General features: G+C 40.3%; 3 protein-coding genes and 1 long non-coding RNA gene across 8 annotated transcripts in view; 3 read left to right on the top strand and 1 right to left on the bottom strand.

The window, feature by feature from the left end:
- The first annotated feature begins 4,004 nt into the window (after positions 1–4,004).
- LOC101959480 (glutathione S-transferase alpha-3) lies at positions 4,005–25,303 on the top strand. Of its 2 annotated transcripts, none has more exons than XM_005318564.5 (7): positions 4,005–4,163; positions 15,395–15,501; positions 18,295–18,346; positions 18,911–19,043; positions 21,557–21,698; positions 23,804–23,935; positions 24,800–25,303. In XM_005318564.5, exons 2-7 carry the CDS (start codon positions 15,415–15,417, stop codon positions 24,917–24,919), a joined length of 666 nt encoding a protein of 221 aa, XP_005318621.2. In that variant the 5' UTR covers positions 4,005–4,163; positions 15,395–15,414; the 3' UTR covers positions 24,920–25,303. The 2 variants fall into 2 exon arrangements, with proteins under 2 accessions (XP_005318621.2, XP_077876018.1); XM_078019892.1 differs by lacking the exon at positions 4,005–4,163 and adding an exon at positions 9,806–9,827.
- Positions 14,783–39,167, bottom strand: LOC144366183 (uncharacterized). The gene is made up of 2 exons (XR_013425105.1): positions 38,858–39,167; positions 14,783–15,014 (listed from the first exon to the last, which is right to left on the bottom strand). It is a non-coding gene; the product is annotated as an uncharacterized LOC144366183 (long non-coding RNA).
- On the top strand, positions 38,170–55,008 carry LOC101959770 (glutathione S-transferase A3). 3 transcript variants are annotated; one of them, XM_078019890.1, is made up of 8 exons: positions 38,170–38,346; positions 41,006–41,113; positions 44,621–44,727; positions 47,523–47,574; positions 48,143–48,275; positions 51,268–51,409; positions 53,503–53,634; positions 54,492–55,008. In XM_078019890.1, exons 3-8 carry the CDS (start codon positions 44,641–44,643, stop codon positions 54,612–54,614), a joined length of 669 nt encoding a protein of 222 aa, XP_077876016.1. In that variant the 5' UTR covers positions 38,170–38,346; positions 41,006–41,113; positions 44,621–44,640; the 3' UTR covers positions 54,615–55,008. The 3 variants fall into 3 exon arrangements, with proteins under 3 accessions (XP_077876016.1, XP_077876017.1, XP_077876015.1); XM_078019889.1 differs by lacking the exon at positions 41,006–41,113 and having other exon boundaries at positions 38,171–38,346; XM_078019891.1 differs by lacking the exons at positions 41,006–41,113; positions 44,621–44,727.
- Positions 55,009–71,409: 16,401 nt separating this feature from the next.
- The window catches only part of LOC101967911 (glutathione S-transferase alpha-3-like), a 22,994-nt gene continuing 22,582 nt past the window's right edge, over positions 71,410–71,821 (top strand). Inside the window, exon 1 of one of the 2 annotated variants that reach the window (XM_078019893.1) lies at positions 71,410–71,566. The gene's annotated coding sequence lies outside the window, so the exon portion shown is untranslated. The remainder of the gene's footprint in view (positions 71,567–71,821) is intronic. The other variant, XM_078019894.1, reaches the window with a different exon arrangement.

The raw sequence follows: 71,821 nt of genomic DNA on the forward strand, positions 1-71,821 counted from the left end.
TTAAAATTCACAAATGTGTATATGTTGAAGGAGGGACGTGCATTATATTTCAATAAAGATGTTATTTGGTAAAACTATCATAGGAGATTATGTTTGTAACAAAGGAAGAAAAAGTCCCCATAATATGTATTAGACCTTTCTGATACATAACATATACTTTTTTGGACCTTTATAAAGAATCTTACCAGCTGGGCACACATGGTGGCACACTGTAATCCCAGACTGTTGGGGGCTGAGGCAGGAGGATTGCAAGTTCAAAGCCCTACTCAGCGACTTAGTGAGGCCCTAAGCAACTTAGCAAGACCCTGTCTCAAAATTTAAAATAAAAAGGGATGAGGATTTAGCTCAGTGGCTATGAATCCCTGGGTTCAATCCCTGGGAAATGAAAGAAGGGAGAAAAATTCCTATGTAAAATTGGTTGTGGAATCCTCCATGCTAAGTGGGGAATAATTGGGAGAACTGGTAATGTTGGTTCTAATAATGGGCCTAAGAGGTATAATAGGATGAGGGAGTGAGAGACATGACTAAGATGAGATGTAGTGCCAAGGCCTCTGTCTTGAGATTGCTTAGAAGGCAGATCTTTAGCCATGTGAATCACACTAAGTCTTTGTACAAAAAAAAAAAAAAAAAAAAACAAGTCAGAGAGCAAACCCTAGGGATCACATCAGTGTTTGCTAGTAGTGATTCAAACAATGCCTGTCACAGCTGTAGGCTGTAGTGTTGAGGATCACTGATACTCTCTACATCTGGATTTGGCTATACATATAATAAAAATTTTTGAAATGTATCATCTCAATGGATTTCTAAGGATTAAATGCATAAATATAAGAAAAATCGGGCACAGATTAGCATGCAATAAAAGTGACCCCCCTTTCAAATTGTGAAACCCAAGAAAGGAGGCTTTTAAGCATTCAGAGTTTTGTTTTTGTTTCTGTCTTTCAAGATTGGCATATATGCAGAAAGTGGGGCTGATTTGAGTGGAATGATTATTCATCTTCTAATAGGGTCATCTGATCAAAAAAGATGCCACGTTCTCACTTTGATTACAGAGAAAACCACAATTTCTTACTTCCTTTCTCTTGAAAAAAGTAAATAAAGCTGTTAACCATTTTAGACCTGTCAGTAAGAGGACAGTAGAAAAATAATGCCTGCTCATTCTTGGGACACCAACCTCTTCTGACCAGCCTTCTTGAATACAGAATCTTGACTCTCAAGGAAAATTATAAAAATAACCTGTGAAGAAAAAGTTGGGCTACAAGATAATTTTTCATCCGTTTTCTAGACTCCAATCTAGAATTTTGCGTTGGACTGAATTTCATGATCATAATAAGAACATGAAATATGAAGTGTGTGAGAGCTACACTAGACATTAAAGCAGACCTTTCAAAACACCATTTTGATTCTAGTGGGAAAGAATGAGAGCAATACTGTTCTAAACTATGTGAGTAGAGACGTGAGAGCAGCGGACCATCAGGGATTGCAGAGTTTTAGGGATGGGGGGAGAAGTATCTAAATAGGAATGGTACCAGTAAGAGACAGAGGAAGAGATAGATGAAGAGATGCTAAGAAAAAATAATCTACAAGAATTGGGGACATGGCTCTCAGACTTTGGAGAAAAGCCATGAAAAATAAGGAGCTAAAATCCTTTAAATACACACATAGGACCTATTTTCAGATAGATTTCCATTGTGGTAAAGAGAACATTTCAAGATCAAAGTTTCCTGAACTTATGCTAAATAAAATCATGAACCAAAAATTATTATAAGATATATAGGAAACTAGCAAATAAATTAGGACTAACACCTCCACATCCATTTTTACGAAGCATTAGATTATTCCTTCATTTAGCAAATGCGAATTCACTGCTTACTCTGCCCTTTGAAAGGAATGAAGAATGTAAAGGTAACTAGATCCTTAGATTCACTCTCCAGACCCTTGTGCTGAGTGTTTAGGGCACATCACATGATGACAAGCTCTCTAGACAGTCTGAGCCTCATGATAACATAAATGAACAATGCAAATTCAATGTAGCATTTGCCAAGGTATTTTATTTTTGTGCCAAATAGCTCTTCATGGTTTCCTAGGTACAGTCTGCAAGGGTGTTGGCCAAAAGGTTTTAACAGTGGTTTATCCTTAGGAGATGATGCCATGTGGGGTTTCCCTTTTCCTCTTTATGATTTCCAGAATACACTCAAATATAAATATTTTTAATACATTGTGCAAATTTCACACATCCAGAAAAATTTGAAGGAAATGCTTGACCTATAGATACCCACCACAGAGATGGAAAAATTGATAATTAATTATGTTGGTTTTACCTTATGTGCCCATCTTTCCACCACTCTCTCCCTCAATCGAATGTATTTTTTTTCACACTTTTCAAAGTAAGTTGTAGAAACAGTGCATGCCCTCCCTGGATACTGCAGCATGGAGATTAAACCATAGTTGGGGGCCAAAGCCAATGTTGCCAATTGGATGATGAGTTCAAGTTCAGTCAGATTTACTCCAGATCCCACAGAGATAACCTAGAACATGAGGAGAGAAAAAAGGAAGAGAAACAGACACTGAAATCTCTCCTCATTGCTGAAGTATGCAGCCATGAAGATGGTCACTGTCCAAGAAGACTGGAGAGAGAGAGGAAGAAGATGAAATAGGAGAAGGAGGAGGAAGAGGAGGGAAAAGTGGGGTGGGGAGGGGAGAGTGGAGGGGGATGGGACAGGAAGGGGGAAGGGAAGAAGAAGAAAGAAGAACAACATCCTGACATTTCCTGAGTGCTCCCTTTTAAAGTGTGGGGCAGATGGAGACATGGTGTTGCCCTTAGCAAGTTAGTGAGACCCTGCCTCAAAATAAAAATTTAAAAAGAGCTGGGGGTGAGGCTCAGTGGTGTATTGCCCTGGGTTAAATCCCCAGTACCCCTAAAAAGTCAAATACTAGAGAAGAAGGTAGATGATGTGGCCTGTTTGATCTTGCCCAGGAACTCTCCTATATTATCTGTGATATAGTCTGTCACAGAATCAAGTGTGACAGTCTCAGGTTTGCACAGGAAAAAAAGTTCTTTGTGTTTTTTGATACTTTTCTGAGTAAAGGGATGATAAAATTTTCTTTTCATTTGGAACCACCTTATTCATGAAAATAAACATGCTTTTTCTTTCCCCTTACATGCATCTGAAGAGCTCTAGGTCTACTATAGATTCTTCAGTGTTGTTTTTAATAGGTGGAGAAATAACAAAGAACAGAACAGAGCCATCCTCTGTTCCAGGTCACCTTTTGTCCCTTCCAGTGCCTCTACACCTGACACCTTCTCACTCTGGACTTTGAGAACTCCTCATACATCCCCACACCTTCTGCCTGACTCTCTGTGTTCATTTAGTCACATCTACAAATATATTTATTCTTGTTAATCAAATGCCTTATGTGGACCTTGCTTAGGTCTTAGTGCGAATAATCCAACTTTAAAGAAATCCTATGGAACAGCTGGAGAAATCTGAATGCTAAATAGTTGCTGAATTTAAGGAATCAAATGTTGGCATGGTAGGAGAGAAGTGTGATTACATTTAGTAAAGACTCCTGACCTGTTAGACATAAATGCCAGCATATGCAAAGTGATATGGTGTCTGTCATTGGTTTCAAAATAATCCCATGTTAGTGGGAGAGAAGTGGGAAAAGAATGTACCAGTTTCTTGTGGCTCCTATCACAGATCACAACAAACTACATGTTGAAACAATTTGAGAAACTTTTGACACCCCCAAATTAATCTATGTGTGCTTTTAATTGGAAAGGCAAAGTAAAGCCAAATAAAATACACTGGTATTTTTTTAAAAAGCAAATAAAGCGAATCAACTATGGGTTCTCTTAGAGAAAGTAGTTCTCAGGTTACCTAGCAAACAACTGAATTTAAAAAAATAAAAAATCCTATGACAGCTCTGTTGCCACACTGGAGTGTACTCTCTCACTCCCTTTTGCTTGCTCTCTTCCCCTCTCTCCCTGGCTCTCTCCCTCCCCCTCCCCTCCCCTCCCCTTCCCTCCACCCTCCACCCCGTCACCCGCCCCTCCTCTGGGCAGCCTGCTGCCTTTCTTGTCCTTCAAATATAAACACCACAAAATTACCTAGATATTCTTTAAATCCCTCTTCTCAGAAGATTCCTTTGGCTCAAAAAGAGAGGTAAGAAACTTGTTTTGGTGGTTGTTGTTGTTTTTTCCTGCTTTCTCAACTGAGCTAAATTGTACTACGTGCTCAAAAACAAAATGAAAGAAAAACTAAAATACATTTCTAAAAGTTCCCTTCACATTCCTTTCACAATTTAAAATTTGAGCCAATAAAGTTTTAAAAGACTTTTCTTAATCTTAACTTATTTCATTTGCCAAGCCCAATTTATATATTTTAAATTATAGGACCTAGATATGACTATGAGTTTCACAGACAAAAACTATAAAATCTATTTCAGTTTATGCATTTGTGTCTATATATGTTTATTTTATAAATGTGTGATTTTTTCTACCACTGATACATAAATGCTGTATTTTAATTAATTTAAGCAAAAAATGTGTGAATTTTTCTACCACTGATATATAAATGCTGTATTTTAATTAATTTAAGCAAATTAACTCAGCACGTATAATAAATAAAACTTATCCTCTTAAAATTCATATAGAGTAATTAATCCAAATCACTTTTGTTCATATGAGTTAATAAATCTTTGGTAAATAAAGCCAGTTTTGAAATAGTTAGTAAAATAAAATAAAAAGTTCAAATTTGTCAGTATTTAAATATAATGGACATTTTTGCTTGGGTCTGCCAGTCAAACAGGTTATATTGTCTCTGCTAAATGTTGTAAGGCCATAAAACAGTTGCTACTTTGATATTTCTGATGCTTGTCTTGTCAGTGAGTTAAAGCTCTAAGGGCCAGCTGTTGGGCCTCCTAAAGCCCTGCACATATCTTATTTTGAACTATGTCTTCAGTTTGAAGCCTCTGGATTCTAAGGTCTAGGCAGGTGGCCATGGTAAAATCTGGGGACATGTGTGTGTGTCTGAAACTCCTGGACCTCCAGCTACAAGGCAAAGCTAAACAAATAGGGCTTATTCTCCCTGGCTGGGTTCTGCCTGCTGGCCATTATGTAAGGGGTCAGAGCCCACAGGCATTCACAGCTGCCTGCCTTCTGTCCTAGGTTCTGCACCCAGTGTATAAATCAAAGGACCCATACCAGATGGGCCCTGTTTCATAGCTGCCCTGAGAGCCATATAGGTGCTTGGGACACCACCTAACTAGGGAGAAGGAGGGATTGGGAAGGATAATGTTGTCTGATGTCTCAGAGGCCTTGGTTAAAACAAGGCTGGCTAAAGCCAGGCATGGTGGTGCATGCCTATAATCACCTGGGGAGGCTAAGGCAGGAGGATTGCAAGTTCAAGGCCAGTGTCAGCAACTTAGTGTGGCCCTAAGTAACTGAGTGAGACCCTGTCTCAAAATAGGGCTGAGGTTGTGGCTCAGTGGTTAAGTACCCTTGGGTTCACTTCCCTGTAAAAAAAATTTTTTTTTTAAAGATGAGGCTGGTGCTGGAGTTGTGGCTCAGTGGTAGAGTGCTTGTTTAGCAATGGGGTCTATTCTCAGGACCACATACAAAAAAAGAAAAAAAAATTTAAAAAAAGGTCCATTGACTGAGTCAAGGTTAGCTTAGTTTTGCTTTAAAAATATAAGTAAATAAAATTGCAACTAAGAACTGAGATAATAATTAGTCTTATTCTTTACAAATGGTTTAGACATAATTATTAAAATTAAGTAAATTAAATATGACATCAAAGTAATGGAATAAAAATATAAAAACCAACTATGTCACAATAATAATTATATAATATATATCTACTAAAAATAATTCCAAAAATCTTTTATTAACTTAGTCTTAAAGTTATACTATTTGACAGATATTTATAAAATGATGAAGTCATTTCTAAGAAACCTAAAATATAAAAACATAATTACTAATTATAAAACTTGGTTCATATATTTTGACATCTTGTTTCTACATGGTATAGGAATGTTAAATATATAACTCTATTAATAATCATAAGAAATTGAGAAAACATATTTCTAGAAGTTATAAAATGGTAAACACTGATATAGGGCAACTCTCAGTGCTTCCTAGTTTTCACTAAAAATTAAGGTTGCTAAAAATTTAAAAGTATAATAAACATATTCAATTCTCTATGCAAAGATACAAAAACTAAGTTGTTTGAAAAAAATTATAAAGACATAAATTCTTTTACTGGAAAGACGAAGTTTCTCTAAGCTCAGAGATTTTAAGTAAATTTAGTAAAAGATATAAAAACCAGATGGGTAGAAACTAGTAAGTAGTGGGGAAAGATGCAAAGAATGGTGTAAATATGAGGATATATTTTTGGTATAGAAACTTAAAAAGAGAAAAAGAATTTTTTGTTGTTGTATGAGAAAGAAATTTGTGATAGAGTAAAATTTTTATCTGACAGTTGAATGACTAGATTGCTCCACAATGAAAAAATATATGTGCAATATAGAACTAAAGATTTAAGCAATCATGAATGGTTTGTAAATGACAAATCTTATTAATGAAAAGTTGTATGTGATCAAGTTGGCTATAATTAAAAAAAACTTTTTATAGATTTGTCTAAAAGTTAGGCATCCACAAAGTTGAAGACAAAATGTAGTTCTTTGTGTTTAAAGCAATAGTGTTTTCTTAAAATAGTGATCTGTTCTTAATAAAAACTAGCAAGATGTTTGGTTTTTAATTCCAAAATCTGCTTATAAAAAAATTCAACCATTTTCTGAATTTTGCTTTTCCTTTTTACAGTATACATTTTTTAAAAAAATTAAAAATTTTTTCAATTAGTTACACATGACAGTAGAATGCATTTGTGGACTTTGATATGTCATACATAAATGCGGTGTGCAATAACTTTTCTGATTGTACATGTTGTAGAATCACATTGGTCATGCAGTCATATATGTACATACAAGAATAATGTCTGCTTCATTCTACTATCCTTTCTATTCCATATTCCCTCACCTCCCTTCACTCTCCTCTACCTAGCCTAAAGTAGCTCTATTCTTCCTTAGCACTCCCCCCCACATTGTGAATTAGCATCCTCATGTCAGAGAAAACATTCGGCCTTTGGTTTTTTGAAATGGGCTTGTTTCACTTAGCATGATGTTCTCTAACTCCATCCATTTACTGGGAAATGCCATAATTTCATTCTTCTTCAAAGCTGAGTAATATTCTATCAAATGGAACCACTATTTAGCAGAGCTATTCCACTCTTTGGTCTATATCCAAAGGACTTAAAATCAGCATACTACAGTGATGCAGCCATGTGAAAGTTTATAGCAGTTTAATTCACAACAGCTGAATTATGGAACCAACCTAGGTGCCCTTAAATAGATGAATGGGTACAATATGCAATTAGGCGTTACTCCCTCAATTCTTTGGTTGGCTTCTGTAAACGCATTATTTTTTCCCAGTTCTGACTCTGCTGTTAGGGCCCAAATTAAAAATGTTTATCTAACAGTCATGTATTTCCCTCCTCCAAGGACTAGTTTGACACCCAAGGAACCTAAACTGCTTCCCTGCAGGAGAAACAATCACAATACAGGATTTTCTTTACCTTTTGGTAACTAACCTAAAAAGCACAGAGTTTGTGTTTTGTCAAGATGTTTTTTTGTTTGTTTGTTTTGTTTTGTTTTTCTTTTGCTATCTTAATTAAATTTTGATTACTTAAAAAAGAAAACCTGGGCCTTTGAAGAATAAAGATTTTTTAAATTTATTTGTTTGAAAGTCATGATCACTTTATAGGTAGTTAAATCTGGTTTATAAATCACAGTAACTAAATAAATAGCTATTATTTCACAGTAACCCATAATCTTATTTTGATCAAGTGTTTGAAACCCTTAGTATATGACATACTTCCACAAATCAGATTCTAAAATTAAGTCTTTTGGGATTCAAAACAACCTTAAACATTTCATAAGACCCTGGAAGGCTGAGAAAACATAAACTAGCTTGTTTGATTTGTTACATTACATGGAAAAATGGATGTTAAAATGGTGTTTAATCTTCTTTAAGTCATATTTGCATAACTGTGCTATTAACATGTTTATTAGTATTAGTTTGTAGGTTTTCTCATTGGATGAAAGCCTTTCCTTATAGATGAGCTACTGCTATAGAACTATGGAACAAATCATCTAAAGTGCATCTAAAATGATCATGAGTCCAAATTGGGAGATTACGCAGTGATAAAAGTCTTTATTTTGCTGGAAAATCAGACAAATATCTGTAGAATCTGACCCATTCTAGAGCATTTATGTTATACACACTCAATTGGCAAAATGTATAGACTCTGACATTGCCATAGCCCAGAGCTCTTTCCATAATTGTGTCCAATTTAAGGCCTATCTCCCTTAGAGAAAGCGTCTTTCTCCATTTAAAATCATGAAAAAAACCCTATGCACTTTGCCCTGTAGTCCTGCACTCTTAAATCACACAAGGAGGAATTCTTGCATATTGTCAAGAGCTCACCAAGGTTGTCAATAAAAATCCATTGGGCTAGTGATGAAGCTCAGAGGTAAATCATTTGCTTAGCATGCTCATGTCCCTGGGTTCAATCCTCAGCATCAATCACTCAATCATTACTCTTCATTAAAACAATCTTGGCACAGTGTGCTCCAGGAAGACAAAGATCCCCTTCCCCATGGTTTATAGCTCACTGCAACCAAATGAAAAGGACCATATGAAGATGGTCTAAACCACAAGACATGTCTCTAGGGAGCTGACTCTCCTGCTGAGCAAGAAAAATCTCTGTGTTGTTCTGACCCAGCCCTACCTTTCCTAAAGGACTCCCCCCTCCGGCCCCTGGCCTTTGCTCATGTTCTGAAATCACCAAATAATTTCTCCCCTGTGAGCCATGATTCCTGGGATTGAGCCTTCCCAGCTCAGTGGGATTTCCTCTGCACAGCAAGAAACACTAACTATAGAGATAACCTCATCTGTGTGGTCTTTGGTGAAGATTTTTTGTGACAAAGGGAAAATGATAATACAGAAACCTAAATGTCTTCAGAATGGTCAAAAAGAGAAGAAAAATCCTTTTCTAAGCCTTAGAGATTTTACTGGTGTGGTAAAACTATACTTCACAAAGTTTGAGAAATACTAACTGTGTCATTTTGTCTTTTGACCTGGACACCCCAAAGCATTTACAAAATACATGACCACCTGATTGACACAGAATTTGTACCATCTTGCCAATTCTCCCTGGATGATGCAAAGCTGGGGTACTTACATTCTTTTTGTTATGACAATCTCAGTCCTGCTTAACCTTAGTGAAGTATTCAGTTGTTATCTATACTGCCACTGTGTTCCCATGTGCAAATCTATTCTGCACCAGAATAAAATAGTGCTTTCAATTATGATTTTTTTTTGTTTACATGCCTAATGTCACAGTGGAAGTTTCAAATCTGTCTAAATCTTTGCATTCCATTCATGAAAACTGTGCAGATTCCTCAAAAACTCCAATCCTCACTGACAGGCAAAGAGAATAAAATCTGTCAGAGTGTTTTGGTTAAACTTTGTCAACCCTGAAAAGCAACATATTAACCAACAGTTTTCTGATAAGAAGATGACTTGGCACTTTCCTTCTAGTCCAGTAGAGAAACATGTGGTCCCTAAACACTATGCAGGTGACTTTTCCTTAATTAGACTCTACTCTGTACTGGGAGGAATTATTCCAATGAATAAGTAGTTCCTAAACACACTAGGGACTCTTTCTCATTGTGGTGTTGTGGAGCTAAGAAGGAGCTACCCTTAATAGGTAAGTATTGATCTAATCAATTGTCCTACATTTCTTCACATGCTCATCTTTAGATACCAAGAAAAATACATTAAAATATCTGTAGCTACAACCAAAAGTCTGTCTTATGTTCACATTAAGCCTTCTTTTTGTGCTTAGGTGACAGTTCAAGAATTATTGATTTAGTTTCTGTTGGATACATCTTTACAGAAATGTTGACAAGAAGAATTTAGAAAACTAGGGCAGGAGGGTTTCATGGTATGAGAAAAAAAAATGTCAGCAAGAAAAAGAGAAAAGAGAGACGACCACAGCATAGACCAACTGAGGCTGTGACTAGTGAAGAGGGATGTAGGAGCTTATGCTAGAGTTGTTTTATTTCTATAAAAGTCGTCAACACACAACTGTGAATTGTGTTACTGTATTGCAACTTAGCCTGTGAAGATCAAAATTCATATTGATTACGATATAGAAAATGTAGTCTGGATACCAGAGGAACTAGACTTTATTTCACTCTTTGCTACTAATTAATCAGATGGCAAGTCTTATCTCTCTGGGGTTCACCATCTCATGGAAAAACAGGAGAATGACTAAGTAAGTTTTCTTAACCTTGACAAGACTACCCATTTGGCCTGATTGTGGAGGGCTGTCCTGCTTATAGAAGGATATTCAGAGGCTTCCTGACCTCACCCCACCTGATGCTGTAGCACTTCCTATGCCTCCACTGGGTAGACCTTGATGCCAAGAAACCTCTCCAGACATTTCCCACCATCCTCAGCATTGGCAAAGCAGTGCCACTCTGGTTGAGGATCACTGGGAGACATGATTTCCCAGGTGATAACACTCAGAAGTCTACATGCAAAACCCGACAATCACTGGAGCATGTAACTTGTTCTTAAAAGCACAGGAACACTTACCTGAATGCATGAGTCTTTAGAATTGGAATTTAAAAGCCAGCAATGCACTGCACGAATGTTAATATTGGGAAGAAGGAACGTTTCTACAAAGGAGAGACTGAGTTTCAGGGAGAATGTCTGAAAATCCAGGTGTCAGAGAAATCAGGGTCTACCAGAATCACACGACATAGTGCAGCACCTCTGGGAGAAGATACTGAAATGACAATGAAGAAAAGCATGTTGCAAGAGGCTGCAGAGAGAGGATTTGGAGAAGGATGAGCTTGATCCTGGTTTACAGTGTAGGAAGCAGACACCTGGAGGGGGCAAAATCCATTCAGTCTAGAGATAGAGAGGCTACTCTGGTACCCAATAGTTCATTTGGTTAACAGCTGGGTCCTCAGTTCTCTGAGGCTGACAGGATTCTTCCCTTGTGCTGACTACCTGGTGAGCAGCATCATGGTTCTGATACCAGAATTAGAAATCAGGATCAGGTCCTTGGTCCTCCAGTGTTGATGATTAAACACCTGTGTAACACTGAGGCAGAAAGCAAATTTTAATTAAGAGACGAGAGAGAGAGAGAGAGAGAGAGAGAGAGAGAGAGAGAGAGAGAGAGAGAGAGAGAGCGCCACTCCTCTGGAGAGGAGCTGGAACCCAGAGATGGAGCCCTGGGAGTGGGGCGTCTTGCATTTTTATAGATGTCAGGTTTTTTTATCCTTTCCTCTTCCTTCTCTTATCATGCCTACATGACCAAAAGGCAGGAACAAAGCTGCCCAGGGGGGCAATCCTTGTGTTGGAGAGTATGACTCTTCCCTCCCCTGGAGATGTTAGCAACTGCTTGATGGGGAAGTGCTCTCTACCCATTTCCTTTTCTTTGATAATCTGGCTACCTGTCTTTGCCTTGTTCTCAGATCTTGGGTTGGAATTCCCAGAGACCCATAAAGTGAATTCACTTCCAGAGTCATTCTGATCTGCCAGGTGTCTATAATGCTGTGTCCATGACTAGATTTAAACCCCTTTGGGGAAGAGACCAAGTCAGACTGGTACCTTGCTCCCTATAGCCTCATCCTTGCCTGGTACATGGAAACTGCTTCAGAGTTCTATAGACAAAACAGAGATACAGATAGATGAATAGTACATGATGGGTGGATGGTCAGTTAGTGGATGGATGGAAAGAGAAAGATTCATGGGCTACCCAGTGTGTTCAGGTGCACACAGATGTGTGCCCAGGAGCTGGAGAAACAGTGAGCATCCATGTACTGAGTGCCTACTACGAGTGTATGCACATTATTTCAATTTCTGAAAAGTCCTCAAAGTTAACTGTAATTCTATGAATTTTCAGAAAAGAAAATTGAGAGAAAATTAAACAATCTTAGCTCTTGGGTTTTCACATCAGAGGTTCCAAGTGAGACACACTTAGTGAAAGTAAAAAAGAAGAAAGAGAAAGACTTTCACTTTCCATGAGGCTCAGTTAAAGAGAAAGGGAGTGGGAGAAGCACCTTCAGGGGAGAGAGACGGGAAAGAAACAACATACTTTTGTGTCACAGGTTTTACTTGGGTGGGAGGAAGATTGTTAGAAGGTCCCACCCAGGTATTGCCTCTGGATTGACAGATTATAGTACCTGACAACAAAGGGCAACTCTTGGTCATCTTGGCCTGACTGACAGGTCTTCATTAAATCTAGCTTTATAGAATTTAAGGTCAGGGGGCTGCAGTCTGAATCATCCTGCTTTTCTCAGCCTGAAAATCTCTGGTGTGTGTTGTTTGTGTAGGTTTTGTTGAAGATGTCTTAGCAGGTAAGCCCTCTGAGCAAACATATCCTTGCTGTTTGCCTTTTGGCCCTCGAATTCATCTATCTTCCTCCATTTATAGGAGGAATAGAGCTGAGACCAGGCAAAAGGTCCTGATTTAGCCATCTTGTTATCAATTGCAGCTCCAATGAGACTGTTGATGAACCATGTTGTTGTGTATTGAGTATTTTCCTAATTCTGACCCACTGTTCATGCCTAACTCTTGTTTAACAGTCATAGAGGGGACATTCACAAGTAGGCACTAACCATGAGTGAGGAAACTCCCACTTTCTGTGCACCCAGCAAAGCTTCATAGGGACCTCTGTCCCAGGCTTGGCCTGGCCTCTGGAAACTTCACATTCAGAAGCTGGAGAAAGTCACTTAGAAGAAAGAGCACCATAATAGAGCCTTATGTAAGGTAAAACTCACTTCCCTGTGTAACAGGATCCTTAGTCAACAGCTGGAGAAAGCCCAGTGTAAGGATTTGAATCATTTGAATCATGTGACTCTGTGAACCTTTGTTCTGAGCAACTGAAGGCACCTGGCAGCTGGGTGAGTTTCACTCTCCTTCCCTTGTGCTGACCATGCCTCCTCCACTTCCCTCCTGATAAAGAACAATGGACTTCCCAACAGACTAAGAGTTGATTCAGTGTTTCTAAAGGAGTTAAAGGTTAGATTTTTGTGTGACACATTTTAAAATATGGATATTTAAAACACTTTGATACCTAAAATTCAATCACACACAATTTTTCAGAAGTACTTCTAATGGTAAAGACAAGTATATTTTTGTGTTAAACTCAATGTCAAAACTTTGCAAGAAGACAGAATGTTTTATAATAGAACTTCAGATGAAATGTAACAGTCTTCCCTTGAAGTCCTCTCATTAGGACTCCTGCTTTCAGTGGGTCTCCTATGATTGTATTCACACTCATGACAGTAAAGTCACCTCAGTTCTAGAAGCCATTTATTTTCATTCTCTGAATCTTCGCTGTGCTCCACCCCCTGAGAGCCTGAGACACAGCCAGAGCCATTGAAGCTCCTTCACTGGATGCCATCAGTGTGTCTAGTACCACTTACAAAGGCCATCTGAGCACACACATGCACACACTCCTATGCACACTCCATACACTTAACTGAAGTGAAACCCTCTCCAAACATTGCTTACCCTTTCCACACCCTGATATTTGCTGTTCCTTTCTGATTCATTTACAAAATTAATGGGTCTCACAATCCACAGAAGGATTGCTTTGCATATTTTGAAAATCAGTAACAGAAATTCAAGCCTAGACTTTGGTTTTGAACAGAGTTGAGTTTGAACTCTGGTCCATCCCTTCATATGGGCAAGTTCTTTTAGAAACCACATCATCCCCAACTGTAAAATGATCACATTCTATGAAGTCCCCTGAGGATTAGTTTCTTTTAGGTTAAACTTGTGATAAATTTGTGACATTTTCAGGGCGTGGCTAGCATTGAACCATCAAGTGAATGTAGCTCCATCCCTTTGCTAGATCACACAAAAAGCTGTAGAGTGTGGCATTCCAAAAAAGAAAGAAATCAGCAACCTCTGCCTCTGGGAGGAACTGGGACCTTGTGAGCTACAAGTGAACAAATCCTGAGCCCTCATTTCTACTTCTGATGCAATGCAGCCTAACAGCCAAAGGACTGAACAGTGACTTTGCTCCTCTTGGTCCTTGCTGTTGGTGGCATCCTTATTTCAGAGCCTTTACAAATTCTCAAGGGCTTCACCTGTGTGGTTCTAGACCCTCCTTGTTCTTGTTTCATGTTGTGATTTTTCATGTCCCCTGGTGTCTTTGGTGTGACTGGACATTACATTTCACTTCCATGAGGCTCAGTTTCATGAACTAAAGAGTGCAGATTAAACACAACTGATATCAAAGCTGTCTGAATATCAAAAACATGATTATCAAATGAGATTGGTATTGGGGTGGGCTCTGGAAGTTTTCAATAAATTCTGGTTCTTTCTCTTCCCACTAACATCCTCTACCATTCATGGTGACCAATGAGCCTGCCAAGAATAGTCACATTTAACTAATGGGGACATGAGACTGGTTTGGTGCAATCTGAGGGTGGCTACTGACGGGTAACCCATTGGACCTAGGTGTATATTCCAAGAACTTCTCCCACCCTGTCACAAAGAAGGCAGGTCTTTCTTTTGTATAGCTGGTGGTGTTCTACCATACATCTGAAAGTATGTTTTTTGATATAATGGTCTGGAAACCTTCAATCCCTGTTCACTGCTTCCCCTGGAAAAGGACAGTGACTCAAGGAAAATTGCTGGGGAAAAGAAAAAAGATTTATTGAAAATGTAGCAAATCAAAGGTACTTCCAACAAAGACCATGTTGCATAGGGTTACAAGTGCAAGGCTTCTACTGGGAGTTGTGAGAATTGCATCACAGAAGCAGGTGCCAGATTAGTTACACATTCCAGTGTACTTAAAAATTTGGGGTGGCCTGCTCTTTTTGATGCATGAATTGCTGTTGGCATAGGTCACAGGATGTTCTGGGTTCTGTAAATTGAAAGAAAATTTGCTGATTAGAAAGTCATATGTTCTTCTCTTTTTAGTTACTTTCCCCAGGAATAGCTCCTTTTGCATTTTTAGGATACCCAAATTTATTTCCCCCACAGATCAGGTGAGATGGAAAAAGCATCTTTCCCCTGAAGGTCAAGGGGGTGATAACATTCTCTGAAGAACAATTTTAAATCCCTTAGGTGGCCTCAGTCAGAGTTGTCTTCTACTTGCAAATTTAACCTAAGACTAACAATGTGTTGCCCAACTTTGTGAATCAAAAATTAGTCATTTTTTAAAGCCAACGAAGATCAAGTGAAGCTAAAGGGTTTGTTTAGATTTTGCCATAGTGACAGTTTCATTTGCTCACACACATTTAGGAAAACCCCACACTGCTATCATGGCAGGGAAGCCCATTCTTCACTACTTTGATGGACGGGGCAGAATGGAGCCCATCCGATGGCTCTTGGCTGCAGCTGGTGAAGAGGTAAGTTCTGGGTCAAGTCATTTTAAGTTGGATCTAATATTCACTGTTATTACATACTTTCCTCACATCAGCTACGTGATATTTCTTACTGGTTACCATGTCATGAGTTGTGCCTTAAACAAAACTGCCAATTTTAAGAGATTCACAGACATAACCAAATAAATTGTCAGTATTCTCATCAAAGAGGATAAACATTAATGTAAAAAATATATCACAATTTGTGGAAGTTATCTGGATTTGTGTTTAAACAAACTGTAGAACATAATTTATAAAACTTATAAAAATTAGAAACATGATCATTGAATATTGATGATAGTAAATTATTATTAATGTTCTTGTTATTAGGAACCATGTTTAAAAATAACTTGGTATAGTTCTATATTTTAGAGAAACTAATTAAACTATCTCAGAATGAAACACAGTCTTGTGTCCTGAACAATGAAGACACAGCCTGAGAAACCTGGCATTGGACAATTTTGTTGTGCAAACATTATAGAGTGCACCAACACAAAACCAGAGGGTATAGTCTACTATATTGTGGGCTATGTTGTGTGGCCTGTTGTTGGAAAGTCCCACACCTGTATGTCATGATACTGTACCGAATACTGTAGGCAATTGTAACACAATGATAAGCATCTGTATATCAAAATGAAAAACATGCACAGTAGAAGTATGGTATAAAATATGAAAAATGGGAAACCTAATTTCAGTACTCTACCAGGCCTAGAGTTTACAAGGTCTGGCAATTCCTCCAAGTGAGTCCCTGAGCAGGTATTGAGTCAAAGTGAAGGCCCAGGTCACTACCTAATGCTGTTTGGACTTGAAAAGTTCATAAAGGCCCATGTTTTAAAGGTAAGGTGTGTTCCTAGCCTGAGGCACCATTGGAAGGCAGTGGAATTATTCGGAGGTGGGGCCTAGTGGGAGAAGTTTTGTCCTGAGGGCTTGCTTTTGAGGGGATAATGGGAATGCATCCCCTGTCTCTCTTGGTTTCCTGATAGCCAAGATGTGAGCAGTTTGTTCTACCACATGCTGCCTGCCATGCTGTTCTGCCTTGTCATCAAGCAACAGGGCCAAATGATCAGGGACCAAAACCTCTGAAACAGTGATAAGCAAAATAACCTGTTCCTCTTAAAAGTTGATTATGTTAGGTATTCCTTAAAATAATGAAAAGCTGATTTAGCACAATGCACATTTTATGAATCTGCACACACAGGCTACACTCAGTTTATTAAAATGTTTTCCTTCCTCAATAATAAATGAACCTCAGTTTACTGTAAATTTTTTTTGACAAATTTTTAAATTTTTTAACCTTTTGACTCTTTCATAATAACACTTAAAACTGAGACATATTATGCAGATGTATAAAATATTTTTATTCCTTATTCTCTTAGCTTTTTCCATTTTTAATTTTTATTTAATTGTATTTTAAAAGATTCTTCTGTTACAAGTTAAGAAGCAAACACAGATTCAGAATTAACAATATCTCTATCTTCTACCTCCCCATGGTGTTCCACTGGAAGGTTTTGGGGGCAGTAACAGGCATGGTCCTGTCCCCTCCCATGATCACTGTACCTTCTTCTGGTCTAGCTACTAAGGACATTTCTGAAGCTTCTCCTGTGGAGGCATCACTGTGCAGAAATATGTGCATGGTGGATTGCTTGGTTTGCTTTTTTTCATTATATATATTTGCTTGGAAGCAGGTAATGTACCATGAAAAGTCCTCCCTATTAATGAAACTTAGTCATTCATTTGGAGGTTATGTTTTCAATTTTTTTAAAAAAATTGTTTTTTATATAAGCTATTCTCAGTGATCGCAACTTTTTGTTTTGTTTTGTTTTTATAGTGCTGGGGATTGAACTCAGGGCAGTGTGTAAGATAGGCAAGTGCTCTACCCCTAAGGGCTATACTGCAGCCCTCATGTTTTCAATATTTTGGTGGAACTTTGGAGGTCTACAAAGACTTCTACAAAATGCTTCACTGAGTTTTCTTAGGGATTCTTCCTTTTCTTCTCCTTTTGTTTTCTATTCCCTAGCCTCTTCTTCCACTATGTATTCACTAATCAATGGGAAATTTTCAGTTCCTTTATAGGCTAATGGCACCATCTTTGTGTACCTAGTCAGTGATTGACTGAAACTTTGTTATGAGGCACATGACTGTGCATGAAATCTGGGGTGAGATTTCCTTTAAATTATTACCAGAGAAGAAGAGTGAGTTGGCACCTAGATGAAAGTCTGTTGATACCAGTTGATAATTGTTGAAATTGGTGAGGGATAAAGGAGCAACAATATACTCAATTGTTTATTTTTATGCATGTCAGAAATTCCCATTTAAAAAGATCTAAATTCTACCATATAAGAAAATGAATGCAATTATACTGAAAATACACCCCACAATTGTGAGGTGGGCAGGAGGGAGGAGACAGTAACAAACTGCCTATTAACCATGGAACTCGTCATTCAACATAATTGTGTGGACACCTGTAAAGAACCAGGTTTTGTAGTAGGTCCTGGGGATACACAGTGAACTAGACAGATGAGGTCTGTGCCCTTGAGCAGCCCACACATCTGTGATGGATGGGATCAAGCATTTGTCAGGGTTGTGACCCATGCATTTTTCCTGATATATGTAATATAAATTTCCAGATATCCTTGACCAGACTCTACCATAAATATGTCCAATCTCAAAAATCTTACCAACTTCATATCACAGGTAGACAGGAGTAATTCAAGCCGACAAGCATGCAAGGCGATTGAGTGAACTAATCAGGACTCATTTACCTTTTCTGCTTTTCAGTTTGAAGAGAAATTCATGAAAACTCGAGAAGACTTGGAAAAGTTAAGAAATGGTAAGAACAAATATCCTAATACCTCTTAAAAGAGTTCCTAGTGGAAGATTGAAAACCAGACAATACTCTTGTTTTTGTGAGGATGGCAGTACTGACAGAGGAGAGGTAAGAAAGTGGTTAAACTGTAAGACCTGGCAACTCTCTGGGGACTAAAAAAAGTGAGGCCTTTGTGAATCCTTGCTAAGGAACAATCTCAGGGCCCCCTGCATGCCCTCTTCTTGCTTTCTTCATATGCTGAATGGAATTAGCTCCTGACCAGTCGCAGGCTCCCCATATTCTTCTAAAATAGCCCCAAAGTTGGGCTAAACACACAACCATTCAGGGACACACAATGTATACGGATGGATGGAAAATTAAAACAGCTATGAGATATGAGGCTAAACGTAAAGCAGTTGGATAAGTAAAAGAAGAAACAAAAACTAAAAATAAAGTGGTATGTTACTCAAAAACATACCAAGCAATATTTTTCCCCTTTCCATCTTCAGTCATTTTCACAACTGTTCTACTTTGTGAACACGTCTGACCCACAGACATTTTATTCTGTTTGTTTTCTCCTTCCACAAGATGGGAGTTTGATGTTCCAGCAGGTGCCCATGGTGGAGATCGATGGGATGAAGCTGGTGCAGACCAAAGCCATTCTCAACTACATTGCTGCCAAACACAACCTCTACGGGAAGGACATAAAGGAGAGAGCCCTGTACGGTATATTTTTTATTTTAAATCAACAGATAACATGGGAAGGATTTAGGTCGTTCCTTAAGTGGGATAAACCATGGCTGGGGGATCATGAACAGCACCAGGCTGACTCTGGGCATATTGCATAGTTTCTTTAGTATGAATGGGTAGAACACTCATATGAACAGTGACAGAATGTAGACTAGTAGTTTCTGAGATCAATTTGGGAGAGTGCTATGGAGATGCAGGAAGAGTAAGCATGGAGTGGATTCAGGGCAGTGTCATGCAGAGAAGATGCGGTTCATGGAGTTTTGCAAATCTTGAGGAACTATGAATTCAGGAGGATGGTGGAATCCTGATTCCATTTGCTTAGCTTTAGAGGTTAAACTCTAGGCAATAGCTTGGGACAGGGAAAGGATTTGAGTGTCTAGACTTGAAAGCCTGTGAAGGAAATATCTGAATCACCTGATTTTCCATTTCCAAAAAGTACAAGACTCACTGGCAGGAACCTAAACTACCCTCTTCTTCTACAGATGGGTCAACTTGATGAGGGCTGGTATGAGTCTGTGTCAAGTCATGAGGGTGATGCAAAGCATTTCAAGTAGACTTGAAGAAGCCCACTGACTCAGCACTGGGGTTTAGGTCTCCTCCCTCCTTGGCTGGAACTGCTTTATTGAAAATAACATCTTGTTTGGAACTGTGGAAAGTTCCTCAAAAAGTTAAAGAGTTACCAATAACCCAGCAATTTCAGTACTAGGGATATACACAAGAGGAATAAAATACATTCTGAGTGGTATTTGTACACAAATGTTCATAGCTCATTATTCATAATACCCAAGAAGTGGAAGTAAACTAAACATGCAGTGGATGAATGAATGAAGGAAGGTTCTCTAGTCATACTGGAATAGTATTTGTTGTGCAAAGAGATGAAGTACTGATGCATGTGGCAACATGGATGGACCTTGAAACATTATGTCACATAAAAGAAATCAGACCTAGGAGGCCACATATTGTATGGTTTATCTAGCATGAATGTGCAGAACACTCATATGCACAGGGACGGAAAGTAGATTAGTGGTTTTGGAGCTGGTAGGAGAGGTGGTATACATGTTTTTGTAATCCATCCAGCATGGTAAAAATGTTGTGGAACTGGAAAATGTTAATATTCTGTGAGTGTACTAAAAAATTCACTGAATAGTAGACTTTAACTGAGTGACATTATGATGTGCACATTTGTCAATAAAACGGCTTTTAAAAAAGAATTTTGGAAAGCCTGTTTGAAGCAAAAGAAATGAGGCTCTCCTATACTATACACAAACTATAACTATATAAAGAATTGCACCAAATCTTGGGTGGAGGCCTCAAGAAATGCAATCATGATCAGCATTGGGCAATCCTACATGGAAAATGTTAGGGATCATGATTTATGAGAAATAATAGGGAGTACGTGATTTCTAACATCGAACATGAAAATGATCCTGTACTATATGATAAGAAGAGCGAGGGAGAGGGACTTGTCTGAGAGGCTGGGCCAGGGACTCTGTCTTCAGTTTACTTATGCACATAGAGCATAGCCTATATGTACTACCAGTGTTTACAGACACCAAGTTCTCTACAGACCTTAACTTGTGATGTCCCAGTATACTCTTTGGAATCGTATGTGGTCAGGTGTATTACAAAAATTTAGACATGTCCTCCCTATAGGTTGCTCTAAGAAATAAAGGTTAATCTATAAATAAAACCCAGAAGATTGTAACTTGATTTTGAAGGGTCCCTACTGGAGGTGAATTATTTTGCTATTGTATGATGTGCTCTATTTTCTTGGATTTCTTTTTTAAAATTTTTTAAATTTCTTTTTTTAAAAAATAAATGACAGTGGATTGCATTACAATTCTTATTACATGTATACAGCACAACTTTTCATATTTCTGGTTAAATATAAAGTATGTTGACACCATTTCGGTTCTTCACACATGTACTTTGGATATTGATGTCCATCACATTCCACCATCATTGCTAAGCCCCTGCCCCCTCCCTTTCTCTCCCTCCCCTCTTCCCTATCTAGAATTCATCTATTCCTCCCATGTTCCCTCCCCTCCCTTCTCCAATATGAGTCAGCTTCATTATATCAGAGAAAACATTCAGCATTTGTATTTTGGGGGGGATTGGCTAATATCACTTAGCATTATCTTCTCCAAGGCCATCCATTTAACCTGCAAATGCCATGATTTTAATCTCTTTTATTATTGAGTAAAATTTCATTGTGTATATATGATACATTTTTTTATTTATCCATTCATCCACTGACGGGCTTCTAGATTGGTTCCACAGTTTAGCTATTGTGAATTGTGCTACTATAAACATTGATGTGGCTGTGTCCCTGTAGTATGCTGTTTTTAAGTCTTTGGGATAGCTGGGGAGGGATAGCTGGGTCAAATGGTGGTTCCATTCCCAGTTTTCTGTTTTCTTGGATTTCAAAACTATAAAATCTGGGACAGAAGGCATTTGACAGAATACTTGTTTTTTTGCTTTCAGAATTGATATGTATTCAGAAGGTGTGGCAGATTTGAATGAAATGATTCTTTACTACCCATTCCTTCCACCTGGGGACAAAGAAGGACGCCTTGCCCAGATCAAAGAGAAAGCGAGAAACCGTTATTTTCCTGCCTTTGAGAAGGTAAATGGAAGCTGTTTCACCTTCAGGGCACCTTCTAAACTGAAGGCTGATGGGATGAAGCTGGGGCAGCCCAGAGCCCTTCTCAACTATGCTGTCACCAAATACAACCTCTATGGGAAGGACATAAAGAAAAGAACACGGTTTCATGTATTCTTACATCAACATGGGAAGGATTTAGATTATAGCTTGGGTGAGAAGGACCAGGGTAGGGGGATCATGACCAGAATCAGGCTGGCACAAACACTAGCTTTCTCTTTATCTGAGAAAGGCTTTACTATTGATGGGAGAATCCAGTGGAAACAAGGGAAGAGTCACATAAAACAGGATGCAGCACAGTGATAGAGTTTAGAGAGTGTCTCAGAGTCTAGAGAGCATTTTAGTCCTAACAGGTTATCTTAGCACTTGGGAATGCTATGTGAACAATGCCATAGACTGGAAGGTTAAACATCAGACATATTTCTCATAGTTCTGGAGGCTCAGAAGTTACAGATCAAGGACTGGTGGATTGGTGTCAAGCAAGCCTTGCTTCTTGGTCCATGAATGGCTGACTTTGGGCTATGTTCTCCTATGACAGATGGGTCTAAGGTCTCATTATATGTGCAGTAGTGCCATTCCTGAGAACTCTTCCCACAGGACCTAATATGTCACAAAGGCCCCACCTAACAGCATTGGGATCACAACTTATGAGTTTGGGGGACTCAGACATCCTTCACATAAGAGAAGCAGGAGAAAAACAGTGCCTGGGATTCCTTGGACACTGACCTTCCCTTCCAGAGGGCCTTCTTGCATACTGATTTAGTACTCTGGCACTCAGGCATTGTGTGAAGATAGACTTGGAGAAAGGCTTCCACTAGTGATACCAAGTTCAAAGTTTTAATTACTGGGAATCAAACTAGAATTCTCTATGTACAGAATTCATAGTACAGAATTAGGCCTTAGGTGTTGGGAAGTTCTGAGAACACTGGAGGTAAAGCTAAAAGAGTGCTCTAAATTATAGCACAAATATGTTGTTGTGGTTTGTTCTCGTACCAAGCAATTGTTCACACTTCTCTATTTATACTTAATCTGATAGGTTGGTTGACAAAATATTTTGTTTAAGTGGGAGTGCCATGGGGTTTTTCTTTATGCTTCATCATTTCAATATAACTGAGATATTTAAACAAATTTCAAATATCACCCCCAAGATTTCTTTTGTGAAAATATTAATACATTCATAGATATTAAAAGAAAGTTTAAAAACCCATAACTACACATCCAAAAATAGTAGAATTTACATCTTATGATGTCAACTTTATCACATTCCCCTCTCTCTACTCCTGTTTTGCCAATCAAACATATTGCTTTTCCCATGCATTTCATACTAAGATGCAGATGTCAGTGCAGTTCACACCTAGATAATGCAGCATGCGGATTGCAACTTAGTGTTCAAAGCCAGTGTCACAAAAGATATGATGATTGAAGTTTGTTTTAGATCCTACACACATAAGCAGCAAATTGAGAAATCAGACAAGAGGAAAAACAGAGATACTGAAATTATATACTCATAGGGGAAAGTGCTTATTAAAGTGGAGACACTGGGGCTGGGGGTTGTAACTCAGTGGAAGTCCGCTTGACTAGCATGTATGAGGCATTGGGATGGATTCTCAGCACCACATATGAATATATGCAAAATGAAGGTCCATCAACAACTAAAAAAATATATATTTTTTTTTTAAAAAGTGGAAACTGGAGAGAAAGAGAGAGCAGAGGAGAAAGAAATATCCTGAAATTACCTGCTGTGCCATTTAGAGTGTGGGGCTCAGGGAAAGGCAACACAGCAAGGTCATGCCCTTGGCATGTGTGGAAGACATAGGTCATGGTAAAGGGTGTGAACAATGCAAGAATGTATGAAGGAGAATGAAAGGATCATGCTGGATTTCCCAGAGGAGAGAGCAGTGCCCCAATTCTCACTCTCCCTTCTGAGTCAGGGACCTGAAGAAAGATCTGCAGCTCTATACCTTCCCAGGAGGCAGCAGCTGGGGAGAGTTGAGCTCAGAGGCTATGGGACAAGCTGGGGCCCCAGTCTGGCTATGTGTGTTCATGAGCTGACTCCTTCCATTCTGCAGGTGTTAAAGAGCCATGGGCAAGACTACCTGGTTGGCAACAGGCTGAGCAAGGCTGACGTTCACCTCACTGAACTTCTCTACCACACAGAAGAGCTGGACTCCACTGTTCTGGCCAACTTCCCTCTACTGAAGGTGCTCTCTCTCAAGTCCTCACAGAGGCCCACACCTCCCATCAGGAATCTAACATCTAAACACTGGGGCTGGTGGTGTTCTGACTTCTAGCCATCTCTAGGCTTCACCCTCCCTTCCTTGGACTCCAGAAAGGTCTTCTAGGCTCTGATTCTGTGGAATGAAAAGAATCTTGCTATGCAAGGACATTTAAAGTGAATGCTTCTCTAAGAAGTATATTTAGCTTGGATAATAAGTGAAACCAAGGGCCCAGCTTTCTCCTCCCAGCCCCTATTCCACTTGGATTCTGACCATGACTTCCTTGGGAATCTCTTCATCCCATTTATGCCTTGTCTTTCCATGATGAGGAAGTCTCCTTCCATCTGTTTTCCTTCCTCCCCCTCAGGTTCCCAGCCTCAGACATTATATTTCACTCTGCAAACCCCCACGCTTGAACAATCCCATCTTTATCTCTCAGTGTGATAATTTGTAGCACCTGCCACCTGGATTTGCTGGTCTCTTTCTATCATCGTTTCTAACTCAGTTTTCCCATATCTTCTTTTCACTCTGTTTGAGTGATTCTTTTATCCATACGTGACGGGCACATGTCACATATTTTTTCTTATATCATTCAGTAGCAATGAATCTGCAGGATTAAAGTGTAAAGCAGATGAAAAGAATGCTGGAACGGAATACAGTTTTAAGGAGAAGTTGAGGGAATTGGTATTGAGCTTTATTTTCTAGCTCTTATCTTTTTTCTCATTGGTGATGTTTCCCAGACAGCATGCTGTGCTGGTGGAGGGATTCAGACTTCCTGGTTGTATTAATGAGTATTGGTTTGGGCTCCACTCTGAGGCTGTGGTCTGAGGCTTCACTTCTTCATCGCAGGCCCTGAGAACCAGAGTCAGCAACCTGCCCACAATGAAGAAGTTTCTGCAGCCTGGCAGCCAGAGGAAGCCCTTTGATGATGAAAAATGTGTGGAAGCAGTAAAGAAGATTTTCAGTTAAATGAGGCTGACATGGAGACATAGCACATACAATACTGGGCTGTATTCAAAAGATGATCTTGATTACTAACAGGCTAACAAAGTTTCCCCAAATTTAAATTAGAAATGAGCTATGCAGACTTCTTTGCAATGCAGTCTATTTGGTTTTAGTGAGGTTTATAACCATGATTACTTCTTGGCTATCTCTTTAATTTGGATAGAATGAAAAAGTTTCTTAAGCTCGATCTATTAAGAAAAACTGTCTTATATCATCTGTCATGAACTCTCTCAAAGAATTAAGTAGAAATTTTCGTCTGACACTCTGCTTAGGCAAAAATATATATTTTTTTGTTTTGTGTTTTGCTTCCTTTCTCACCAAAACACATTAAAAACCACCTATAAAGAATCATTTTCTTTCAATTTTTTTCCTCTTAATTATTCAATGTATATTTACCAGCATGAAATATTCTGTGTTCTTGGAGCCAGATAATCAATGATAAAAAAAAAAAAACCTGATACATTCTCTACACTCATGGCAATGGATCTAGTGAGAGAAATAAACAAAAAACGGATAAACTAATCTAAAATCATGCACAGCATGTGTATCACCTTCCTAAGGCTGCCACAAGAAATTCCTACAAACCTGCTATGGTTTAAAATAATGGAAATTCATTCTCCTACAGTTCTGGAGCTAAGTGGGGTGTCCAGGTATGAGCGGTGCCGTGGTCTCTCTGAAGGCTTTATGGAAGGCTCCTTCTTAGCCTCTCCCTAGTGTCTGACAGGTGCTGGCCATTCTGGGAGTTTTTCAGTTTTTTTGTCACAACACTCTAATCTCCTCTTTCATGGTCACAGGACAATCTCCCTGTATGTGTTGTCTGTCCAAACTGCCCTCTTCTTATGAGGATACCAACAGCTGGATGAAGAGCCACCCTATTCCAGGGTGACCTCACCTGTACTATTTCTGCAGAAACCCTTTTTCCAGATGAGGTCACACTGACAGGTAGTCAAGGGTAGGACTTAAACATAGCCCTCTCACAGGACAGATTTTCTCCTACAACACCATGCTCAGAGGAGTTAATGTTGGGAGGGCACCATCAGTAGACATCTGCTGAGATCTGTGGGTGAGACAGGTTTCTCAAGGAGGGGAGTCATATCTGAGGTGAGATGAGCAGAAGGGACTATCAGTGAGGGGGGTGGCACCAGCACTGGGCAGCAGGAGTAGAATCCAGGCAGAGGTCAGCACAATCAGTGGCCAAGAAGAGGCCAAGCACTAAGTATTTCAGGAAAGAGAACACAGCTGCTCTCAGGGGAGCATTAAAGCATAAGACAGGAACAAGTGACCCTGAGGGGACATCAGGAAACAGGGCTCAGAGTTTGGAGTAAAGACTTTGAAGACCATAGAAACAAGTTAGATTTTGTCTCGAGCAAAACAAAAAGTCATAAAGTAAACCCTCACACCTTATCTTGCCAAAATGACATAAAATCACATTTAAAAACTGTTCTTTAAAGTAACTCAGAAAAATGTCATTTTCCCCCACTGAGAGTCTCTTATGCATGTTGAAAGATAAGTTTAGGCACATTAAATTTTTAACAGGTTTATTTCAGGAGACAGAATTTCATGTATCTGGCATTAACAAACCAGAATGATTAGGCCACCACCCAGATGGATGTGAGAGGAAAATTATAAGGTAATAAAGGAAACAAATAAGGAAAATATTTGTTTGGTTAAAATGGAAAGTCACTGGTTAGATGTCAGCCAGCAGTTTCTGATGAGATGAGCTTTAGTTAATATTTCCTGAGCACATGACCTTCCTGATGAGTCGGGTTTCAGTTTATATATAGAGACTTAGGGACCTGAGATCTCTCATCCTAGTAACCTCTGAATTAACTATTCTAAACACCACATTATATCGAGTACCCTGGGGGCTTACTCCATTCAAGGAATCCAGTAGCTCAGAAACAATATCTGAAAATCTGAATGGTCCTCTGCTGCCATCTGCACACACTGCCCCTGCTGTCCCCACCATTTTTCTACCTGAAGAGCAGCAGCATTCACAATCCCTACAGGAAGGGAAGGAAGAGGAGGTCTCCTTTAAATCTGGAATCTCAAAATACAGATTGAGAGAATTAGTCATTTGTTCTTTATCAAGCCTATGGGATCTAGGGAGTTGAATTTTCTGGCCTAGTTCCCGCTAGCCATTTTCATAGTGTTAGCTTCCCCACAGATGGTTCTGGTAGGGCAGTGGGTGACCTGGGACTCATTTTTTTTTTTAATGTCTATTCAATGTTAGGTCAACTGAGCCCAACCAAGATGTTCCTTCCTAGACAGCTTCCTAAAGGGTTTTCAGTTCCCTTTGCACATTTACCTGCTTCCTAACACCTGGAGACTCCTTAGAAAATTAAGTGGGGGTGGGGGTGGGGGGTTCTGTTAAAAGCCCTTTCAACACTATCCTCTGGATCTGCCTTGAGAACAGAAAAACGTATTTTGCATTGTGGTATACATGAGACTTTGGGGATCTGAGGCAAATTTTTTTCACCATAAATCTGGAATGTCCATCAAAAGACTACATTTGAAGGACTGTTCTTCAGTTTGGCACTATTGAAAGGTAGTGAAAATCATTTTTACCTGCCTGATGTGTGACTCTGAAGAGGATTGTGGGAAGCTGGTCTCTTCCTCTTCCTCTCCCTCCACCCTGCCTTAGATCTTTTTTTATTCCTGGACAACATGATTTCAGCAGTTTTCCTCTGAAACATGTTTTTGCCATCCATGATATAGTGGCCCACCACAGGAACAAAAAAAAAAAAAAAAATAAGGTCAAATGAACCCTGAGTGAAATGCCTGAACTGTGAGCCAAAATAAAACTTTCCTCTTTAAAGATGATTATCTCAGGTCCTTTGTTATGGAAAGGGAAGCTGACTAACATGCTCTAGAACAAAGATTTTTTAACTCATCAAATCCAGAACTGCTTAGCTTATGACATATATTTAGAATTTCTTTTTATCCTGGAGTGAGTTTCCCAAGATTTACCTCATTGCTCTTGGTGCTAGGAATACAAGATTGAGGAATGCATAATAAACCATAATGAAAAAACTCTGCATAAAAGGAATTACAAATCAATATGTCACACTGGGCCAAGGAGCATCCCTGCAAGAAGCCAAAGAACCAGTCCAAAAGAGTGAAGCCAGACATGGTAGTACATACCAGTAATCCCGGCACTTAGGAGGCTAAAGCAGGAGGGTCACAAGTTCCAATTCACAATGAGCAACTTCATGAGACCATGTCTCAAAATAAAAAGTTAAAAATTAGTTGGGGTATAGCTTTGTGATAGAGCAACCCTGGGTTCAATTCTCAGTAAAAAAAGAAAAAATAGAAGAGCAGAGAGGCGGGCACTGAAGAAAGTTGAATGAAATACCTATTTAGAAGTATAAGTATAGGATGAAGATCCCTCAAGTGGGGATTGGAGAACTCTGAAGCTGGCAACAGTAAGAAGACTCTACCACCCCGTCCCTCAATGAGAAGTGCAGAAATGACAAGGTCCTAGTATAGGGACCTAGGAACTCACTGAGAATCACACCTCCAAGATGGGCCACCTCCCAGAGCCTGATGGCCTTCAGAGAGGAAGGTACCACTGTCAAACTAAACAGCCCAGAATGCAGGGACAGTTTATGAAATTGCAATATGACTCAAAATTGGGCAATGACTAAAGACCGATTTGTTCCATAGCTTTATCCATCTTTATCTGGCACACCATTTATATTAGTTAGAAAATAAGAAGAAATATATTTTTAATTTAAGATACATATGCAGACTTATATATGGCCTTTATCATAACAGATGTCAAATATTTCTAATGTTTCTCCTGGTAGTCTGTGATATAAAAATGTAAAGAAATCAACATTTTTTTTTAATATTTACTTTTTAGTTGGACACAATATCATCTTTATTTTATTTATTTATTTTTATGTGGTGCTGAGTTTGGAACATAGGACTTCGCACATGCTAGATGAGCACTCTAGTGTTGAGCCACAATCCCAGCCCAACATTTGTTTTTTAATCCACCATATTCAAAGAGAGACTGCATGTGTGTATATTTGAGGTAAAGGTGGATGTCAACTTATCTGACTGAACTAGGGGGATTAGTTCAAGATGGGAGGAATTGTGTATGTTCAGTTTTCCAAAATATTCTTGAAGAACACATGTGTATTAGAGCTACTTAGATGGGACAGGGTGAATCAGCACAATTTTAATCTTTGTAGACGTTGATACATAGGCCTTTAAAGTATCTCACACAATATTTTTTCACCTTCCCTCTAAACTCCATAGTTGTTTGACTCTATGTGTCCTTGGGAACATTCAGTACAGTTGCAATGGTCTAAGTCAACAAGCCAACAAAGGAGAACTAATAGAAAAATGTTCAGACTTTAATCACAGAAATTGGTAGACTCTTCTCAAATATTATGTTTCTTCTAAATGATATCTACTTGATTTCATTCCTTATTTTATCTAATATTTACTGATCACCCATTGTGTTCCCCAAGTTGCTTAAGGCATGAGGGCTATCATAAAGCAAATCCTGAATGAGAGAAAGAAGCTAACATGTGATGATCCAGGCTAAGACAACACCAGCCAGAAGGAAGATGAAGGCAGGGAACTTGGTCAGGAACAAGTTTGGTGTGTTTCAGGCCAGAAGGAAGGAAGGAAGGAAGGACAGTGTTATAGGGCCCTGGGGAGGAAGCACTGAAGGATGAGGTCAGAGAGGTGGGCATGAGTGTGCTAGCCATCTATTGCTACACAGATTGCCATCAAATTTAGTGGATTAATACAACAAGCATTTATTATGCTCACAATTTTTAAAAATATTTTTAAATTGTAGATGGTCAGAATACCTTTATTATTTATTTATTCATTTATTTTTATGTGGTGCTAAGGATCGAACCCAGATCCTCACACATGCTAGGCGAATGCTCTACCGCTGAGCCACAACCTCAGCCCTATGCTCACAATTTGTGAGTGGAAATCAGGAATCTGGAAGCAACTTAGTGGGGGAATTCAGCTTCAGGATGTCTCAGGAGGTTGCAGTCAGTTTACGTTCAGGTACTGTCGTCACCTGAAGGATTAATTGTTGGTGGTCCACTTCAGACATGGCCCCCTCACTCAGTTCCTCCCTGGAAAGTGGCACCAGATCTCAGTTCCTTGATATGTCTGCTCTTCTTTAGGGCTCTTGACTGTCCTTGTGACACTAATGTCCCAAGAGAGAGCAAGACAGAAACTAAAAGGTCTCTGGAACCTAGCATTGGAGGCCAAACTCTGGAGGATGGACAGACTGAGGAGATGGCCTGTGGGGAGGGCAGTGGGGAGGAGAAGGGAAGCTGAGTGGGGCCAGCCAAGGAGGCTGAGGAGGCTGTGACAGTGGAGTGCAGGGTACTCAGGGCAGACAGCATGGCCTCATGAATCCAGGAGAGGAGTGTGAGCACTGAAGAGGGAAGACTGAATTGGGAACTTGGACACTGGTGATCTGGACAGGTCAGCTGCAGTGGAGTCGCAGGGACAGAGGCAGCCTGACTAGAGTGGGTGGAGGAGAAGTGAGAAGTGAGGAAATGGAGACAGTGGCTACAGAAAACCTTTCCCAGAAGTTGTCTCAAAGAGGACAGAGGTATGGGACAGTGGGCTCTGTCTGTAGATGTGGACAGGGGGAGGTTAAAAGGCTGGGCTGAGTTTCTTCTGTGGAAAGTCTCCTGAGAACTGTGGAGGCTGTGTACCTAGGACTGCAGTCCTTCCAGCCCCAGGGAGGTCACTCTGTGCTGGACAGTGCGCCCTCTGGTGCTCAGTCATGGAGGGACAGTTACAAGGACTTGCAGTGGCCTGGGCAATGAGTTTTCTGCAAGACAGAGATCACTTTCTGACCAAATTTAAATTTGTGTTGGAATAAACTGCCAAAAAGCAACTGAAAATTGCATCAGCAAAGGCTGAGGTGGAAAGTCCTCCTCACCTCCCCTTAACACTTTCTGGTGTCTTCCACCTCCTCTTCTCATTCCCTGTTCTCTTCCCCTTCCTCCCTTGGCTCCTCTTTGCTTCCTTTTCCACTGTCCATTTCCTTCAGTCTGTACTGATGCAGCTCCAAGCCCAGGAACACCAAGGACTGCTGTGAGAGCCTGGGAGAGAGGCGTGGAGCGGCTTCTCCCTCAGAGTCTGCAGAAGGGGACAAAATTGCTGTCACCTTATTTCAGACATCTGACCTCTAGAATATGTGAGAAAATTTTTTATACAGTTTAGGCCATGCAGCTTGTGAGAATTTGTTACAATGTCCATAGGAAACTGTTAAAAGAAAACCTGAGGCCATTTACGTTGAACAGTTATTTCCAGGAACAGAAGGGATCCAGACCCTGGCAGCAGCCCATAACAAGATGAGCAGAATGCCCTCCCCCAGGTACAGGTTTTATTTATAAAGAGAGAAAATGAAGTGACCTACAGAAACAACCCGAGTGGCTGCGGCTGGCCTTTGCCTTATGAGGTACCATGCAATGGTGAATTTGCCTCAAAGGGACATGGTCTGATTGGTTGGAAGCCTCTGATTGTCTGAAGCCTAACTGCTGTGATTGACTGAGACTCAGATCCTTGGTTGAGTCTGACAAAAATTAGAGGACTTGCTGGCAATACTTAATTATTTAAAATTCTAGAAAATTGAAACTAATGTATTGTGACAAAAAATATATCAGTAGTATAGCACGGTGCAGGATGAATTGATTTCAAAATGGCATGAGGAGGGCTGGGGATTGGGCTCAGTGATAAAGCAATTGCCTAGCGTGTGTGGGACACTGGGTTCTGTTCTCAGCACCACATATAAAAATAAATAAATCAGTCAAGGTCCATTAACAACTACAAAAAAATTTTTTTAAAAGGCATGTGGACTTGAATATGTTCACGTCTTGATTGTGATATTGAGTTAATGGGTGTAATCCAATTGTACTCTTAAATTATGTGCACTTTATTGTAAGTCAATTATATCCCCAAATTTAACAATGAAACTAACAAAGGCAAATGGAAAACTGCAGATTTAAAATGTATACAGTTACTCTACAGAGCATTCCTCAGCTCTCCATCTTTCTTGGCTACCTCTGTCTTCTCTGACATGTTTCCTCTTACTTACAGACAGGGTTATCTCTGTACTGTCCTAACGCTCTTGGCCACATTCATCCCCACCTCTCAGAATAAACTTACAAATATTCCTAACAAGTCAGAAAAAAAAATCTCTATCTCTGGTTGGTTTTTCCTTTGGCTATTTTCTTCTCTAATTTTAGTTCCAAAATTCAATTAGTCTATACTCCTTTCTCTGTCTGAATATTAAACTTTTATTTTTTAACCACTAACTATGGGTTAGTCAGCTCTTCCTTGCTATGACCAAGGTACCTGACAAAGACAACTTAGAGAAGAAAGGATTTATTTTGGCTCATGGTGTCAGAGGATTCAGTCCATGTCCAGCAGCTTTGTTGCTCTGGGCCTGAGGTGAGGCAGAACATCACAGTGGAAGGCAACGGTGGAGGAAAGCTGCTCAGCCCACAGCAGCTGAGGAGCAGAGAGGGTGAAAGGAACTGAGATAAGATGAACCCTTCCAGACACACCACTGCTGACCTGCTTCCTCTGCCTAGGTCCCATTTCCCAGTCAGTAGTCCATGCAGCCATGGATGGATTAATCCCAGAGCTTTCATGGTTCAATGATTTCCACAACGTCCACCTCTGAACCAGGAGACTTTGGGAATATTCCAGGTCCAATACACAAGAAAATCATTGCCAGGCTAGTTCTGTTAGTTCTGTTCTCTGTAAACCCAAGCCCGTTTCTCTTCCCATTTGCAACTTTCTCCCAGAGCTTCCAACTTTCCTCATTTCAGGGCTCATGTCTCCCTGTGGCCCTCTTCTTAGTTAGTGATTCATCTACCTTCTTTGTCAACATGATGGCACACTAATCCACCTAATCCTGCCTCATTTCACAAGGTCAGAACTGCACAAAATAAATAACAAGTTCCCAACCACAGCCCTCCCTCCCCAGAGCACAGCCTTGTGATGAAAGCTGTGAGGAGTTTCCTTAGTCTGACACCAGGCAGCAGAGGCGCCACTGGGCAGGGCAGCTTGGGTCACCCTCCAGGATGGCACCCCCAATGTTCCCCTCTCATGATGCTCCTTTCCTTCTCCTCTTAGATTCTCTCCCAGCACATCTCTGCCGTCTGTGTCAGTGTCTCTTCCCTCCTGACACCTTCACTGGTCAACTCTACCCACCCTGGACCTCCCAGCAAGGGGCCCTTCCAGACATGGTGCTCCTCCCCATTCTGTTTTCCTGTCTTCCAGAGATCCTTTTGTCAGGTTACCACTGGGAAGCTGTTGTGCAGGGAGGGGAACTTCATGGAGAAACATCCCCACACTGCAGGAGGGAGGCTATTGTGCACCTTAGGGGCAGCCTGGCCCCAGGCTCCTGGGATGTGCATGCACTGTTCTCTGCTATTCTGCTGCTCTTCTGCAAGTCCCATTCAGGCTCCCTTCTGAGGATCCCCTTATGTTGGTTGTTCCAGTGTTATTGTAAGAAAACATAAATTGAAGGAGACAGCATCAAAATTGGGGGCCATCTTCACCTCAATATACCCAGTGACCTTACTTTACAGATGAATGCAGTGGGGTCCAGTGAGGCTAAGATTTATCCTGGGGTCACATATGTGATCAAAAGTGGAGTCAGCCTAGAGCCAGTTCCTCTGAATTGGAGGCCAAGGCCTTTTCTATTTATTTATTGAGGCAGGAAGTAGTTTTGAGTCTTAATCTATATGTTGTTGCATTGGTGCAGGTTGGTACAATGGTCAAGGAGATGGACAATGTGTATACCTTTAACCTCATGGAATACACATTTTATTGAGAAGAGACAGAAAAAGAAGGAAGGAAGGAAGGAAGGAAGGAAGGAAGGTTGGTTGGTAGCAAGGAAGGAATGAGGAAAAGAAGGTGATTAAATATCACAATAATTAGAGCCTTTGATCAGAATGTGAAGAATTTTAAATAGGGACAATGATAGAGTACTTGAGGATCAAGGGCGAATGAGAGCTCTACATAGATAGTGAGGAAACCCCTCTGAGGAATCGAATTTGAGACATAAAAAAAGAGAAGCCAACCAAGTGATTCAAATGCCTTCATCTTCTTTAACACTCACCATAACCCTTTATCATAGATAATACAACCGTAAACATACAAAGAAGTGAAGTCAGAAACCAGAGTTTTGGCTAAAAACGGCATAGACTAATTCCTCCCCATTGTATCAGAATTCTACTATTTATGAACTTTCTTGAGGGGAAGGGATTCTCAGTTACAAGACAAGGGCAGTGGAGAAAGTAGAATTTATGTCCATCTTGTAAGAAACCCAGGCAATAGGGTGATGTCAATTATAGCAGAAGCATCTTTCTAGTGGATGCTTTTGAGGGTAATTGGCCCTAGTGTCCCCCAGGTAATAAGACACACAAGATTATACTCTGATGACAAAAGGAGAAAGTGAAGAAATAGACATTTTATCAGACTGAATCATCATAACTAAAACTTTTATTCCCTCATCTCCAGTGACATCCACTCCTGAATCATGACCAGGCCATGGACATAGGTGGGCATACAAATGGCTGGATTTGGTTTCTGAATGTGATGAAAACTACAAAATGAGCAGATTATTATGTGTCTCATGCCCTTTTCTTGCTGGATTTAATGTACATTTACAGATGGTTATAATCAAACTCTTCTGTATGTGACAAACTCAGAAATCTTACCCTATTCATACCAGGTAGAGAGTTGCTTATGTTTAAAAGCCTATAATGCTCTGGAATGAACAAGAAATAATTTTCTGTTCCTACTCCCAGTTGTAAGACAAATTTATAGAAACTCCAGGAAAAAAAATGAGAAAGTTAAAAGATGGAGAGAGCTAAATGCCTCTGATAAGGGTATCTTGTCGATGGTATAAGTGGATATTTGAATACCAGGTGATGCCAAATCAACACGCATAAATCGAAGACATTCCTGTATATCTGTGACAAATCCTCTGAAATGGAAATGAGGACAACCACTCCATTCACAATATCCTCAAAAAAAAAATACTTGGGAATCAACCTAACAAAAGAGGTGAAAGACCTATTCAATGAAAACTACAGAACCCTAAAGAGAAAAATAGAAGAAGACCTTAGAAGATGGAAAGATACACCTTGTTCATGGATAGGAAGAACTAACATCATTAAAATGGTGATATTACCAAAAGTACTCTATAGGTTTAATGCAATGCCAATCAAAATCCCAATGGCATTTCTTGTAGAAATAGAAAAAGCAATCATGAAATTCATCTGGAAAAATAAAAGACCCAGAATAGCAAAAGCAATTCTAAGCAGGAAGAGTGAAACAGGCAGTATAGCAATACCAGAATTTATACTACAGAGCTATAGTAACAAAAACAGCATGGTACTGGTACCGAAACAGGCGGGTAGACCAATGGTCCAGAATAGAGAACACAGAGACCAATCCACAAAATTACAACTACCTTATATTAGACAAAGGTGCTAAAACCATGCAATGGAGAAAGGATAGCATCTTCAACAAATGGCGCCGGAAAAACTGGAAATCCATTTGCAACAAAATGAAATTGAATCCCTTTCTCTCATCATGCACAAAAGTTAACTCAAAATGGATCAAGGAGCTTGATATCAAATCAGAGACTCTGCATCTGATAGAAGAAAAAGTTGGCTCTAATCTCCATCTCGTGAGTTCGGCTCCAAATTCCTTAATAGGACACCTATAAGTTAAAATCAAGAATCAACAAATGGGACATACTCCAACTAAAAAGTTTTTTTCTCAGCAAGAGAAATAATAAGAGAGGTAAATAGGGAGCTTACATCCTGGGAACAAATTTTTACTGCTCACACTTCAGATACAGCCCTAATCTCTAGAGTATACAAAGAACTCAAAAAATTAAACAATAAGAAAACAACCCAATCAACAAATGGGCCAAGGATCTGAACAGACACTTCTCAGAGAAGGATATACAATCAACCAACAAATACACGAAAAAATGCTCACCATCTCTAGCAATCAGAGAAATGCAAATTAAAACCACCCTAAGATACCATGTCACTCCAGTAAGATTGGCAGCCATTATGAAGTCAAACAACAACAAGTGCTGGTGAGGATGTAGGGAAAAGGATACACTTGTACATTGCTGGTGGGACTGCAAATTGGTGCGGCCAATCTGGAAAGCAGTATGGAGATTCCTTGGAAAGTTGGGAATGGAACCACCATTTGACCCAGCTATTCCCCTTCTCAGACTATACCCAAAAGACCCAAAAAGAGCATACTACAGGGACACAGCTACATCAATGTTCATAGCAGCACAATTCACAATAGCTAGACTATGGAACCAACCTAGATGCCCTTCAATAGATGAATGGATAAAAAAAAATGTGACATTTATACACAATGGAATATTACTCAGCACTAAAAAATAACAAAATCATGGCATTTGCAGGGAAATGATGGCATTAGAGCAGATTATGCTAAGTGAAGTTAGCCAATCCCTAAAAAACAAATGCCGAATGTCTTCTTTGATATAAGGGGGGGCAACTCAAAACAGAGCAGGGAGGAAGAGCATGAGAAGAAGATTACTATTAAACAGGGACGAGAGGTGGGAGGGGAATGGGAGGTGGGAGGGAATGGGAGAGAAAAGGGGAATTGCATGGAAGATGGAAGGAGACCCTCATTGTTATACAAAATTACATATAAGATGGTGTGAAGGGGAAGGGAAAAAAAGAGAGAGAGAAATGAGTTACAGTAGATGGGGTAGAGAGAGATGGGAGGGAATGGAGGGGAGCGGGGATAGAAAGGGGATAGGAAGGGCAGCAGAATACAACAGACACTAGTTTGGCAGTATGTATAAACGTGGATGTATAACCAATGTGATCCTGCAAATCTATACACGTGGGAAAAATAAGAATTCATACCCCATTTGAATCAAATGTATGATATATGACATGTCAAGATCAATGTAATGTTTTGAACAACTAATAAAAAAAAAAAAGAAAACCAGAGAAACTCTGTGACTTCCCACAAAGAATCCAGAGCTAATACGATAATGATAGGCCACAACTTTAATCATTACAAATAAATTCTTTCCTGATTTAAAAAAAATGCATTTAGGCTAACATTGGAGCTCAGAGGCAGAGCATGTGCTTAGCATGCTCATGTCCCTGGTTCAATCCTCAGTGCCAATCACTCAATACTTAGTCTTCAGTAAAACAATCTTGGCACAGTGTGCTCCAGGAAGACAAAGATCCCCTTCCCCATAGTTTATAGTTCACTGCAACCAAATGAAAAGGGACCATATCAAGATGGTCTAAACCACAAGACGTGCCTCTGGGGAGCTGATTCTCCTCCTGAGGGGGGAAAAAAAAATCTCTGTGTTGTTCTGACCCAGCCCTACCTTTCCTAAAGGACTTTTTTTCCTCCTGTTCACGTTCTGAAACCACCAAATCTTCTCTCCCCTGTGAGCCATGATTCCTGGGAATGAGCCTTTCCAGTTCAGTGGGATTTCCTCTGCACAACAAGAAACATTAACTATAGAGATAGCCTCATCTGTGTGGTCTTGGGTGAAGATTTTTTGTGACAAAGAGAAAATGATAATACAGAAAACTAAATGGCTTCAGAATGGTCAAAAAGAGAAGAAAAATCCTTTTCTAAGCTTTAGAGATTTTACTGGTGTGGTAAAACAATACTTCACAAAGTTTGAGAAATCCTAAATGTGTCATTTTTGTCTCTCGACCTGGACACCACAATGGATTTACAAAATACATGACCACCTGATTGACACAGAATTTGTGCCATCTTGCCAATCCTCCCTGGATGATGCAAAGCTGGGGCACTGACATTCTTTTTGTTACTACAACCTCAGTCCTGCTTAACCTAAATAGTACTCAGTTGGTATCTAAACTGCTACTGTGTTCCCATGTGCAAATTTATTCTGCACCAGAATAAAATTGTGTTTGTGATTATAATTTCTTGGCTTACATGCCTAACCTCACAGTGTAAATTTCAAATCTGTCTAAATCCTTGCATTCCATTCATGAAAACTGGGCAGATTCCTCAAAAACCCCAATCCTCACTGACAGGCAGAGAGAGTAAAATCTGTCTGAAGTGTTTTGGTTAAACTTTCTTTGCCAACCCTGAAAAGCAACATATTAACCAACAGTTTTCTGATAAGAAGATGACTTGGCATTTTCCTTCTAGTCCAAAAGAGAAACTTGTGGTCGCTGAACACTTTGCAGGTGACTTTTCCTTAATTAGACTCTACTCTTTACTGGGAAGGAGTTATTCCAATGAATAAGTAGTTCCTAAACACACTAAGGACTCTTTCCCGTTGTGGTGTTGTGGAGCTAAGAGGGAGCCAACCTTAATAGGTAAGTATTGATCTAATCAATTGTCCTACATTTCTTCACCTGCTCATTTTTAGATACCAAGAAAAATACATTAAAATATCTGTAGCTACAAACAGAAGTCTGTCTTGTGTTCACATTAAGTCTTCTTTTTGTGCTTAGCTGACAGTTCAATAACTATTGATTCAGTTCCTGTTGGATACATGTTTACAGAAATGTTGACAAGAAGAATTTAGAAAACTAGGGCAGGAGAGTTTCATGGAGCTAGGAACAGAGAGAAAAGAGAGATGATCACAGTGCAGACCAACTGAGTCTATGAACAGCGAAGAGGGATGTAGGAGCTTATGCTAAAGGGATTTTTTATATATATATAAAAGTCATCAACACACAACTGTGAATTATGTTACTGTAATACAACTTATCCTGTGAACATCAAAATTAAGATTTATTATGATACAGAAAAAGTATCTGAATACCAGAGGAACTAGACTTTATTTCATTCTTTACTACTAATTAACCAGATGACAAGTCTTACCTCTCTGGGGTTCACCATCTCATGGCAAGACAGGAGAATGATTAAGGTTAGTTGTCTCAAACTTGGCAAGACTACTCATTTGGCTGAGTGTGGGGGGCTGTCCTGCTTATAGAAGGATATTCAGAGGCGTCCTGGCTTTGCCCCACTTGATGCTATAGCACTTCCTAGGCCCCCACAGTGTAGACCTTGAAACCAAAAAAACCTCTCCAGATATTCCCACCATCCTCAGTGCAGGTGAAGCAGCGCCACCTAACTGAGGATCACTGGAAGACAAGACATCCAGGTGCTAACACTCAGAAGTCTACATGCAAAACAGACAATCACTGGAGTGTGTAACTAGTTTTTTAAAGCAAATGAACACTTAGGTGGAATGCATGAGTCATTAGAATTGGAATTTAAAAGCCAGCATTATCTGCACAAATATTAATATTGGGAAGAAGGAACGTTTCTATAAAGGAGAGACTGAGTTTCAGGGAGAGTGTCTGAATATCCAGGTGTCAGAGAAACCAGGGTCTACCAGAATCACAGAACCTAGTGCAGCACCTCTGGGGGAAGATACTGAAATGACAATGAAGAAAGTGTCTTGCAAAAGGCTGCAGAGCGGGTTTGGAGAAGGATGAGCTTACTCCTCTTCCTAACATGCCTACATGTCTGAAAGGCAGAAACAAAGCTGCCCAGGGGGGCAATCCTTGTGTTGGAGAGTGTGATTCTTCCCTCCCCTGGAGATGTTAGCAACTGCTTGATGGGGAAGTGCTCTCTACCCATTTCCTTTTCTTTGATAATCTGGCTACCTGTCCTTTGCCCTAGACTCAGTTCTTGGATTGGATTTCCCAGAGACCCATAAAGTGAAGTCATTTCCAGAGTCTTTCTGATCTGTCAGGTGTCTATAATGCTGTGTCCCTGACTAGATTTAAACCCCTTCAGGGAAGAGACCAAGTCAGACTGGCACCTTGCTCCCTGTAGTCATCATCCTTGCTTGGTACAGAAACTGCTCCAGAGTTCTATGGACAAAACAGAGATACAGTTAGATGGATAATAGTACATGATGGGTGGATGGTCAGTTAGTGGATGGATGGAAAGAGAAAGATTCATGGGCTACCCAGTGTGTTCAGGTGCACACAGATGTGTGCCCAGGAACTGGAGAAACAGTGAGCATCCATGTATTGAGTGCCTACTACGAGTGTATGCACATTATTTCAATTTCTGAAAAGTCCTCAAAGTTAACTGTAATTCTATGAATTTTCAGAAAAGAAAATTGAGAGTCAGAAAATTAAACAATCTCAGTTCTTGGGTTTTCACATCAGAGGTTCCAAGTAAGACACAAGACTTAGTGAAAGTGAAAAAAGAAGAAAGAGAAAGACTTTCACTTTCCAAGAGGCTCAATTAAAGAGAAAGAAGGGGGGTGGAAAGCACCCTCAGGGGAGAGAGAGGGGAAAGAAACAAAGTACTTTTTTGTGTCCCAGGTTTTACTTGAGTGGGAGGAAGATTGTTAGAAGGTCCCACCCAGATATTGCCTCTGGATTGACAGATTATAGTACCTGACAACAAAGGGCAACTCTTGGTCATCTTGGCCTGACTGACAGGTCTTCATTAAATCTAGCTTTATAGAATTTAAGGTCAGGGGGCTGCAGTCTAAATCATCCTGCTTTTCTCAGCCTGAAAATCTCTGGTGTGTGTTGTTTGTGTAGGTTTTGTTGAAGATGTCTTAGCAGGTAAGCCCTCTGAGCAAACATATCCTTGCCCTTTGCCTTTTGGCCCTCGAATTCATCTATCTTCCTCCATTTGTAGGAGGAATAGAGCTGAGACCAGGCAAAGGTCCTGATTTAGCTATCTTGTTATCAATTGCAGCCCCAGTGAGGCAGGGCTGTTGATGAACCATGTTGTTCTGTATTGAGTATTTTCCTAATTCTGACCCACTGTTCATGCCTAACTCTTGCTTAACAGTCATAGAGGGGACATTCACAAGTAGGCACTAACTATGTATGAGGAAGCTCCCACTTTCTGTGCACCCAGCAAAGCTTCATGGGGACCTCTGTCCCAGCCTGGCCTCTGGAAGCCTCACATTCAGTAGCTTGAGAAAGTCACTTAGAAGAAAGAGCACCATAATAGAGCCTTATGTAAGGTAAAACTCACTTCCCTGTGTAACAGGATCCTTAGTCAACAGCTGGAGAAAGCCCAGTGTAAGGATTTGAATCATTTGAATCATGTGACTCTGTGAACCTTTGTTCTGAGCAACTGAAGGCACCTGGCAGCTGGGTGAGTTTCATTCCTTCCCTTGTGCTGACCAAGCCTCCTCCACTTCCCTCCTGATAAAGAACAATGGACTTCCTAACAGACTGAGAGTTGATTCAGTGTTTCTAAAGGAGTTTATACTTCATAAAGTTTAGATTTTTGTGTGTCACCTTTTAAAATGTGGATATTTAAAACACTTTGATACCTAAAATTCAATCACACACAATTTTTCAGAAGTACTTCTAATGGTAAAGACAAGTATATTTTTGTGTTAAACTCAATGACAAAATTTGCAAGAAGACAGAATGTTTTATAATAGAACTTCAGATGAAATGTAACCGTCTTTCCTTGAAGTCCTCTCATTAGGACTCTTGCTTTCAGTGAGTGTCCTGTGATTGTATTCACACTCATGACAGTAAAGTCACCTCAGTTCCAGGAGCCACTTATTTTCATTCTCTGATTCTTCGCTGTGCTTCCCCCCCGCCCCAAGCAGCCTGAGACACAGCCAGGGCCATTGAAGCTCCTTCACTGGATGCCATCAGTGTGTCTAGTACCACTTACAATGGCCATCTGAGCACACACATGCACACACTCGTATGCACACTCCATACACTTAACTGAAGTGACACCCTCTACAAACATTACTTACCCTTTCCGCACCCTGATATTTGCTGTTCCTTTCTGATTCATTTACAAAATTAATGAGTCTCACAATCCACAGAAGGATTGCTTTGCATATTTTGAAAATCAATGACAGAAATTCAAGCCTAGACTTTGGTTTTGAACAAAGGTGAGTTTGACCTCTGGTCCATCACTTCATATGGGCAAGTTCTTATAGAAATCACATCATCCCCAACTATGTGATGATCACATTCTATGAGGTCCCTTGAGGATTAGTTTCTTTTTTTCTTCTTCTTTTTTTTTTTTTTTTTTTGAGAGAGAGAGAGAGACAGAACCCAGGCCGCACGCATGCCAGGGGAGCACGCTACCGCTTGAGCCACATCCCCAGCCCCAGGATCAGTTTCTTTTAGGTTAAACTTGTGATAAATTTGTGACATTTTCAGGGCGTGGCTAGCATTGAATCATCAAGTGAATGTAGCACCATCCCTTTGCTAGATCACACAAAAAGCTGTAGAGTGTGGCATTCCAAAAAAGAAAGGAATCAGCAACCTCTGCCTCTGGGAGGAACTGGGACCTTGTGAGCTATAAGTGAACAAATCCTGAGCCCTCATTTCTACTTCTGATGCAATGCAGCCTAACAGCCAAAGGACTGAACAGTGACTTTGCTCCTCTTGGTCCTTGCTGTTGGTGGCATCCTGATTTCAGAGCCTTCACAAATTCTCAAGGCCTTCACCTGTGTGGTTCTAGACCCTCCTTGTTATTGTTCCATGTTGTGATTTTTCATGTCCCCTGGTGACTGTGGTGTGACTGGACATTACATTTCACTTCCATGAGGCTCAGTTTCATTAACTGAAGAGTGCAGACTAAATATAACTGGTGCCCAAAGCTGTGTGAATATCAAAAACATGATGTGTCAAATGAGGTTTGTATTGGGGTAGGTCCTGGCAGTTTTCAATACATTTTGGTTCTCTAGTTCTTTCTGTTCCCACTAAAATCTTCCACCATCCACAGTGACCATGAGCCTGCCAAGAACAGTCACATTTTAACCAATGGGGACATGAGACTGGTTTGTTGCATTATGAGGGTGACTACTGATGGGTGACCATTGGACCTAGGAGTACATTTGAAGAACTTCTCTGACCCTGCCACAAAGGAGGCAGGTCCTTCTTCAGTGCAGCCTGCTCTACCATACACCTTAAAGTACCTCTTTTGATATGATGATCTGGAAACCTTTAATCCCTTTTCACTGCTTCCCCTGGAAAAGGACAGTGACTCAAGGAAAATTGCTAGGGAAAAGAAAAAAGATTTATTGAAAATGTAGCAAATCAAAGGCTACTTCCAACAAAGACCATGTTGCATAGGATTACAAGTGCAAGGCTTCTACTGGGAGTTGTGAGAATTGCAACACAGAAGCAGGTGCCAGATTAGTTACACATTCCAGTGTACTTAAAAATTTGGGGTGGCCTGCTTTTATGTTGCATGAATTGCTGTTGGCATAGGTCACAGGATGTTCTGGGTTCTGTAAATTGAAAGAAAATTTGCTGATTAGAAAGTCATATGTTCTTCTCTTTTTAGTTACTTTTCCCAGGAATAGCTCCTTTTGCATTTTTAGGATACACAAATTTATTTCCCCCACAGATCAGGTGAGATGGAAAAAGCATCTTTCCCCTGAAGGCCAAGGGGGTGATAACATTCTCTGAAGAACAATTTTTAAATCCCTTAGGTGGCCTTGGTCAGAGTTGTCTTCTATTTGCAAATTTAACCTAAGACTAACAATGTGTTGCCCAACTGCCGGGGGTTTCTGTTCTTGCGACTAAAAGGCTCAGGGGTCACTCTAGTTAAACTGGGCTAACTGGGCTGCACGAAATAACCACACAAGAGACACAAAAACCTTTTTCTTTCGGGTTGCTGTGAGGGCTCCTCTGACCTTAAGGATCAGCAGAAAGAGAGAGAGGGAGAGCAAGGGCTGACCCCTTTTATTGAGGAGAAGCTATTCAAATGAGGCAAGGGGTCAGGTTTCAGGGGGCTGAGTCTATCTTCATGATGTCCACTGTCAGCAAGTTGACTGACACCTGGGTAGGCCACACCCAAGGGCATAGTAAGAGGAGGGGACACACACAAGGCACTTCCATGGAAAATTCTATCCTAAACAGGGCAAGGGGTTATATTACAATGCCGCAGTCTTGGCTGGGCACAAGATCACAAGCCACTCACAGCTTTGTAGATTCAAACAGCAATTCTTTATTCCCAAACTCGCACCAGCCCTCTACAAACACGTTCTGGGGAAATTCAAGTTCTGCCACCCAATTCACGTCCCAAATACTTTCTGAATTCCACGAGAACTCAACGGGAACTCAGGCAGCAGGATACGCCCTATTCCCAGCAGGAATAATCTTAAACCTGGAACTGCCCTAAACCCAGATTGTCTTAAACCCTAAATTTGTCTTAAACCCGGAACGCCCTAAACCCAAGTAGCAGGATACTTCCTAAAACCTGCAGGATACACCCTAAACCTGGATCCACCCTGGTCCTTGAGCAGGGTCACCTTTCTCAAACACACATGCAATGTCACAGCGAATTTCCAAGGCAAGTCCATTTAACATGGGGTACGCTGGCAAGGAAATTTCGATGTGTCATTCCTACTTGGCAATGGCCCTCAGCATTACAAAGGAACAGGTGAGCATAGCTTCACCCATGGGGCTGCAGCAAGACACACCCATTTCTGTGACTGAGCGCCTCAGCACCCAGCTGGGGAGTGTAACTCAGTCATCCATTAAGGTTGGCCTCCCACACCCAACTTTGTGAATCAAAAATTAGTCATTTTTTTAAAGCCAATTAAGATCAAGTGAAGCTAAAGGGTTTGTTTAGATTTTGCCATAGTGACAGTTTCATTCGCTCACACACATTTAGGAAAACCCCACACTGCTATCATGGCAGGGAAGCCCATTCTTCACTACTTTGATGGACGGGGCAGAATGGAGTCCATCCGGTGGCTCTTGGCTGCAGCTGGTGAAGAGGTAAGTTCTGGGTCAAGTCATTTTAATTTGGATCTAATACTCACTGTTATTAGATACTTTCCTCACATCAGCTACGTGATGTTTCTTACTGGTTACCATGTCATGAGTTGTGCTTTAAACAAAACTGCCAATTATAAGAAATTCACAGACATAACCAAATACATTGTCAGTATTCTCATCAAAGAGGATGAACATTAACGAAAAAAAATATTTCTCAATTTGTGGAAGTTATCTGGATTTGTGTTTAAACAAACTGTAGAACATAATTTATAAAACTTATAAAAATTAGAAATATGATCATTGACTGAATGTTGATGATAGTAAATTGTTATTAATGTTTTTGGTGGGATAACATGTGATAGCTATTTTTAAACATAGTTCCTATATTTTAGAGAAACTAATTGAACTATTTAAGAATGAAACACAGTTTTGTGTCCTGAACAATGGGGACGCAGCCTGAGAAACCTGGCACTGGACAATTTTTTTGTGCAAACATTATAGTGTGTACTAACAGAAAACCAGAGGGTGTAGCCTACTATATTGTGGGCTATATTGTGTGGCCTGTTGTTGGTAAGTCACACACCTGTATGCCATGATACTGCACCAAATACTCTAGGCAGTTGTAACACAATGATAAGCATCTGTATATTAAAACCAAAAACATGCACAGTAAAAGTATGGTATAAAATATGAAAAACATGACACTTAATTTCAGTACTCTACCAGGCCTAGAGTTTACAAGGTCTGGCAATTCCTGCAAGTGAGTCCGTGAGCAGGTATTGAGTCAAAGTGAAGGCCCAGGTCACTACCTAATGCTGTAATTTGGACTTGAAAAGTTCATAAAGGCCCATGTTTTAAAGGTGTGTTCCTAGCCTGACGTACCATTGGAAGGTAGTGGAATTATTTTGAGGTGGGGCCTAGTGAGAGGAGTTATATCTGAGGGCTTGCTTTTGAGGGGATACTGGGAATGCAGCCCCTGTGTCTCTCTTGATTTCCTGACATCCAAGAGGTAGTGGTTTGCTCCCTCATGAGTTGCCTGCCATGATGTTCTGCCTTGTCATCAAGCAACAGGGCCAAATGACCAGGGACCAAAAACTCTGAAACAGTGATAAGAAAAATAACCTGTCCCTCTTAAAAGTTGATTATGTTAGGTATTCCTTAAAATAATGAAAAGCTGATTTAGCACAATGCACATTTTATGAATCTGCACACACAGGCTACACTCAGTTTATTAAAATGTTTTCCTTCCTCAATAATAAATAAACCTCAGTTTACTGTAAAATTTTTATTTGACAAACTTTTAATTTTTTAACTTTTGACTCTTTAATAATAACACTTAAAACTCAGACAATGTATTGTGCAGGTGTATAAAGTATTTTTATTCCTTATTCTCTAAGCTTTTTCCATTTTTATTTTTTATTTTATTGTATTTTAAAAGATTCTTCTGTTACAAGTTAAGAAGCAAACACAGATTCAGAATTAATAATATCACTGTCTTCTACCTCCCCATGGTGTTCCACTGGAAGGTTTTGGGGGCAGTAACAGGCATGGTCCTGTCCCCTCCCATGATCACAGTACCTTCTTCTGGTCTAGCTACTAAGGACATTTCTGAAGCTTCTCCTGTGGAGGCATCACTGTGCAGAAATATGTGCATGGTGAATTGCTTGGTTTGCTTTTTTTTCATTATATACATTTGCTTGGAAGCAGATAATGTATCATGAAAAGTCCTCTCTATTAAGGAAACTTAGTCGTTCATTCGGAGGTTATGTTTTCAATTTTTTTAAAAACAAATTTTGTTATAGGCTATTCTTAGTGATCACAACTTTTTTTGTTGTTTTGTTTTCACAGTACTGGGGATTGAACTCAGGCCCGTGTGTAAGATAGGCAAGTGCTCTACCACTGAGCACTATGCTGCAGTCCTCATGTTTTCAATATTTTGGTGGAACTTATGGAGGTCTACAAAAGCTTCTACTAAATGCTTCACTGAGTTTTCTTAGGGATTCTTCCTTTTCTTCCCTTTAGTTTTCTATTCCCTAGCCTCTTCTTCAACTATGTATTCACTAATCAATGAAACATTTTTAGTTCCTTTATAGTCTTATGGCATCATCTTTGTGTACCTAGTCAGTAATTGACTGAAACATTGTTATGGGGCACATGACTGTGCATGAAATCTGGGGTGAGATTTCCTTTAAACTATTACCAGAGAAGAAGAGTGGGTGGGCACCTAGATGAAAGTCTGTTGATACCAGTTGATAATTGTTGAAATTGGTGAGGGATAAAGGAGCAACAATATACTCAGTTGTTTATTTTTATGCATGTCAGAAATTCCCATTTAAAAAGATCTAAATTCTACCATATAAGAAAATGAATGCAATTATACTCAAATACACACCACAATTGTGAGGTGGGCAGGAGGGAGGAGACAGTAACAAACTGCCTATTAACCATGGAACTCGTCATTCAACATAATTGTGTGGACACCTGTAAAGAACCAGGTTTTGTAGTAGGTCCTGGGGATACACAGTGAACTAGACAGATGAGGTCCATGCCCTTGAGCAGCCCATACATCTGTGATGGATGGGATCAAGCATTTTTCAGGTTGTGAACCATTCATTTTTCCGGATAGATGTACTATAAATTTCCAGATAGCCTTGACCAGATTCTTCCATGTATATGTCCAGTCTCAAAAATCTTACCCCTTCATATCACAGGTAGACAGGAGTGATTCAAGCTGACAAGCATGCAAGGCGATTGAGTGAACTAATCAGGACTCATTTACCTTTTCTGCTTTTCAGTTTGAAGAGAAATTCATGAAAACTCGAGAAGACTTGGAAAAGTTAAGAAAAGGTAAGAACAAATATCTTAATGTCTCTTAAGAGGGTTCATAGTGGAAGATTGAAAACCAGACAATACTCATGTATTCGTGAGGATGGCAGTGCTGACAGAGGAGAGGTAAGAGAGTGGTTAAAATGTTAAGACCTGGCAACTCTCTGGGGACTAAAAAAAGGTGAGGCCTTTGTGAATCCTTGCTAAGGAACAATCTCAGGGCCCCTTGCATGCCCTCTTCTTGCCTTTTTTTATATGCTGAATGCATTTGGCTCCCGACCAGTTGCAGGCTCCCCACATTCTTCTAAAATAGCCCTGAAGTTGGGCTAAATGCACAAATATTCAAGGACACACAATGTTTATGGATGGATGGGAAATTAAAACAGCTGTGAGATACGAGGCTAAAAGTAAAGCAGTTGAATAAGTAAAAGAAGAAACAAAAACTAAAAATAAAGTGGTGGGTTACTTAAAAATTTACCAAGCAATATTTTTTCCCCTTTGCATCTTCAGTCATTTTCACAACTGTTCTACTTTGTGAACACGTCTGACCCACAGACATTTCATTCTGTTTGTTTTCTCTTTCCACAAGATGGGAGTTTGATGTTCCAGCAGGTGCCCATGGTGGATATCGATGGGATGAAGCTGGTGCAGACCAGAGCCATTCTCAACTACATTGCTGCCAAACACAACCTCTATGGGAAGGACATAAAGGAGAGAGCCCTGTACGGTATATTTTTTATTTTAAATCAACAGATAACATGGGAAGGATTTAGGTCGTTCCTTAAGTGGGATAAACCATGGCTGGGGGATCATGAATAGCACCAGGCTGACTCTGGGCATATTGCATAGTTTCTTTAGTATGAATGTGTAGAACACTCATATCCACAGTGATAGAATGTAGACTAGTAGTTTCTGAGATCATTTTGGGAGGTATTTGCTGTGGAGATGCAGGAAGAGTAAGCATGGAGTGGATTCAGGGCAGTGTCATGTAGAGAGGATGCGGTTCATGGAGTTTTGCAAATCCTGAGGAACTATGAATTCAGGAGGATGGTAGAATCCTGATTCCATTTGCTTAGCTTTAGAGGTTAAACTCTAGGCAATAGCTTGGGACAGGGAAAGGATTTGAGTGTCTAGACTTGAAAGCCTGTGAAGGAAATATCTGAAGCACCTGATTTTCCATTTCCCAAAAGTACAAGACTCACTGGCAGGGACCTAAACTACCCTCTTCTTCTACAGATGGGTCAACTTGATGAGGGCTGGTATGAGTCTGTGTCAAGACATGAGGGTGATGCAAAGCATTTCATGTAGACTTGAAGAAGCCCACTGACTCAGCACTGGGGTTTAGGTCTCCTCCCACCTTGACTGGAACTGCTTTATTGAAAATAACATCTTGTTTGGAACTGTGGAAAGTTCCTCAAAAAGTTAAAGAGTTACCAATAACCCAGCAATTTCAGTACTGGGAATATACACAAGAGGAAGAAAATACATCCTGAGTGGTATTTGTACATAAATGTTCATAGCTCATTATTCATAATCCCATGAAGTGGAAATAAATTAAACATGCAGTGGATGAATGAATGAAGGAAGGTTCTCTTGTCATACTGGAATAGTATTTGTTGTGCAAAGAGATGAATTAGTAATGCATGTGGCAACATGGATGTACCTTGACAACATTATGTCACATAGAAGAAATCAGACTTAGGAGGCCACATATTGTATGGTTTATCTAGCATGAATGTGCAGAACACTCATATGCACAGGGACGGAAAGTAGATTAGTGGTTTTGGAGCTGGTAGGAGAGGTGGTATACATGTTTTTGTAATCCATCCAGCATGGTAAAAATGTTGTGGAACTGGAAAGTGTTAGTATTTGCAGATTTCTGTGAGTGTACTAAAAAATTCACTGAATAGTAGACTTTAACTGAGTGACAATTATGGTGTGTATATTTGTCAATAAAACTGCTTTTTAATAAGAATTTTGGAAAGCCTGTTTGAAACAAAAGGAATGAGGCTCTCATATACTATACACATACTATAACTATATAAAAATTGCACCAAATCTTGGGTGGGGAACCTCAAGAAATGAATTCATGATCAGCATTGGCAATAGTACATGGAAAAGGCTAGGGAACATGATTTATGAAAAATAATTGGGAGCACGTGATTTCTAACATTGAACATGGAAATGATCCTGTGCTTTATGATAGGAAGAGCGAGGGAGAGGGACTTGTCTGAGAGACTGGGCCAGGGGCTCTGTCTTGAGTTTACCTATGCACAGAGAGCATAACCTATATGTATTACCAGTGTTTACAGACACCAAGTGCTGAGGGCCATTACCAAGTAGGAATGACGCATCGAAATTTCCTTGCCAAGCGTACCCCATGCTGCTTAGAGGACATTTGATGGGACATTGCATGCATGCTTTAATGAGGTGACCTTGCTCAAGGACCAAGGCAGATCCGGGTTTAGAGCTGATCAGGTTTGAGGAAGTAACCGGCTCCTTGAGTTTAAGGCGTTGCCAGTTTAAGATAATGGGTTTTAGGGAAGTTGGAAGTTGAAGATTATTGCTGGGATTAGGGTGTTCCTGCTGCTTGTTCCCGTTGAGTTCTCGTGAGATTAAAATGGGTTTTGGAGATAGCCTCGTGAAGTAGGTGGTTGGTGCGGGAGACGGCAGAACGCGTTTGCCCCTGGACCTGTGTGGAGGTGGTGTGAGAGCTGGAATAAAGAATTGCTGTTTGAACCTACAAAGCTGTGAGTGCCTCCTGATTCTGGTGCCAAGCATTGACCTTGGCAACCAAGTTCTCTAAAGACCTTAATTTAGATGTCCCAGTATACTCTTTGAAATCGTATGTGGTCAGGTGTATAACAAAAATTTAGACATGTCTTCCCTGTAGATTGCTCTAAGAAATAAATGTTAATCTATAAATAAAACCCAGAAAATTGTAACTGGATTTTGAAGGGAACGTACTGGAAGTGAATTATTTTGCTATTGTATGGTGCTCTCTATTTTCTTGGATTTCTTTTTTAAAATTGATTTTTAAAAAAACAAATGATGGTGGAATGCATTACAATTCTTATTTCTTGTATACAGCACAATTTTTCATATCTCTGGTTGTATATAAAGTATGTTGACACCAATTTGTGTCTTCATACATGTACTTTGGATAATGATGTCCATCACATTCCACCATCATTGCTAATTCCCTGCCCCCTTTCTTTCCCTCCCTCCCCTCTTCCCTATCTAGAATTCATCTATTCCTCCCATGTTCCCTCTCCCTACTCCACTATGAGTCAGCCTCCTTATATTAGAGAAAACATTCAGCATTTGCTTTTTGGGGATTGGATAACTTCAGTTAGCAGTATCTTCTCCAACGCCATCCAGTTACCTGCAAATGCCATGATTTTAATCTCTTTTATCGCTGAGTAAAATTGCATTGTGTATATATGCCACATTTTTTTATTTATCCATTCATCCACTGAAGGGCATCTAAGTTGGTTCCACAGTTTAGCTATTGTGAATTGTGCTGCTATAAACATAGATGTGGCTGTGTCCCTGTAGTATGCTGTTTTTAAGTCTTTGGGGTATGAACCGAGGGGAGGGATAGCTGGGTCAAATGGTGGTTCCATTCCCAGTTTTCTGTTTTCTTGGATTTCAAAACTATAAAATCTGGGACAGAAGGCATTTGACAGAATACTTGTTTTTTTTTGCTTTCAGAATTGATATGTATACAGAAGGTATGGCAGATTTGAATGAAATGATTATTTATTACCCATCCTTTGCACCTGGAGACAAAGATGGAAGACTTACCGAAATCAAAGAGAAAGCAAGAAACCGTTATTTTCCTGCCTTTGAGAAAGTAAGTGGAAGCTGTTTTACTTTCAGGGCACCTTCTAAACTGAAGGCTGATGGGATGAAGCTGGGGCAGCCCAGAGCCCTTCTCAACTATGCTGTCACCAAATACAACCTCTATGGGAAGGACATAAAGAAAAGAACACGGTTTCATGTATTCTTACATCAACATGGGAAGGATTTAGATTATAGCTTGGGTGAGAAGGACCAGGGTAGGGGGATCATGACCAGAATCAGGCTGGCACAAACACTAGCTTTCTCTTTATCTGAGAAAGGCTTTACTATTGATGGGAGAATCCAGTGGAAATAAGGGAAGAGTCACATAGAACAGGATGCAGCACATCGATAGAGTTTAGAGGGTGTCTCAGAGTTTCAAGAGCATTTTAGTCCTAACAGGTTATCTTAGCACTTAGGACTGCTATGTAAACAATGCTATAGACTGGAAGGTTAAACATTATACATATATTTCTCATAGTTCTGGAGGCTCAGAAATTGCAGATCAAGGACCTGATGGATTGGTGTCAAGCAAGCCTTGCTTCTTGGTCCATGAATGGCTGACTTTGGGCTATGTTCTCCTATGGCAGATGGGTCTAAGGTCTCATTATATGTGCAGTAGTGCCATTCCTGAGAACTCTTCCCACAGGACCTAATTATGTCCGAAAGCCCCACCCCACAGCATTGGGATCACAACTTATGAGTTTGAGGGACTCAGATATTCTTTCCATAACAGAAGCAGGAGAAAAATAGTATCTGGGATTCCTTGAACATTGACCTTCACTTCCAGAGGGCCTTCTTCCATACTGATTTAGTACTCTGGCACTCAGGCATTGTGTGAAAATAGACTGGGAGAAAGATTGCACTAGTGATACCAAGTTGAAAGTTTTAATTACTGGGAATCAAACTAGAATGCTCTATGTACAGAATTCATAGTATAGAATTAGCCCTTGGGAGGTGGGGAGTTTTGAATACACTGGAGGTAAAATTAAAAGAGTGCTCTAAATTATAGCATAAATTTGATGTTGTGTTTTGTTCTTGTACCAAGCAATTGTTCACACTTCTCTATGTATACTTAATCTGATAGGGTGGTTGACAAAATATTTTGTTTAATTAGTTGTGCCATGTGGTTTTTCTTTATGCTTCCTCATTTCAATTTTGCTGAGATGTTTGAACAAATTTCACATATTACTCTCAAGTTTCTTTTGTGAAAATGTTAATACATTCATAGAAATTAAAAGAAAGTTTAAAGAACCCATAAATACACACCTCTGAGATAGTAGAATTTATATCTTATGATGTCCACTTTATCATGTGCCCATCTCTCCACTCCTATCTTGCTGGTCAAACATATTGCTTTTCCCATGCATTTCATACTAAGATGCAGATGTCAGTGCAGTTCACGCCTAGATAATGCAGCATGCAGATTGCAACGTAGTACTCAAAGCCAATGTCACAAAAGATATAGTGATTGAAGTTTGTTTTAGATCCTACACACATAACCAGCAAATTAAGAAAACAGACAAGAGGAAAAACAGATACTGAATTGATACACTCATAGGTGCTTATTAAAGTGGACACACTGGGGCTGGGGGTTGTAACTCAGTGGAAGTCCATTTGACTAGCATGTAGCAGGCACTGGGATGAATTCTCAGAACCACATATGAATATATGCAAAATAAAGGTCCATTAACAACTAAAAAATATATTTTAAAAAAAGTGGAGACTGGAGAGAAAAAGAGAGCAGAGGAGAAAGGAACATCCTGAAGTTACTTGCTGTGCCATTTAGAGTGTAGGGCTCATGGAAAGGCAGCACAACAGATGTCACACCCTTGGCATGTGTGGAAGACATAGGTCATGGTAAAGGGTGTGAACAATGCAAGAATGTATGAAGGAGAATGAAAGGATCATGCTGGATTTCACAGAGGAGAGAGCAGTGCCCCACTTCTCACTCTCCCTTCTGAGTCAGGGACCTGAAGAAAGATCTGCAGCTCTAATCTTCCCAGGAGGCAGCAGCTGGGGAGAGTTGAGCTCAGAGGCTATGGGACAAGCTGGGGCCCCAGTCTGGCTATGTGTGGTCATGACCTGACTCCTCCCATTCTGCAGGTGTTAAAGAGCCATGGGCAAGACTACCTGGTTGGCAACAGGCTGAGCAAGGCTGACGTTCTCCTCACTGAACTTCTCTACCACACAGAAGAGCTGGACTCCACTGTTCTGGCCAACTTCCCTCTACTGAAGGTGCTCTCTCTCAATTCCTCACAGAGGCCCACACCTCCCATCAGGAATCTAACATCTAAACACTGGGGCTGGTGGTGTTCTGACTTCTATCCATCTCTAGGCTTCATCCTCCCTTCCCTGGACTCCAGAAAGTTCTTCTAGGCTCTGATTCTGTGGAATGAAAAGAATCGTGCTATGCAAGGACATTTAAAGTGGATGCTTCTCTAAGAAGTATATTTAGCTTGGATAATAAGTGAAACCAAGGGCCCAGCTTTCTCCTCCCAGCCCCTATTCCATTTGGGTTCTAACCATGACTTCCTTGAGAATCCCTTCATCCCATGTATGCCCTTGTCTTTCCATGATGAGTGGGTTTCCTTCCATCTGTTTTCCTTCCTCCCTCTCAGGTTCTGAGCCTCAGACATTATATTTCACTCTGCAAACCCCCACCCCCCAACAATCCCATCTTTATCTTTCAGTGTGATAATTTGTAGAACCTGCCACCTGGATTTGCTGGTCTCTTTCTATGGTCGTTTCTAACTCAGTTTTCCCATATCTTCTTTTCACTCTGTTTGAGTGATTCTTTTATCCACATGTGACAGGTACATGTCACATATTTTTTCTTATATCATACAGTAGCAATGAATCTGCAGGATTAAAGTGTAAGGCAGATGAGAAGAATGCTGGAATGAAAAACAGTTTTAAGGACAAGTTGGGGAAATTGTTATTGAGCTTTATTTTCTAGCTCTTATTTTATTTTTTTCTCATTCAATGTGTTTCCCAGACAACATGCTGTGTTGGTGGAGGGATTCAGACTTCCTGGTTGTGTTAATGGGTGTTGGTTTGGTCTCCACTCTGAGGCTTGTTCTTCTGCATTGCAGGCCCTGAGAACCAGAGTCAGCAACCTGCCCACAGTGAAGAAGTTTCTGCAGCCTGGCAGCCAGAGGAAGCCCTTTGATGATGAAAATCATGTGGAAGCAGTAAAGAAGATTTTCATTAAATGAGGCTGACATGGAGACATAGCACATACAATAGTGGGCTTTATCCAAAAGATGATCTTGATTACTAACAGGCTAACAAAGTTTTCCAAAATTTACGTTAGAAATAAGCTATGCAGACTTCTTTGCAATGCAGTCTATTTGGTGTTAGTGAAGTTTATAACCATGATCACTTCCTGGATATCTCTTTAAATTTGAATAGAATGAGAAAGTTTCTTAGGCTTGATCTATTAAGAAAAATTGCCTTGTATCATCTCTCATGAACTATCTCAAAGAAAATTAAGTAGAAATTTTCATCTGACACTCTGCTTAGGCAAAAATATTTTTTTTGTTTTGTGTTTTGCTACCTTTCTCACCAAAACACATAAAAACAAATGTATAAAGAACCATTTTCTTTCAAGTTTTTTCCTGTTATTTGTTCAACCTATATTTATGTCTAGCATGAAATATTCTGCGTTCTTGGAGCCAGATAATCAATGATGAAAAAAAAAAACTGATACATTCTCTACACTCATGGCAATGGATCTAGTGAGAGAAACAAACAAAAAACAGATAAACTAAACTAAAATCATACACAGCATGTGTATCACCTTCCTAAGGCTGCCACAAGAAATTCCTACAAACTTAGTGGTTTTAAATAATGGAAATTCATTCCCCTACAGTTCTGGAGCTAAGTGGGAAGTCCAGGTATGAGCCGTGCCGTGGTCTCTCTGAAGTCTTTATGGAAGGCTTTCCTTAGCCTCTCCCTAGAGTGTGACAGGTGCTGGTCATTCTGGGAGTTTTTCAGTTTTTTTTATCACAATACTCTAATCTCCTCTTTCATGGTCACAGGACATTCTCCCTGTATGTGTTGTCTCTCCAAACTGCTCTCTTCTTATGAGGATACCACCAGCTGGATGAAGAGCCACCCTATTCCAGGATGACCTCACCTGTACTATTTCTGCAGAAACCTTTTTTCCAGATGAGGTCACACTGACAGGTAGTCAAGGGTAGGACTTAAACATAGCCCCCTCACAGGACAGATTTTCTCCTACAACACCATGCTCAGAGGAGTTAATGTTGGGAGGGCACCATCAGTAGACATCTGCTGGGATCTGTGAGTGAGACAGGTTTCTCAAGGAGGGGAGTCATATCTGAGGTGAGATGAGCAGGAGGGACAATCAGTGAGGGGGGTGGCACCAGCACTGGGCAGCAGGAGTAGAATCCAGGCAGAGGTCAGCACAATCAGTGGCCAAGAAGAGGCCAAGCACCAAGTATTTGAGGAAAGAGAACACAGCTGCTCTCAGGGGAGCATTAAAGCATAAGACAGGAACAAGTGACCCTGAGGGGACATCAGGAAACAGGGCTCAGAGTTTGGAGTAAAGACTTTGAAGACCATAGAAACAAGTTAGATTTTGTCTCGAGCAAAACAAAAAGTCATAAAGTAAACCCTCACACCTTATCTTGCCAAAATGACATAAAATCACATTTAAAAACTGTTCTTTAAAGTAACTCAGAAAAATGTCATTTTCCCCCACTGGGAGTCTTTTATGCATGTTGAAATTAAGTTTAGGCACATTAAATTTTTAACAGGTTTATTTCAGGAGACAGAATTTCATGTATCTGGCATTAACAAACCAGAATGATAAGGCCACCACCCAGATGGATGTGAGAGGAAAATTATAAGGTAATAAAGGAAACAAATAAGGAAAATATTTGTTTGGTTAAAATGGAAAGTCACTGGTTAGATGTCAGCCAGCAGTTTCTGATGAGATGAGCTTTAGTTAATATTTCCTGAGCACATGAACTTCCTGATGAGTCGGGTTTCCGTTTATATATAGAGACTTAGGGACCTGAGATCTCTCATCCTAGTGACCTCAAATTAACTATTCTAAACACCACATTATATCAAGTAGCCTGGGGGCTTACTCCATTCAAGGAATCCAGTAGCTCAGAAACAATATCTGAAAATCTGAATGGTCCTCTGATGCCATCTGCACACACTGTCCCTGCTGTCTCAGAGACTTTCTGATCTGAGGTTTGGTCAAAAGCTGGCCACCATTTTTCTACCCGAGCAGCAGCATTCACATGCCCTACAGGAAGGGAAGGAAGAGGAGGTCTCCTTTAAATCTGGAATCTCAAAATACAGATTGAGATAATTAGTCATTTGTTCTCAGTCAAGCCTATGGGATCTAGGGAGTTGAATTTTCTGGCCTAGTTCCTGCTAGCCATTTTCATGGTGTTAGCTTCCCCACAGATGGTTCTGGTAGGACAGTGGGTGACCTGGGACTCATTTTTTTTTTTTTTAGTATCTATTCAATGTTAGGTCAACTGAGCTCAACCAAGATGCTCCTTCCTAGACAGCTTCCTAAAGGGTTTCCAATTCCCTTTGCACATTTACCTGCTTCCTATCACCTGGAGACTCCTTAGAAAATTAAGCGGGGGGTGGGGGGGGTTCTGTTAAAAGCCCTTTCAACACTATCCTCTGGATCTGCATTGAGAACGGAAAAACGTATTTTGCATTGTGATATACATGAGACTTTGGGGATCTGAGGCTAATTTTTTTCACCTTAAATCTGGAATGTCCATCAAAAGACTACATTTGAAGGACTGTTCTTCAGTTTGGCACTATTGAAAGGTAGTGAAAATCTTTAAGAGGGGCATTTTTACCTGCCTGATGTGTGACTCTGAAGAGGATTGTGGGAAGCTGGTCTCTTCCTCTCCCTCCACCCTGCCTTAGCTCTTTTTTTATTCCTGGACAACATGATTTGAGCAGTTTTCCTCTGAAACATGTTCTTGCCATCCATGATATACTGACCCACCACAGGAACAATAACAAAAGAGCCAAATGAACCCTGAGTGAAATGCCTGCACTGTGAGCCAAAATAAAACTTTCCTCTTTAAAGATGATTATCTCAGGTCCTTTGTTATGGAAAGGGAAGCTGACTAACATGCTCTAGAACAAAGATTTTTAAACTCATCAAATCCAGAACTCCTGAGCTTATGACATATATTTAGAATTTCTTTTTTAATCCTGGAGTGAATTTCCTAAGATTTACCTCATTGCTCTTGGTGCGAGGAATACAAGATTGAGGAAAAAACTTTGCATAAAAGGAATTACAAATCAATATGTCACCCTGGGCCAAGGAGGGTCCCTGCAAGAAGCCAAAGAACCAGTCCAAAAGAGTGGCTGAAGCCACACATGGTGGTACACACCAGTAATCCTGGCACTTAGGAGGCTAAAGCAGGAGGGTCACAAGTTCCAATTCACAATGAGCAACTTCATGAGACCATGTCTCAAAATAAAAAGTTAAAAATTAGTTGGGGTATAGCTTTGTGATAGAGCAACCCTGGGTTCAATTCTCAGTAAAAAATGAAAAAATAGAAGAGCAGAGAGGCGGGCACTGAAGAAAGCTGAATGAAATACCTATTTAGAAGTATAAATATAGGATGAAGATCCCTCAAGTGGGGATTGGAGAACTCTGAAGCTGGCAACAGTAAGAAGACTCTACCACCCCATCCCTCAATGAGAAGTGCAGAAATGACAAGGTCCTAGTATAGGGACCTAGGAACACACTGAGAATCACACCTCCAAGATGGGCCACCTCCCAGAGCCTGATGGCCTTCAGAGAGGAAGGTACTACTGTCAAACTAAACAGCCCAGATGCAGGGACAGTTTATGAAATCGCAATATGACTCAAAATTGTACAATGACTAATAACTGACTGATTTGTTCCACAGCTTTATCCATCTTTATCTGACACATCATTTATATTAGAAAATAAGAAGAAATATATTTTTAATTAAGATACACATGCAGACTTATATATGGCCTTTATCATAACAGATGTTAAATATTTCTAATGTTTCTCTTGGTAGTCTGTGATATAAAAATGTAAAGAAATCAACATTTTTTTAAATATTTACTTTTTAGTTGGACACAATATCATCTTTATTATATTTATTTATTTTTATGTGGTGCTGAGGTTTGAATCAAGGGCTTCACACGTGCTAGGTGAGCGCTCTACCGCTGAGCCACAACCCCAGCCCAACATTTGGTTTTTAATCCACCATTTTCAAAGAGAGAATGCATGTGTGTATATTTGAGGTAAATGTGGATGTCAACTTATCTGACTGAACTAGGGGGATTAGTTCAAGATGGGAGGAATTGCATATGTTCAGTTTTCCAAAATATTCTTGAAGAACACATGTGTATTAGCAGTATATTGCCAACTAGAGTTTCTTAGATGGGGCAGGATGAATCAGCGCAATTTTAATCTTTGTAGACTTTGATACATTAGGGCCTTTAAACTATCTCACACAATCTTTTCTCACCTTCCCTCTAAACTCCATAGTTGTTTGACTCTATGTGTCCTTGGGAACCTTTGGTACAGTTGTAATGGTATAAGTCAACAAGACAACAAAGGAGAACTAATAGAAAAATGCTCAGACTTTAAACGCAGAAATTGGTAGACTCTTCACAAGGATTATGTTTCTTCTAAATGATATCCACCTGATTTCATTCCTTATTTTACTTCATATTTATTGATCACCCATTGCATTCCCCAAATTGCTTTAGGCATGAGGGCTATCATAAAAACACAAATCCTGAATGAGAGAGAGAAGCTAACATATGATAATCCAGGCCAAGACAACCCTAGCCAGAAGGAAGGTGAAGGCAGGGAACTTGGTCAGGAACAAGTTTGGTGTATTTCAGGCCAGAAGGAAGGAAGGAAGGAAGGTCAGTGTTATAGGGTCCTGGGTAGGAAGCACTGAAAGATGAGGTCAGAGAGGTGGGCATGAGTGTGCTAGCCATCTATTGCTGCAGAGATTGCCACCAAGATTAGTGGCATAATGCAACAAGCATTTATTATGTTCACAGTTTTTTAAAATATATTTTTTAAAATTGTAGCTGGACAGAATACCTTCATTACTTATTTATTTTATGTGGTGCTAAGGATCAAACCCAGATCCTCACACATGCTAGGTGAATGCTCTACCACTCTGAGCCACAACTTCAGCCCTATGCTCACAATTTGTGAATGGAAGTCAGGAATCTGGAAGCAACTTAGTGGGGGAATTCAGCATCAGGATGTCTCAGGAGGCTGCAGTCACTTAACCTTCAGGTACTGTCGTCACCTGAAGGATTAATTATTGGTGGTCCGCTTCAGACATGGCCCCCTCACTCAGCTCTTGGCTGAGTCCTCAGTTCCTCCCTGGAAGGTGGCACCCGATCTCAGTTCCTTCATATGTCTGCTCTTCTTTAGGGCTCTTGACTGTCCTTGTGACACTAATGCCCCAAGAGAGAGCAAGACAGAAACTAAAAGGTCTCTGGAACCTAACATTGGAGGCCAAACTCTGGAGGATGGTGGCAGACTGAGGAGATGGCCTGTGGGGAGGGCAGTGGGGAGGAGAAGGGAAGCTGAGTGGGGCCAGCCAAGGAGGCTGAGGAGGCTGCGACAGTGGAGTCCGGGGTACTCAGGACAGACAGCATGGCCTCATGAATCCCAGAGAGGAGTGTGAGCACTGAAGAGGGAAGACTGAATTGGGAACTTGGACACTGGTGATCTGGACAGGTCAGCTGCAGTGGAATTGCAGGGACAGAGGCAGCCTGACTAGAGTGGGTGGAGGAGAAGTGAGAAGTGAGGAAATGGAGACAGTGGCTACAGAAAACCTTTCCCAGAAGTTCTCCCAAAGAGGACAGAGGTACAGGACAGTGGGCTCTGTCTGTGATGTGGACAGGGGGAGGTTAAAAGGCTGGGCTGAGTTTCTTCTGTGGAAAGTCTCCTGAGAACTGTGGAGGCTGTGTACCTAGGACTGCAGTCCTTCCAGCCCCAGGGAGGTCACTCTGTGCTGGACAGTGCGCCCTCTGGTGCTCAGTCATGGAGGGACAGTTACAAAGCTTTGCAGTGGCCTGTGCATTGAGTTTTATGCAAGATAGAGATCACTTTTTCTCACTAAATTTAAATTTGTGTTGGAATATACTGCCAGAAAGCAACTAAAAATTGCATCAGCAAAGGCTGAGGTGGAAAGTCCTCCTCACCTCCCCTTAACACTTTCTGGTGTCTTCCACCTCCTCTTCTCATTCCCTGTTCTCTTCCCCTTCCTCCCTTGGCTCCTCTTTGCTTCCTTTTCCACTGTCCATTTCCTTCAGTCTGTACTGATGCTGCTCCAAGCCCAGGAACACCAAGGACTGCTGTGAGAGCCTGGGAGAGAGGCGTGGAGCGGCTTCTCCCTCAGAGTCTTCAGAGGGGGACACAATTGCTGTCACCTTTATTTCAGACATCGGACCTCTAGAATATGTGAGAAAAATTTTTGTACAGTTTAGGCCATGCAGCTTGTGAGAATTTGTTACAATGTCCACAGGAAACTGTTAAAAGAAAACCTGAGGCCATTTACATTGAACAGTTATTTCCAGGAACAGAAGGGATCCAGACCCTGGCACCAGCCCATAACAAGATGAGCAGAATGCCCTCCCCCAGGTACAGGTTTTATTTATAAACAGAGAAAATGAAGTGACCTACAGAAACAACCCGAGTGGCTGCGGCTGGCCTTTGCCTTGTGAGGTACCATGCAATGGTGAATTTGCTTCATAGGGACATGGTCTGATTGGTTGGAAGCCTGTGATTGTCTGAAGCCTAACTGCTGTGATTGACTGAGACTCAGATCCTTGATTGAGTCTGACAAAATTTAGAGGACTTGCTGGCAATACTTAATTATTTAAAATTCTAGAAAATTGAAACTAATGTATTGTGACAAAAAATATATCAGTAGTATAGCACAGTGCAGGATGAATTGATTTCAAAATGGCATGAGGAGGGCTGGGGATTTGGCTCAGTGGTAAAGCAATTGCCTAGCATGTGTGGGACACTGGGTTCTGTTCTCAGCACCACATATAAAAACAAATAAATCAGTCAAGGTCCATTAACAACTACAAAAAAAATTTTTTTAAAGTCATGTGGACTTGAATATGTTCACGTCTTGATTGTAGTAATGAGTTAATGGGTGTAATTCAATTGTACTCTTAAATTATGTGCACTTTATTGTAAGTCAATTATATTCCCAAATTTAACAATAAAACTAACAAAGGCAAATGAAAAACTGCAGATTTAAAATGTATACAGTTACTCTACAGAGCATTCCTCAGCTTTCCATCCTTCTTGGCTACCTCTGTCTTCTCTGACATGTTTCCTCTTAGTTACAGACAGGGTTATCTCTGTACTGTCCTAACCCTCTTGGCCACATTCATCCCCACTCCTCAGAATAAACTCACAAACACTGCAAAACAAATCAGAAAAAAATAATATCCATCTCTGGTTGGTTTTTCCTTTGGCTATTTTCTTCTCTAATTTTAGTTCCAAAATTCAATTAGTTTATACTCCTTTCCCTGTCTGAATATTGAACTTTTGTTTCTTAACCAATGAACTCCGGGTTAGTCAGCTCTTCCTTGCTATGACCAAGGTACCTGACAAAGACAACTTAGAGAAGAAAGGATTTATTTTGGCTCATGGTGTCAGAGGATTCAGTCCATGTCCAGCAGCTTTGTTGCTCTGGGCCTGAGGTGAGGCAGAACATCACAGTGGAAGGGGTCGGCGGAGGAAAGCTGCTCAGCCCACAGCAGCTGAGGAGCAGAGAGAGTGAAAGGAACTGAGAGAAGATGAACCCTTTCAGACACACCACTGGTGACCTGCTTCCTCTGCCTAGGTCCCATTTCCCAGTCAGTAGTCCATGCAGCCATGGATGGATTAATCCCCGGAGCTTTCATGGTTCAATAATTTACCCAAAGTCCACCTCTGAACACAGGAGACTTTGGGGATATTTCAGGTCCAAGAAATCGAATACACAAGAAAATCATTGCCAGGCTAGTTCTGTTAGTTCTCTGCTCTGTAAACCCAAGCCCGTTTCTCTTCCCATTTGCAACTTTCTCCCAGACCCTCCAACTTTCCTCATTTCAGGGCTCATGTCTCCCTGTGGCCCTCTTCTTAGTTAGTGATTCATCTACCTTCTTTGTCAACATGATGGCACACTAATCCACCTAATCCTGCCTCATTTCACAAGGTCAGAACTTGCACAAAATAAATAACAAGTTCCCAACCACAGTCCTCCCTCCCCAGAACACAGCCTTGTGATGAAAGCTGTGAGGAGTTTCCTTAGTCTGACACCAGGCAGCAGAGGCGCCACTGGGCAGGGCAGCTTGGGTCACCCTCCAGCATGGCACCCCCAGTGTTCCCCTCTGATGATGCTCCTTTCCTTCTCCTCTTAGATTCTCTCCCAGCACATCTCTGCCATCTGTGTCAGTGTCTCTTCCCTCCTGACACCTTCACTGGCCAACTCTACCCACCCTGGACCTCCCAGCAAGGGGCCCTTCCAGACATGGTACTTCTCCCCATTCTGTTTTCCTGTCTTCCAGAGATCTTTTTGTCAGGTTACCACTGGGAAGCTGTTGTGCAGGGAGGGGAACTTCATGGAGAAACATCCCCCACACTGCAGGAGGGAGGCTATTGTGCACCTTAGGGGCAGCCTGGCCCCAGGCTCCTGGGATGTGCATGCACTGTTCTCTACTATTCTGCTGCTCTTCTCAAGTCTTATCCAGGCTCCCTTCTAAGGATCCCCTTGTGTTACAGTGTTATTAGAAGGAAACAAAAATTGAAGAAGACAGCATCAAAATTTGGGGGCCATCTTCACCTCAATATATCCTTTATATATTACTTTACAGATGAATGCAGTGGGGTCCAGAGAGGCTAAGATTTATCCTTGGGTCCCCTATGTGATCAAGTGTGAAGAGAGCCTAGAGCCAGTTCCTCTGAACTGGAGGAATTTATTCATGATGCAGGAAATTGTTTTTGAGTCTTAATCTATGTGTTGTTGCATTGATGCAGGTTGGTACAACTGTCAAAGAGACAGACAATGTGTATTCCTTTGAATCTCAGGGAATACACATTTTAGTGAGAAGAGACAAGAAAACGAAAGAAGGAAGGAAGGAAGGTGGGTGGGTAGCAAGGAAGGAAGGAGGAAAGGAAGGTGATTAAATATCACAATAATTAGAGCCTTTGATCAGAATGTAAAGAATTTTAAATAGGGACAATGATAGAGTACTTGAGGATCAAGGGCGAATGAGAGCTCTACATAGATAGTGAGGAAACCCCTCTGAGGAAGCAAACTTGAGACATAAAAAATGAGAAGAAAACTAAGTGATTCAAATGCCTTCGTCTTCTTTAATCCTCATCACAACCCTTTATCATAGATAATACAACCGTAAACATACAAAGAAGCAAAACCAGAATTTTGGCTAAAAATGGGTATAGACTAATTCCTCCCCATTATATCAGAATTCTACTATTTATGCACCTTTTTTTTTTTTTTGAGGGGAAGGAATTCTCAGTTACAAGACAAGGGCAGTGGAGAAAGTAGAATTTATGTCCATCTTCAAGGATCCTAGGCAATAGGGTGATGTCAATTATAGCAGAAGTATCTTTCTAGTGGATGCTTCTGATGGTAATTGGCCCCAGCATCCCCCAGGTAATAAGACACACAAGATTATACTCTGATGACAAAAGGAGAAAATGAAGAAACAGACATCTTTTCAGACTGAAGCATCATAACTAAAACTTTTATTTCCTCATCTCCAGTGACATCCACTCCTGAATCATGACCAGGCCATGGACATAGATGGGCACACAAATGTCTCAGTTGGTTTCTGAAGGTGAAGAAAACTACAAAATGAGCAGATTATTCTGGATTTAATGTACATTTACAGATGGCTATAATCAAACTCTTCTCTATGGGACAAACTCAGAAATCTTACCTTATCTATACCAGGTAGCGAGTTGCTCAAGTTTAAAAGCCTGTAATGCTCTGGAATGAACAAGAAATAATTTTCTGTTCCTACTCCCAGTTGTAAGACAAATTTATAGAAACTCCAGGGGAAAAAAAATGAGAAAGTTAAAAGATGGAGAGAACTAAATACCTCTGATGAGGGTATCTTGTAGATGGCATAAGTGGATATTTGAATACCAGGTAATGCCAACGTGTTGATAGGGTGGTAGACTGGGACTGTGGAGAGACAGAAAGTGTACTGAGGAAGGGCTGGGAGTCCTTCAGCAGATCTGGCAACACTTTCAATCATGAAAGGGCTAGACTTCTCTGAGTATTCACTAAGAAACCATCCTCAGGGCCAGGAGAATGTCCTCTCCTTACTCTCTCACACTGGCTGCACCAGAATGAGCTTCCATCAACTCAGGATCCCTCATGTCCCTATGTCCTCCCTTCCAGGTGCACATAGGGACATGCATCACAAGAGGAGCGCAGAAAGAGCCATGGAATTACCTTCAGCTGTTTCTTTTATGGCTTAGGACAAGGTAAGGTCCTCACAATACTGCAAGCTTGAGAGAGCACAGAAAGAAACCTCTAGATAGAACCTACCTTCAGAGTCCTAAGCATCTTGAGATTTACTTTGGGAACTTCCTACCTGAAATAGCCTTTGGTTGGTGGCTCTATTGCAGTTACTCCCCACTTTGTCCCAAAACATTCATGAAAATTATCAACACAGAAATTGGACCTGGAGGGAGAATAAATATATTGATGAAATAACAACAAAAAAAATAAATAAAAGGAAGATTAATAATAAAAAGAAGGAGTACTGGAAAGTGAAAACAAAGTGTGATTGGACTTGAAAGGTTACAAAGCTCACAGTTCTTTCTCCTTTTACCTCTTCAGTCCTTTGACCAAATGTCATTTCAACCTTAAGGACTAAGACCCATAGACAGTTCACTCTCCTTTTTCTTCTTCCAAAAGATGGGAGTTACAAGTCCCAGCAGGTGCCCTCAGGAGAGACTGAGGGATGGAGCTGGTATAGCAGAGCCACTCTCGACTACACTGTCACCAGATCCAGCCTCTGAGGAAAAGACATAAGGGATAGCACCCTGCATGGTACATTTTCTGGTTCTACATTAACAGATAACACAGGAAGATTTAGGTCTTTCCTAAGGCCCACAGCTGGGGGATCATGGCCATCAGAAGACTTGGGCATATACACTGAACTTAGAGCCTCCTGAGAATGAGAACAGAGATTTGGAGTGAAATTAGAAAACAACTGTGGATATAAAGAAAATGTGTGTGTGTGTGTCTAAATAAGAAGGCCTGGGAAACAAAAGATCTAAAGGAATTGATTCTCAAGTTCTAAAAATGTTTTAAATGCTGCAAAGAAACAGAAGTTACCAGGTCATTATAAGGACTGACCCATTTAACAAGGGTGAACAAATATTCATGATACAGGGGTTACCTGAAGCATTTGACAAGGACTATAGCACCCAGATTTATTTGGCACTACCAAAATAACATCTGTCTTTCCTGTTATGACAAAGCAAAATGACTGATAAAATCTTGTATGAAACTGTATTTCCTAAAACAGTTAAATATAGAGTTATCAATGAATGAACCAGCAACTCCACTGCTAGAGTAATGAAAAGATGTTGTCAGTAATTCTTGTACAGAAATGTTCACAGAAGAATTATTCACCATTTTTAAAAAGTGGAAAGAGTCTAAATGCCCAACAATGGGCAAATGGATGAAGAAACAATGCCCTAGCCATACAGTGGAATATTATTTGGCCTTGAAAATTAGTGAAGTTTTGATTCATGCTACAATTGATTGAACCTTAGAATATTATCTTACATGAATAAAACCAGATACAAAAGCCACAGATTATCTGATTACATTAGTATGAAATGTCCAGAACACTCACATCCAAAGAGATAGAAATTAGATTAATGGTTACTGCTGCAGTCTGGCTGGATACAAATCACGAGCCACTCAAGCAGGAACAAACTTTATTTCTGAACTCCACCAGCACACTCCCCGGGAACTCTCCCGAACGCCACACACGCGGCTCCTCCAGGAACACACCACACACCAACCGGAACTCCCTCCACCGGAACTTCACCAACCAAGGCGAACTCTTCAGGAATCCCCACAAGAGCTCAACAGGAATTCAAGGGGAACTCGGCAAGAACTCAAAAGTCATCATCTTAATGGCTCACTGGTGTCACCTCTCAACCACTACTTCTGGCAAAAATGCCATGCGTCATCCCTACTAGGCTGTGGCCCTCAACAGGTTACCAAAGACTAGAGGGAGATGGGGATTGGAAGTAACTGCAACAAAACCTATGCATTTCTTTTCAGTGTGGTATAAATACTCCTGAAGTAGAGAATGGTGGTGGTTTCAGAATTTTGTGCATTACTAAAATTCACAAATTTGTATATATTTAGAAGTGACATTATGGTTTGTTCATTATATCTCAGTAAATATGTTATTTAATAAAACTATCATAGGAAATTCAGTTTGTAACAAAGGAAGAAAAAGTCACCCATAATATATATTGTTTGGACATTTATAAAGTATTATTCACTGTAATTCCCAGCAGCTCGGGAGGCTGAGGCAAGAGGAACGAAAGTCCAAAGTCACTCTCAGCAACTTAGTGAGGCCCTTAGCAAGACCCTAATCTACTTGGCAAAACCCTGTCTCAAAATAAAAAATAAAAAGTGATGAGGATATGGCTTAGTAGTTATGGGTCCCTGGTTTTAATCCCTGATAAAGAAAGGGGGCGGATTGAGAGAGAGAGAGAGAGAGAGAGAGAGAAAAGAAGAAGAAGGAGGAGGAGGAGGAGGAGGAGGAGGAGGAGAGGAAGGAAGGAAGGAAGGAAGGAAGGAAGGAAGGAAGGAAGGAAGGAAGGAGGAAGAAAAAAGAAAGAATGAATGAGCATAGGGAGAATCCTTGGAATGCTAACATGGCCGGTGTTGCGTAACACTGTAGAATTGGTTGTGGATCCTCCAGGCTAAGTGGGGGATAATTGGGAGAACTGGTAATACTGGGTCTACCAATGGGCATAGGAGATATAACAGGATGAGAAAGGGATGGAGACACAACAGAGATGAAATGGTGGTGCCAAGGACTTGGGATTATTTAGGGACCAGATCTTTAGCCATGTGAATCACAATCTGTGCACAGAACACCACAACAGAGAGCAAAGCCTAGGGATCACATGAGTGTTTGCTAGAACCAATGTCTATCACAGCTGTAGGCTGTAGTGCTGAGGATCACACGTGCTCTCTACATCTGGATTTGGCTACGCCTATAATAAAAATTTTGTGATGTATCATCTCAATGGATTTCTAAGGATTAAATGCATGAATAAAGAAAAATTAGCATGCAGTAAAGGTGAACCCCTTTTTAAATTGTGAAACCCAAGACAGGAAGCTTTTAAGCATTCAGGGTTTTGTTTTTGTTTCTGTCTTTCAAGATTGGGGCATAGATGCAGAAAGTGTGGCTGATTTGAGTGGAATGATTATTCATCTCCTAATAGATCAAAAAGATGCCAAGTTATCACTTTGATTAGAGAGAAAACTACAATTTCTTATTTCCTTTCTCTTGAAAAAGTAAATAAAGCTGTTAACCATTTTAGACCTGTCAGTAAGAGGATAGTAGAAAAATAATGCCTGCTCATTCTTGGGACACTGACCTCTTCTGACCAGCCTTCTTGAATACAGAATCTTGACTCTCAAGGAAAATTATAAAAATAACCTGTGAAGAAAAAGTCGGGCTACAAGATAATTTTTCATCAGTTTTCTAGACCCCAATCTAGAGTTCTGCATTTGACTGAATTTCTTGGTCATAATAAGAACACAGGATATGGAAGTGTGTGAGAGCTACACTAGACATTAAAGCAGATCTTTCAAAACACCATTTTGATTCTAGTGGGAAAGAATGAAAGTAATTGTTAGAGTCTGTAAACAAGTCTGGAGGGCGCCTGGCATTTTGCCAGAGGGAGTGGTTTGTGAAGTAATGCCTGCGAGCCATTAAGTGTGGAGATTCCTTATTGGTTGGCTGCTGTATCTATTTTATGTTAATTAAGATAAGCTGTATGGAATGTATAAATACCCCTCCAGTCCTACAATAAACGGCTCCCACTCCTGCTATATCAATGTACACAAGTTGCTTGTCACCCCCCGGTTATTTTGCTGCAGCCGGACTATGGCAAGCAATACTGTTCTAAACCATGTGTGTAGAGATGTGAAAGCAGTGGACCATCAGGGATTGCAGAGTTTCAGGGATGGGTGAGAAGTATCTAAATAGGGATGGTCCTGGTAGGAGAGAGGGGATGAGATAGATGAAGAGATGCTAAGAAAAAATAATTTACAAAAAGTGGGGACATGGCTCTCAGACTTTGAGAATAGCCCCAAAAAGTAAGGAACTAAAGTCCTTTAATTACATACAAGGACCTATTTTAAGATAGATTTCCTTTGTGGTAAAGGAGAACATTTTAAGATGAAAGCTTCCTGAACTTAAGCTAAATAAAAGTCATGAGCCAAAAATTATTATAAGATATATAGGAGGTGGGGTTGTGGTTTAGCAGTAGCACACTTGCCTGGCATATGTGAGGCACTGGGTTCAATTATCAGCACTCCATATAAATAAATAAAATGAAAGTCTATCAACAACTAAAAAAAAATTTAAAAAGATATATAGGAAACTAACAAATAAATTAGGACTAACACCTCTACATCAATTTTTACAAAGCATAAGATTATTCCTTCATTCATTCAGCAAATGCTAATTTACTGCTTACTCTGCCCTTTGAAAGGAATGAAATATGTAAAGGTAACTAGATCCTTAGTGATTCAGTCTCCAGACCCTTGCGCCGAGTATTTAGGGCACATCACATGATGACAAGCTCTCTAGACAGTCAGAGCCTCATGATAACATAAATGAACAATGCAGATTTGCCAAGGTACTCTATTTTTGTGCCAAATAGCTCTTCATGGTTTCCTAGGTATAGTTTGCAAGGATGTTGGCCAAAAGATTTTAATAGTGGTTTATCCTTAGGAAATGATGCCATGTGGGTTTTCCTTTTTATTATTTATGATTTCCATAACACTTTAAACTATAAAATTTTTAATAAATATTACATATTTTCCCAAAATTTCATTGTGCAAATTTCACACATCCAGAAAATTTGAAAGAAATGCTTGACCTATAGATATCCACCACAGAGATGGAAAAATTGATAATTAATTATGTTGGTTTTACCTTATGTGCCCATCTTTCCACCACTCTCTCCCTCAGTCGAATGTATTTTTTTTCACACTTTTCAAAGTAAGTTGTAGAAACAGTGCATGCCCTCCCTGGATACTGCAGCATGGAGATTAAACCACAGTGTAGGTTGGGGGCCAAAGCCAATGTTGCCAATTGGATGATGAGTTCAAGTTCACTCAGATTTACTCCAGACCCCACAGAGATAACCTAGAACATGAGGAGAGAAAAAAGGAAGAGAAACAGACACTGAAATCTCTCCTCATGGGAGAAGTGTGCAGCCATGAAGATGGTCACTGCCCAAGGAGACTGGGGAGAGAGAGGAAGAAGATGAAATAGGAGAAGGAGGAGGAAGAGGAGGGAAAAGTGGGGTGGGGAGGGGAGAGTGGAGGGGGAGGGGACAGGAAGGGGGAAGGGAAGAAGAAGAAAGAAGAACATTCTGACATTTCCTGAGTGCTCCCTTTTAAAGTGTGGGGCAGATGGAGACATGGTGTTGCCCTTAGCAAGTTAGTGAGACCCTGCCTCAAAATAAAAATTTTAAAAGGGCTGGGGGTGAGGCTCAGTGGTGTATTGCCCTGGGTTAAATCCCCAGTACCCCTAAAAAGTCAAATACTAGAGAAGAAGGTAGATGATGTGGCCTGTTTGATCTTGCCCAGGAACTCTCCTATATTATCTGTGACATAGTCTGTCACAGAATCAAGAGTGACAGTCTCAGGTTTGCACAGGAAAAAAAGTTCTTTGTGTTTTTTGATACTTTTCTGAGTAAATGGATGATGAAATTTTCTTTTCATTTGGAACCATTTTATTCATGATAATAAACATGCTTTTTCTTTCCCCTTACATGCATCTGAAGAGCTCTAGGTCTACTATAGATTCTTCAGTGTTGTTTTTAAGAGATGGGGAAATAACAAAGAACAGAACAGAGCCATCCTCTGTTCCAGGTCACCTTTTGTCGCTTCCAGTGCCTCTATACCTGGCACCTTCTCACTCTGGGCTTTGAGAACTCCTCACACATCCCCACACCTTCTGCCTGACTCTCTGTGTTCATTTAGTCACATCTGCAGATACATTTATTCTTGTCACTCAACTGCCTTATGTGGACCTTGCTTGGGTCTTAATACGAATAATCCAACTTTAAAGAAATCCTATGGAACAACTGGAGAAATCTGAATGCTAAATAGTTGCTGAATTTAAGGAATTATAAATTTTTGGCATGGTTAAAAAAATGTGATTATGTTTAGTAAACAGTCTTGAAGTATTAGACATAAATGCCAGCATATGCAAAGTGATATAGTATCTGTCATTTGTTTCAAAATAATCCCAAGCTAGTAGGGCAGAATGTGGGAAAGATTGTATCAGTTTCTTGTGGCTTCCATCACAGATTACTATAAACTGCATGGTTTGAAACAATTTGGGGATCTTTTAACACCTCCAAATTGATCTATGTGTGCTTTCATTTGGAAAAGCAAAGTAAAGCCAAATAAAATAAACTGGTAGTTTAAAAAAAGAAAAATAAATTAAATAGAAAATCAACTATGGCTTCCTTCAGGGAAAGTAATTCTCAGATTACCTAACAACCATCTCAATAAAAAAAAGAAAAAAAGAAAAAAAAATGCTGTGACACCTCTCTTGCCACACTGGGGCCCTCCATTGCTTGTTGTGTTTTTCCCTCTACCCCTCTCTCCCTCCCTCTTTTCTCTCTCTCTCTCTCTCTCTCTCTCTCTCTCTCTCTCTCTCTCTCTCTCTCTCTCTCTCCTCCCTCTCGCTCTTTCTCTCTCTATTTCTGGCAGCCTGCTGCCTATCTTGTCCTTCAAATATAAACATCAGGAAATTAGATAGATATTCTCTAAATCCCTCTTCTCAGAAGATTCCTTTGGCTCAAGAAAGAAAGGTAAGTAACTTGTTTTGGTTTTTTTTTTTTTTTCCTGCTTTCTCAACTGAACTAAAATGTACTAGATACTCAAAAACAAAATGAAAGAAAAACTAAAATATGCTTCTAAAAACTCCCTTGACACTACTTTCACTATTTAGAATTTGAGCAAATTAAGTCTTTAAAAGTTCTTTCTTAACCTTAATTTGTTTCATTTTCCAACCCCAACTTATCTATTTTAAAATACAGAACCTAGATATGGCTATGAGCTTCACA

Source organism: Ictidomys tridecemlineatus, chromosome 8 (genome assembly GCF_052094955.1).
Source record: "Ictidomys tridecemlineatus isolate mIctTri1 chromosome 8, mIctTri1.hap1, whole genome shotgun sequence".
Taxonomy (NCBI): domain Eukaryota; kingdom Metazoa; phylum Chordata; class Mammalia; order Rodentia; family Sciuridae; genus Ictidomys; species Ictidomys tridecemlineatus.

Excerpts from the sequence above, each read along its gene's own strand:
- LOC101959770 (XM_078019890.1), top strand. The coding sequence starts at position 44,641 with ATGGCAGGGAAGCCCATTCTTCACTACTTTGATGGACGGGGCAGAATG. Across the intron at positions 48,276-51,267 it reads GACATAAAGGAGAGAGCCCT|AATTGATATGTATACAGAAG; the intron begins GTACGGTATATT and ends TTTTGCTTTCAG. Across the intron at positions 53,635-54,491 it reads CCAACTTCCCTCTACTGAAG|GCCCTGAGAACCAGAGTCAG; the intron begins GTGCTCTCTCTC and ends TCTGCATTGCAG.
- LOC101959480 (XM_005318564.5), top strand. The coding sequence starts at position 15,415 with ATGGCAGGGAAGCCCATTCTTCACTACTTTGATGGACGGGGCAGAATG. Across the intron at positions 15,502-18,294 it reads TGGCTGCAGCTGGTGAAGAG|TTTGAAGAGAAATTCATGAA; the intron begins GTAAGTTCTGGG and ends TCTGCTTTTCAG. Across the intron at positions 18,347-18,910 it reads CTTGGAAAAGTTAAGAAATG|ATGGGAGTTTGATGTTCCAG; the intron begins GTAAGAACAAAT and ends TCCTTCCACAAG.